Source organism: Cibotium barometz, chromosome 13 (assembly GCF_041138505.1).
Source record: "Cibotium barometz isolate CiBa-2024 chromosome 13, ASM4113850v1, whole genome shotgun sequence".
In the NCBI taxonomy this organism is placed as follows: domain Eukaryota; kingdom Viridiplantae; phylum Streptophyta; class Polypodiopsida; order Cyatheales; family Cibotiaceae; genus Cibotium; species Cibotium barometz.
The window spans coordinates 53196089-53268177 of record NC_141058.1 but is presented as its reverse complement, the minus strand read 5'-3'; the positions used below and the strand labels follow the sequence as shown (position 1 = coordinate 53268177).

Sequence of the window (72089 nt, the reverse complement as noted above, 5' to 3'; positions counted from 1 at the left end):
GGATGGATGGATGTGATGTGAATAGAGATGATGAGATGTGAGGTGAATCATTAGGGGAAGGTTGAGGTCTATAGGGGTCCTTTAAGCTGCCATATTATGATTGTAATGACTTTTTGTTAAAATGTTAAGTTTCATTGACTTTAGATACCTTCTTATTCTTCAAATGGCTAGAAGTTTGAATTTCAAAGTTTCCCGCCAAAATTGAATTTAAAATTGAGTGGGCAAAACCATATCATGTGACATATCTATGGAAAGAGCTCAGTGAGTAGATTCTGGATCTCTAAACTCCGACAAATTTTGAGCTCATATGTAGAAGTTATGGATGTCCAAAATTTCAAAAACTTTCTCCTCCACTTTTTGGGAATGAAAAGTACAAAAAGGCATCTTCTAGAGAATCTTTTAACCACCTTTAATCACCCAACATTTTTGTATACATGGCATCACATGATTGGTCCTTTTTCTTAATAACCTTTTAATCACATGGCATCTTAAAGGGCCCCTATAGACCTCAACCTTCCCCTAATGAGATGTGAGATGTGATGTGAATCAGATAGATGGGAATGAATGGATGGCTGTGATGTGAATAGAGATGATGAGATGTGAGGTGAATAGATGTAATGAGATGTGATGTGAATTAGATAGATGGGAATGAATGAATGGATGGATGTGATGTAAATAGAGATGATGAGAATGTGAGGTGAATAGATTTGATGAGATGTGATGTGAATGAGATAGATGGGAATGGATGGATGAATGTGAATAGAGTGATGAGATAGATGGGAATGAATGGATGGATGTGATGTGAATAGAGGTGATGAGATGTGAGGTGAATAGATGTTAGATGTGACGTGAATCAGATAGATGGGAATGAATGAATGGATGGATGTGATGTGAATAGAGATGATGAGAATGTGAGGTGAATAGATGTGATGAGATGTGATGTGAATCAGATAGATGGGAATGAATGGATGGATGGATGTGATGTGAATAGAGGTGGTGAGATGTGAGGTGAATAAATGTGATGAGATGTGATGTGAATCAGATAAATGTGAATAAATGGATGAGATGTGATGTCATGTGAATCAGAATGTAAATGAATGATATGAGATGTGAGTAAATGTATGTGATGATAATGGATGTGAATGTGTATGTGAGGAATGGATGTGAATATGTATGTGAAGAATGGATGTGAATGAGTATGTGAAAGAATGGATAAGGATGTGTATGTGAAGAATGGATGTGAATGAGTATGTGAAAGAATGGATAAGGATGTGTATGTGATGATAATGGATGTGAATGTGTATGTGAGGAATGGATGTAAATGTGTATGTGAAGAATGGATGTGAATGAGTATGTGAAAGAATGGATAAGGATGTGTATGTGAAGAATGGATGTGAATGTGTATGAGAAGAATGGATGTGAATGAGTATGTGAAAGAATGGATGTGGATGTATGTGAAAGAATGGATATAGATGTGTATGTGAAAGAATGTGATGTGATGTAAAGAGATGAGATGTGACATGAATATATGTGGATGTGAAGTGATAGATATGAATGTATGGATAGATGCGAGTAGTCGTACATGTGAACGATTGGATGGATGTGGATGAATGAGATGAGATGTGTATGAATGAGATATGATGTGGATAGCAGTAATGTGATATAATGGTGATGAGAATGAATGTGATGGATATGAATGAATGTGAATGTGATGGATATGAATGAATGTGATGTGATGGGATGTAAATCAGGATAGATGTGAATGAATGAGATTTGAGGTAAAATGAATGAGATGTGAATGAATGAGATGTGAGGTAAAATGAATGAGATGTGATGTGAGTGAATGTGATGTGGTCTGAATGGATGAGATGTGAATGAATGTCATGTGATGAGATGTGGATATGGGTAGATGCGAATGAATGAGATCTGATGAGGATAAATTGAGGAAAGATGTGATGAGATGAAAATGATGTGATTGGATGAGAATAGAAATACTTATGAAATGGTTGTAGAATTAATTAATGTGGTTTGCTGTGGAGCAATGTGGAAAGATGTGAGTTTGTTATAGAAGCTGTATTTTTGAACTAATTTTAAATGACTATTTTATGTCAAGAATGCTGGAGAAGCATTTTGATCGTCTTGTGAATGAGATTGTGGTGGAGACCTAATCTCATAAAGTTACAACAGCCGACGGAGAGTCAATGGAGGACGTCTCGTGTAGCAAGGTCGGCCAAGGTCTTGACCAGCCTCGGTTCGATTAAAATGGTGAGCTTCCGGTACGGTGGATGAGGGACCAAGGAAGCGGCCTATGAGTGAAGCACTAGGTCACTTGCGAAGGATCCTAGAGGGTGTTGACCATACAGGCTTTGGGTCACCGACGATACCCACACGTGCATCGTGGAAGATATTGGAACAAGGAGTAAGAGTTGTTTTTTGAATTCGGGCATGGATTTGGTTGATTGACCTTGCTGGTCCTTAACGGATGAGTCCATGGCTCTTTTATATGGATCTGTTGGTTGATCTTGCTTGGTTGATCTTGTTGATCTTCAACGGAGATTCCACTTGTGATATGTGAATATATTGCCGGTTACTCTATGAGCTAGGAACTATCGAAAAGGCCCCTAAGTGGACAGGTGGTGAGCGTTCTGGTTGCCAATGATGCCATAGGTACACCGATTATAAATACAATCAATAGCTTGTACAAAGGACGAGCGATTTCTGCATCGAAAAGAATAAACCGACGGTAGTAGTAGCCGATAGCGCACATGAATCTCAGGACTCCCTTGTAGTTTGTTGATGGGGGTAATTCCAAGATGCACTTGATTTTTCTCTCATTAGTGGAAATCCCATTTATGGACACTATATGCCCAAGAATACATCTGTGTTTTATCCAAAACTGGCATTTGCAAGGTTTTAAGGATATGCAATAAAATCTAGACCTTTCAAAAACCCTTCTTAGGCATGCTAGGTGCCCTTTCCAAGACAAATGAATGCAAAAATCATCCAAAAAAGCTTCAAAAAACTTTCTTGAGAAGTCTTTGGGAACATGGTTGGTGCATTGGTTAGACCGAATGGCATAACTCTGTAAGTGTATACACCATGCTCAGTGACAAAGGCTAACTTGGCTTGGTCCTCAGGGGGTGATCCAAATCTAATTATAACTTGAGTATCCATCCAAAAAGCTATAGGCCTCTTTCCCTGCAACTTGTTTGAGCACATGTTCTGAATATGGCAAGGGGTAGTGATCCCTTTGCATGGCAACATTCACTTTCTTGAGATCAACACACACTCTAAGTTTTCCATTCTTCTTGGGCACAACCACAATGGGTAAGACCTATCTTGAGTGTTCAATTTCATAGATGAATCCACACTTAATGAGTTTATTGATCTCTTCCTTGATGATGCTTGCATATTTGGGATTCATTGGATAGGGTTGTTGTTTGTACTGGTTTAACTTCAGGTACCATGGGGATGGTGTGTTGAACCACTTCTACGGGAAGTCCCTTCATATTGTGGTATGTCCACGCAAAGCAATCCCTATACTCCTTGAGGAGAGCTAAAAGTTCAGCCTCCTTAGCCTTATTTAAGTCTTTGGCTATGTAAAAAGGCTTAGGATATTCCCTTGGTTGAGCCAAGCCTACTTCCTTGACCTCTGTAGGCCTGTCATAGACTCCTCCACCTTCACTTGTGGGGTTATGTTTGGCATTATCAAACACTAACTTGCATTTCCCTATGGTGTATAGGCTTGTAATGCTTGGGTGTTGGACACAAATCAGGCTCATTTTCCTTTCCTTCATCAGTTTCTTTAGCCTCTTGTTCCTTCTGTGTGAGCTCATGATTTTGTTTTCTTCTAGCAGAGTGGCTTGTTTTGGTTCATCAGAGACTTCCACCTTAGCTATATCAATTGGGGGTGGTCTACAATACTGGATCTATTGTGACTCTTCCCCCCCATCATATATAAAATTTTTGATATGTAAGTCAACTGCACCCATGTACTAGAGTCATTGGGTGGTAGTGGTTCTTTCTTGTAGCCTTTTATGATGAATCACTGCATGGTGTTTATGTCTCCACAATCTTCACAGATGTGCCTTAGCACCTTGATGAAATTTATCTCTTTCTTTAGATTGGGAATCCATAACAAATTTAGAGCTACTCCATGTAGTTTCTTTGGATGTTGTGGGCTCTGATTTTATATTCACGTGATCACAAAATTTTTTTTGTTAATAACATGTGTGAACATGTTATTAACATGTTCACATGTTAACATGTTCTCAAGAAAGCCGGTGGCAAGCGACCTGGTAACCGGGAAAAATCCCGCCGGGCTTTTGCTATACCCCGGCGGGCCCGTCGGGTAAAGCAAAAGCCCGACGGGTCCCGGAGGGGTCGTCACATAGCCCAGCAGGGTACGTTTTTCTATATATATGGGCCCGGGGGGCCCTTTGGGATTTCATTGCTGACAGCATACACAGGTAATGAAAACTTGTGTGTATGTGGGTGTGTTCGTGCGGGCAGCCGCCCACTGTCGCAATGCGCGGCAGGATGTGGGTGGTCCGCCACACGAGGGATGTGTGTGTGGGTGAGTTCGTGCGGGCAGCCGCCCATTGTCGCAATGCGCGGCAGGATTTGTGTGGCCCGCCACACGACTGGTGTGTGTGTAAGGCCATTCTTCGGAATGGTGCTTACCCTGGGGCACTTAGTCGGTAACGCGGCTAGTCTGTGTCCTATGGTAAGTATGGCACGCCGTAGCGGTACTAGTCGGTAACGCGGCAAGCATAGTATCGTTATGGCGATGTCACCTTCCCTTCCCTTCCCTTTGTCAAATGCGGACATATGGTCGGTAACGCGGCCAGTGTATGTTCATATCCTATTGGTATTCCCATAGAATCGGGCGGCATTTTGTCGTTAACACGGCAAGTTGGTGTCGTCCGCTAGTGCATAAAATGTTTTTTGCATATTGCGGCATTTGATCGTTAACGCGGTCGAAAAAGTGTCGTAAATTTGCTTGCGTATTTCGGCATATGATCGTTAACGCGGTCGAATAAATGTCGTAAATTTGTTTGATTTGACTTGTATTGTTTTTATTGTGTTTGATCCATGCGATACTTGGTTGCTAACGCGGCATTAGTATTTCATGGATCAAAGTTTACATCATATTGTCTAAACGTTTTATTGTGTTTGATCCATGCGATACTTGGTTGCTAACGCGGCATTAGTATTTCATGGATCAAAGTTTACATCATATTGTCTAAACATTTTATTTTATAATATCGTGATTCGTAACTCGAAAAATATGAATCTCTCTCTTCTTACCCCCCTCTCTCTCTCATGATACACTTCACAACTCTTTCTCTATCTCTCTCATGATTCACTTCACAACACGATAGATGTGTAGATAATGATTTTTTTAATTTCTCTTAAAATATACATAATTCTTAATAATTTCTTTTTTCTCCCTCTATTTACTTAAAAATTAAAACAATACATTATTTTTCTCTTTAGGAACTCACAAAAACATTAAAAATGTCATCTAATGTTTCTTCTCTCTATCTGTCACAACTCTCTCTTCCTCTCCTCTCTCTCTCTCTCTCTCATGATACACTTCACAATTCTCTCTCTCTCTCTCGCAATGATACACTTCACAACTCTTTCTCTCTCTCTCTCATGATACACTTCACATCTCTCTCTCTATCACGATAGGTATGTAGATGAGGAGTGCTTTAGGATTACAAAACATTATTTTTCTCTCTTTAGGAACTCACAAAACTATAAAAAATGTCATTTAATTTTTCCTCTCTCTATCTGTCACACCTCTCTCTTCCTCCCCCTCTCTCTCTCTCTCTCATTCGATAATGTATACACTTCGTAAGTAATAATGCGCATGTCACGGTTGTCTCACGTTCGATAATGTATTGCATGATGTTGAGTTCAGTAATATTGTTTGATATATTCTGTTTTTGTTTGATCATTGATAAGTAATGATACACTTGTTGTTGTTTTCTCACGTTTGATGATGTATTAGATGATGTTGAGTTCATTAAAATTATTTGATATTCCGTTTTTGTATGAACATTGACGATATTGATATACTTGTTGCTGTTCTCTCACGTTTGCTTGATGTTTATTTCAGTAATGTTTGATATTCTATTTTTTTGTGTTTAGTGATATTTGCTAGATTCACGAAGACGATCAACATGCTTTCCCCCGAAGAGCGCAAAATTGTTCTGCGAGCAATTCGCATTGAAGCGGTCATCACAGTATCACAATGTACTGATGATGTCGTCAAAAAGATCAATGAGTCTGAGATACTCATGAGAGATCTAATAGACCAAATATGGGAAAATGCACAGCGTCGGCTTCGAAGCGGAGGCAACGCTGAGTTGCTAGATAGACAGAAGATAGCAGATTTCAACCATCAGCACATAACACGAACCATTTTGGGGAGCATGCGTGTAGCATGCAGTGATCTTAGAGATGCTGCCCCGCCTGAAGCCAATATGCAACGTCTACAGTTATGGAACGTTGTATGGAGCGAGCAAAGAGCCAAGAGCAAGCGCATGAAGGCGTTGGATGCAGAGTCCCTCCCCAAAAGAGTGCGCATTACCCAGGACGTCGCTGCAACGTCCAGTCAAGCAGATGCAAGTGGTACAGGTGTCATTAATCGTACCATCTACAATTCTATGTGCACACATCTTATTGGCATCCCGCACGAGGCACTTCACGAAGGACGAACAATAGGCTCCGGTGTGTTTGGAACAGTAAAAGAGTATGCAATTAAAGGTATATCATTTTTACCGGAGCACATCACTTTTTGCGGAAAGCACTACAAAGGAGAAGGCAGCGCGAAGTTCGAGAGCTTCCAGGCAGAGCAGGGTATGCAAGTGCTACATCCATCGATTGTCCGATGCATTGCCTTTACAAAAGAGGCTCCTTGGATCACAATTTTCCCGTACTATAATGGCGGCGCTCTTGGTGATACTCTTCTGAAGGTTCCCTTCAGATTCAGTGAGTTCACCAGAGCAATTTTTCGTTTGGATCGAGGATGGAGACAACCCCCGCCTGATAATATCCCTTTAAGTCATCTAGAACTTTCAAAAATAAAACAAATAGTAATAAGCATGCCACATATTATGCATGCCCTGGTGGAAGGTCTAGCGACAGCACATATGGCAGGTATTGTACATACCGACCTACATCCTTTCAATGTAGTGTTGGATTATACAAAAGAGCTAAAGCCACGCATAGGTATTATCGATTGGGGGTTGCTGCTGAGAGCACCCAAAAAACGGGTGTCTCTCAATTTTGTATTTGAAGCAGACAAGAACCCGGAGAAGGTGGCACAGGCAGTCTTCTACGCAGACAGAGAGCGAAATAAACGGCCGTGGATAGCCCCAGAGCTTTATGATCCATTTTTGGCAGATGCATATACTCCTGCATCTGATGTTTTTGCCTTGGGATATTTATTACAAACTTTATATGACTTTTGGCAGAAAGTGCAAGAGTTGTGGATGGATAATAGTTCCCATGACAAAGTTACCATGGATACTATTATTCATAGAGTCAAAAATTGGATGTTTCTGCCTAATCACGATGAGCGAAAATCAATTTTGCAAGTAGTTGAATTTTTTAGATCACTAAATACTGACCCTACGAGGGCACAACGTCCTCTTGTAGAGCTATCGGTGGCATTCACCCCAACTTTGTAATGATACAGTATCAAGAGATGAAGTTTCAGGAATGGCATTTTGTTTCTCTCTTCAAAATTTGATGTGTCCAATGTTTCAAAATTTTGTTTCTCTCTTCATTGAGTCTTTGCAATATCTCTCTCCTCTTGTGGTGTTTAAGTTTATGTTTTCTCTTCAAAATTTGATGTGCGAGCATTGTTTGAAGTGTTTTTGGAATCAAGTGGATATTTCTCATCGAGTCTTTGCAATACATATCTCCTCTCGTGGTGTTTGACTTCAAGATTTTGAGAGTAATGGTCAATTTATCTTACGTTGATCTTTACAGTTCATTAAAATCCTAAAGTCATTTACGTTCATGCAGATATGGAGCAGGCGCAAGCGAACGAGCATCAGGAGTTAGCCAAGAAGGCATACGAGCGAATGAAGGCCCTTGCACATGGCCTGACAGCCCGCGAAGCTACAAGAACAGCGTGCAGGTTATCGAAATGGACAAATCCAACTTATGCCCAATGGAAAGATATAAACAAACGCGTAACCACAGAGATGATAAAGGAAATATGGCCATGTCCAGATGGCGAGATTAAGAAGGGAAGATGGAAGATTTCTCGTTGCACTCACAATGATATCAAAACTAATGCCGAGCGCATTTTCTTGGAGGTGTACGGTCGTCCTCTCCATAACGCCGATGCTCCACTCTATTTTGCTAAAATGCTATATGCTCACTTTATCCTAGAAACTCCAGTGGACTTCGCCTCCAGAGAGGCCACTGTCAACACCCACGACATACGTGAAGAGACAATGACATTCACAAGAGAAGAACTTGCTCTCATGGTGGAGGGCGCCGGACTGGAGTTAAACCAGGTCAAAGAAAGCTTAGGGGCACAGCTAGCAGAGAAGGAGAAAGAAGCTGACCGATTAACTCAAGCGTCAACTCCTCCCCCGGCCAATAGAGGGATTCAAGAGCAGCTAACAAAGATCAGCCAAGATGTGCAGAGCATCTCTTCACGTATTGCTCCTGTGCGCCAAGGAAACCACATCTCTCATTTTTTGATACATCCTGATCTTGTGGGAGTTTCTGCTGAGGCTACAAGTTCCTCCACCCCCCAATGTCCTGTATGTTACAAAGTATTCGATGGGTGGAGCGGCCAGTATATACTACCATGTGGACACTACTACCACTTAATATGTTTAGTGAGACAAATGCAAAAAACTTCCACATGTGCATTGTGCAATGTCCCAATAAATCAAGGTATTTATACAGTGTTCGGCATGGCTAGCGAATATAAACCACCAAGACCTTTAGATGCAACTCCTAGTGCAATTCGCAATTTATTTCAAGATGAGAGCTAAGAAAAACAAATTCTACTTTTGTATTGATAATTTCTCCAAATATGATCATTTGTACAAGTACTTTTTATGAAATTAATGAAGTGACTTCTTCCTCTATGTCAGTATCTTGCTCCAAAATTCTTTCACCGTTTACTCTCTCGTCTGCTAAATTAAGCTCATCTAAGTCAATGTCTAAATTGTCTTCTATCTCAAGGGTGGTGCACAACGTACGTCCAACATCAAAGTTCTCGTCTATTACATCTTCACAATTGTACATCCATCTGGGCATATCTTCTTCATACTCTTCGCTTTCGATGTCTGGCAAGATCTTTTTATTGCAGTACATGTAAATAAGTTTATCTACTCGATCTGCAAGAAGTCGATTGCGAATAGTACTATGAATATATTTATACATGCTCCAGTTTCTTTCTGAGCCTGAGTTTGAAGAGCACTGACTTAGAACCTTCATCGCAAGGTTGCGCAATAAAGCATAATGCTCACCACCATTCATCATCCACCACTTCCATGCAGGTTGCTCTTTAGCCATTTGTTGAACAAGGGAGTTGGAAAATAAACCCTCTTTCAACCGAAATGAGGTCATCTCCTTTATGCACTGTACACGATCATCATCATTATTATAGAAAGTGTTTACCACTTTATAAAAATTTTGCACCACCTCAACGTTGGACATCAAATCCATATTCCAATATTCAGGATCTAACATGTAAGCAGCACTGTGCAGTGGTGAATGCGCTCCAATCCATCTAGCATGAAAGTACTTCAACAGAACTTTTCTTTGTCTACTGGAGAATGGTACACGCCATTGCTTTTCCACCACTGAATGCTCTAATTTCTCAGGACACTCCAAAACTCCGCTGGACAGTCCACCATTGCATCCATGCTTTTCCGAGATTAGGCGCTCTTTGATCAAGGCTTCGTACAGCATACATAACAGGCATCATTACATGGTATGCATCCATCACACTGTTCCACCAACTTCTTCTCGTAAGCGCTCCCTTCAAGACTTTGATTTTCTCTTTCACTTTTTCAAGTTGAGTGTTCTCCCAGTCATGAAATGCCATGCATGTAAATGTTTCACAAACTGCATCTTTATTTCTAAGAAGAGACTCAAAAGTGTAAAAGTGAGTGCAAAACCTAGTCTCCGCTGGAACCTTTAACATAACTGACATGCGAGGTCGAAACATATCTAAAACTCTCTGTCTCTTGAGCATGAATTTCACAAGCTGGCGAGCAGTGTCGACGATTGAGGCAAACCATTTGGTATCATCAGATTTATACCAATCTTTTAATACAAGATTCAAACTATGAGTATTACAGCCTACCAAAAAAATATGTGGATATTGTCGCTGTAGGATTCTGGATGCATTTTTACAATTTTTTGCATTGTCCATGACGACTTGGACTACATTTTTGGCACCCACTTCCTCTATCACAGAGCTAATGACTTGAGCAATGTAAGCCCCAGTTTTGATTGAACCAGCTGAATCCACGGCACGGATGAAAGTCTCACCTCTAGGTGAAATAACCATTACATTAATTAATGGTTTTCTTTGCACATTAGACCATCCATCACTTACTATACTACATCCAGAAAACTCTATATTGCTAAGAATTATTCTTTGTACACGTTCTTTTACCTGCGCATAACATTTCTCTAATAGATCATTTCGCATAGCATGGTATGTAGGCGGTGAAAACCCTGGTCCAAACTCACCAATTTTCTTCCATGCTCTCTTCCAATGCTCACTGTCCACCATCATCATAGCACTCCCAGAAAAGTAAATCGCTTCAGCAAGGACGAGTTGTGCATCATTGAGTCGACCTTGACGTAGGCTTTCTTGCAATGAAGTTTGACGCATGGGTATATTTCCTACGTCAAAGTTTCGCTTGCAAGAAGATGCACTGGGTAGATTACTTTCTGGTTGCACATTGCCGTTCGGGGTACAAGTAGGCGATGTAGCGGGAGTTTGATGATTAGAACAACAGTGTTCTTGCTGCCTTGATACATTAACGGTAGGAGTGTCATGTTTTCTTGAATCTTTCTTTTGAATTTCTTCTCTTATGCGTTTGGCCACTATAGGTGCAGAGGGGTGGGTACATGACTTTTTCTTCGGTCCGCCTAAAAAGTGTTCTCTTAGTCGAGGCGCCCCACCTGATTTTACTGCATGGCATAGCTTACACTCCCAATCTATGAATCGATCACCAACGTTAATTGCATATTGCCACTCTATCCCAGGTGCCTTTTTTTTCCTGCTATTTGAAATTTGGACTCTATTGGAGGTATCACTGGATCCAACATTGTCCTCCATCTCAACAAATAACCTATTCAACCAAGCATATAACAATGAATACACAAATGAAAAAACAACAAATCACTCACGTATAACAAAACATACATCTGCAGACAAAGTACTTCGAAACTATCTTGACAAATACAAAAGATCATCACATAACACAAAACTATTTCAAACTATCTTGCAAGGTCTTACTACAAAACTACTTCGAAACTATCATGCACATTGCACCCCCAATGAAGGATGCCTTTTGTACCCAATTAAGGATACTTTACACAATCAAAGATCTATGCTTGCCCAATACTCTAGTATAGGACAATAGACCTTCTCTAACATTCACAAAAAAAATCAAAGATCTATGCTTGCCCAATACTCTAGTATAGGACAATAGACCCTTGTCTACTCTAAACTATATCAAGTATCAAGAACCAATACAAGCCCCTAAGCAGGACTCTTGGCTCCATCAAACCATTCATAAAGCAGAATGAGGTAGATTACGTACGTGGCTCAAATGCAAAGCTGAATGACTCCAAATTTGTCCCTAAATCTCCGCAAGTATTAGCTACGAACCACACCCTGCCCCCAGTTCAAAGAACTAAGGACGAGTGGCCCAATAGCCTTAGGAGTGCCTACAAGGAAAGATGACAGCCCCTAAAATAAGGACGTTCTTCCCAAGAGGACACTTCTAGCAACTCGAGAGCTCTACAAGTACTTTGAGGAGAGATATCACGCCCCCAAAACAAGGACTATCTTCCCAAAAGTTGTACGATGGGTGTCGGGCAGTGTTTATATACAGAATAATACCCCGTCGGTGTTTTTTGTTTTTCCCGGCGGGCCCGCCGGGCTTTTATCTTTCCCGGCGGGCCCGCCGGGAAAACTCTGTATCCCGGCGGGCCCGCCGGGAAAGATAGAAGCCCGGAGGTGTTACTGGAATAGTGGGTTCCGGCAGGTCATTTCTCAGGTCATGTGAATATACAATGTGATCACAAGTTTTAATATGTTAACACTAGGTTTTGTTAACGTGATCACGAAATTGTGAAGACGTTAATGAAATCCCTGGTTGTGGGCTTTGTTTTTCTTGTGGTGCTTGAAGAATTGGTGTCGCTTTCAGTCTCTGTTTTTCAAACCCCTCATCACTATTTGTGCTTGAGATTGAGTCATCCCATGTGTACTCAAGTTCACTATAACCTATCCCCTCAGTATTGAAAGGTAGAGCATGAATCATTCATAGGGGAATGACCTTTGGGAGCTCCTCAACATCAGGTGTAACCCATGTAGATCCTCTACCTCCCCAGCTATCATTTGTAGTCATTATATGTATCTAGTTTAGATCATCTTTAGACTTACTAGCTTTTTTTCAGCATCCTTGTGGGCTAGATCATTTCCTGCCTCAGTCTCCTCTACAAGTATAGCAATATTGCATTTGGGTTGAATGAGTGGTGGCGTTTTAACAGTTTTTAGAAAGTCCTCCACTACCCATGGGATGTATGCGACTAGTCACACAAGATTAACCTTGATGATGGAATCATCGAATTGGAGGTAGACTTGGTTTTCTAACTAGTCCAATACCATCTTTTCTTCTCTCATGAATGGGCATCTTAATATCATTTCATATGATTCTTGTTGTTTGGAAAAGTCCATAACAATGAAGGTAAATTTGACCCAATGTTTAAGAACCTTGATCTGCAAATCTCGTAGCACCCCAATAGGTTTGGCAATAATCTTGTCATCAGCCATCTTGACAATGATGTTCGAGACTTCTAGATGTGGCTTGGCCATATTCTCCCAACATTTCTTGGTGATTATGCTCACTCCCGCACCACCATCTAGGGGCCGTAATTGGTAGTAGTTCCTTCGATTCATCACCTTCGAAATATTTTCCTAGCTTATTAAGTGGAATTTAAACCATGGATTTGGTAATTTCTTCTTTCGCTGGGACTATCAATTCAAGTACAACTCGAGGTGTCTCCATTGTATATTGGGGACGTGGGCCTTATGCATGTCAGTAATCCAACATTGAGTTTTCCATTAAGTAGAGCTCTCATTGCTTAAAACAATTTAGGATCTCCACTCAATTGGTGTGTTATCATTGTATTGCTTTGTGAGGCCATAAAGTCTAACAATTTGGGGATATTTAGAGGTGTGTTCATGATCTCCTTTCCATAAGTAGGTGCCAGTGCGACTGGAAAATCCATTTCTGAGATGGACCCAGTATATTCAATACCCATAAATTATTAATTTTGCATGATAGTTCTATTTATCATCCATATGGTATACTAAAGCTCCTAAAAAAATAAATAAACATCTTGAGGAAATACTAGTATTTGTAGTTTATGATTTCACTATTGGTACTAATGAACATATCAAATACCCCATACTAATAACCCCAAAAGATAAAACCGATATCGATATGTTCATTAGTACCATCAAGCCCCGCCCATCACCAACCACATCTAAAAAAGAAGATAAAGATAAAGATAACCCTTATGAATATATTTATCAATCCAAGTCCCCGCCCACCATCCACATCTAAAAAAGATAAAGAGGGGGATAAGCCTTATCGTTATACTTACCCATTCATTGTTTCGCTTATGTCTAGTTGATTCCTCCCTTTAAATGAAATAATAATGATGGCAAACCTACTAACTTAGAATTTTCTTCTCTTTACTTTGACTTTCCCATTGACACTCTTTTCCCTGAGGAGTCACCAGTAGTGAGGCTGACAAGCAAGTTCCTTCATAGAGGTAACACCACCATATCACTAGTTGCTTTACCATCACATTATTCTGACACATATATTTTGGAAGAAATTCCTCTTATAGAGTATGAAGATTTGATAAGCATTGAAAATCTAATGCTAAAGCTGAAGCAATTTTTCAAAGTACTAATGTAGATAACACCTTTCAACCCTACAACACAATAAAGCTTACAGCACAGTCCCCCAAAAAACACCTTTACATGCCATATCCAATTAGGACCCCAATGCCAGAATGGGAAGAGATGATGCCCATGGGTAGGAGAGAAGGTAAATTATGGGAGAATGTAGCAGTCAACATAAAGCTCGCAAATCCATAGCTGTAGGATCTGCTAGAGATTCATATGATAACATATATGATAGCTTATAACTATACAAGATGGAAAAAGAAGCATCTTGTACATACAAGGGTGGAGCTACTTAAAGATAGAGACAAATGATTAAAAACCATAATGGAGGGAGCAATATCTAGTTAATTATTGTTATTTTTTCTTTCTTATTATAATTTTTTGTCATTTTTAAAAGTAAAATTTAATATTTACTAAATAAAAATATTATTTTATTGATTTATGTTGATGATTTGCACGTGGATCATCGATATGGTGGTTGCAATGCGTGTTACTACTATTCAATGGATGAATTGACGTTGCGGGAGAATTCTGTGAGTTTAATGCTATTTTTTTGGTTTAAAGTAAGCATTAATGGAAATTTTTACCAAAATACCGCATGTTTTATTATGGATATTATAGAATGGATTCCTTGAATTTCTACAATTCTTTTGGAAAATTTTTCTAATTGTGAAAGAAAAATTTAGAGCATTTTTATGGTTAAAAATATATTTTTAATGCATTTTTGTGGTTTTCCACGGATATTCTATCCATTTTCTGCCGGTTTTGTGCTGAAATGCAGTAGAGGCAGCATGTTGATGCATGGAATGCTCTCCTATGTGTGTGGGATCCTCTTCGTCTCTTAAATTTGAATTTCTCTTCTATTTTACTCCCGCCCGTGTGAACTTCTCTTAATAGGAAATTTTCTAATTAAATATTAATCATAATTAATATTTAATTATGATTAAGCTTGGTTTAATTAAATTCTTTAATCAAAAGATTAATCAAGTATTAATCCTCTGATTAACAGAGAAGAGATGGGGTGGAGAGAGAGGAGTTTATTGGAGAAGAAGGAGAGAGGAGAGTGGAGAGAAAGATCATCTTCTCTCCCAAGTTGGATCCAGCTTTGTGTACTTTCTCCTTGGTCTTAATCTCCTTCTACAACCCTTAAACAAAGGACGTATCACAACACCTAAGCATCTACTAGATCTTTGAAAGCTAGTCACAAACCATGAGGCACGGTGCCTTCTTAGACTTACCTAACGTGCTTGCCCAAGCAGCCAGTGAGCTGGGTAGCCCAAAATACCTGCAATTATATCGTACAGATTTTCACATCTGTTGATCAGCACAAGGCATTGACATTCCGCCTCCATGGGAAATTTTGCTACATTGAGAAAAAAATACACGTGGAGACGGATTGTAAATAGCATTCGCGGATCAAAAGGGATTATTTTTTCAAGTAGGGGACCAAGAAGCAAGGGCATAGACATGATGACCCCAAACTACTATGCATGGTCGATGGTTGAACCCTAGCTGTAATCAATACCTTAATCGGGCATTATGTTGCATATTTGAAATTTCGGATTGACAACAATCCAAATGTTAGGAGAAGAGAAATGGATTGTATTTACACACAGTGAAGTACCATTTGCAATAATGTGATAATAAGGTAGTAGACATGTACCTCGTGACCTTTTTTAGGTAGCGAATCTCCCTTTTTGTACATAGATCAAACCACAGGGGGAGGACCTGTGGATAAAATTAGCCTCAAATGAGAACTAGAACTCAGAAGGTCAAGGAGGTGGTTGGCTAGTGGAAGGTGGCTGAGCTAAAAAGGGTCACGGAGGTGCTATCACGGAGAATGGAGAGGATATCCGAAGAGACAATGCAACGAGGTGTTTTATATTGCGTGATGGCCGCCCCTTTGGATAAGAAGCGATCTAGAAGCATTGAGAAGGTTCCAGGACGGACCACACAGAGCTCGAGGGCGCCAATTGTACTCATTTTGCGAGAGGTGACGTAGCCAGGCTCAACAAACGCACAGTCCATGAGGGTGGCACATTCTGCAAGCCATTGCTGAAGCTGGGTGTCTTCAAGAGCATTAGCCTCTCCACGTTGTTGCTGTTGTTGTTGTTCATGTGGGTCGTGCGCACATGCCCTGTTACGGCCGCCACGCACCTCCCAGAAGATGACATAGTGTCCGGGGGCTGTCTTTTGGTCCGCGTAGCTTGTGTAGTCTACCAACTCAATGGCCCTCCCACTCACCTCTCTGAGCCGCTTGGCCGCCCGGCTCACCACCACTTTCAAGTCCTTCTCTGTGTTTTTGTCGATGTTTATGTTGAGCACCACATTCTTCCTGCACACATAGGCAAACTGTGGGCATGCATTGTAGAAGCCCGTCACCCTCAACACGTCCCCGAGGCGATACCTATAGAGTCCTGCGCAAGCAAATAGTTAATGGGTGATCAGTCAACTAATTTCAAACGTTGGCGGCCGGTTAATGCTTGATTCCCGCCCACGGCGTACCGATGCCGCAACCCAGGCATGTGATTATTTCGTCATCCACCAACGATTAATGATCAAGAAAGGAGGCGGCTTGCTTACCCCATGCGGTTGTCATGACGATCTCGTACTCTTGGCCAACTTTAACTTCAGTCAGGCCAACAGGGGAGCCCTCCTCGTACGCGGCAGTTGAAGAGGGGCCACTAATAGCTGCAACGGCAGGGACGTCGTCAATGGCGCTCATGGACTTCCTGGTGGTGCTCGATCTAGATCTGTGCAAGGGAATAAACTCGAAGAAGGCCAAGCTGGGAACAATAGTGAAAGAAACGTTGCTGGGGCGGCTTGACCTTGGGTTTACATTCACTCCAATCCAACCCTCTGTGGCAGCATAGTCAGCGCTAACCAAGGGCACCTTGGAGCCCGCATAATGCCGCAGCTTCTCCACATAGGCCTCCATCGCCCCCGTCATTATCGAAAGCACATATTTACACCGGGGCCACAGCACCTCTATCACCCCATTCCAATCTCCCACCATCAACTCTCTGCACTTCAACGAGATCACCTCTGCTAGCTTAGGATCAGGGCTTACTACATCGCCCATTGCAACCATCAGCAGTGAATTATCTGTGATTTTAGGGTTCAATTTCCCAACCCTAATGTCTTCGCAAAGGTCTTGCCACTCATTCTCCAAGGTTCTCAAAGCCTCCACTAATGTATATGCAAAAGGTGAGCTTAACACCTCCACTTCTTGACTGTACAGAAGGCCACACAGTAAATGGCAATACATTGACTGCCAGCAATCTGAGCCAAACACCACCTCGTCTGGACTGCATGGCCTCACGCCATTGCGCTTTTGCCTCAATTTAAAGGCATCACTCCTAATCATGTGCGTTGTTGCAGTCCCAGCCTTTAATCCTCCTTTTGTAGTGGAGAATTTCCCACAAAATAGGAACTCCAGTATTCGAGCTCCTGGTGCGGTTGGATACACGCTGCATATGGATTGTGTAATTAGCCACAATGAATTATTAAAAAATAAATAAAAAATTGGAGGATTGTGGAGCACATCAAAGCAATAGTGTGGAATAGGGATCCCCAGGAAGGAAGAGAAAGAAAAACAGCAGAAACTGATCATACACACGCGCTATATGCAAGAGGTATCATGAGTCGAACAAGCAATTATATATACGATCTACAGGTAAGCTACTTTAATATTGCAAGTCTCAACTCACCGATCTCGGAATGCAGCAGCAATGCTAGCCACCTCCAAGGTACCTGCCTTCAAGCCCTCGTGGTAAGGAAGGTATTTCTCTCGTGCATCAGTAGTTCCGGAGCTGAACAGATCAGTGCCGTAGCTGAATCTCATTAATACATGGTAGATATAAATTCACTTTGGTATGTTTTTTTACTGATCATATGAGTGAATTACAGAGCAATACGATCGATAAGATTAGATTTTGAATGGAATGTCAAGCTATACTCAGATAAACCTTAAGCAGATGGCATCGATGGGAGACGCCGTAAGAATGGAGGAGATTTCACCATCCACGATCCTCTGTATGTAAGGCTTCAAGTCAGCGTGAGTGACCATAGGCACACACCTTCTGAAAGTGAGGGGATCAATGTGTCCGTTGGGCAATCGGAAATTACGGAGATACTCGCAAGAAGCGTTCTCTTCCAGTATAGAATTGAGCACTGATTCTTGAACTTGAGCTGCATTCGCGGTGATTTTCTCGAATCTGACGATAGTGGGCTCAAAGCCAATATGAGGCAAGGGAAGGCCAGGCATTGTAGTGATCGAGTACGTAGTAGTGGGGCTAATTGATTGTGGTTGGAGCGTAACGGGGATTGTGGGGTGGCTAATTTTGTGTGTGTGTGTGTATGTGTGTGTATAATCGCGAGTGTTTCACGTGCGATGGTTGGAATTCCCTTGCTGCTGCTTTTACAAGGCCCTGTGTTATATAATAAGCCAACACGGGAAATGTTGGACTTTATTTATTCTTCTAGTTTTCTTCATTCAGGCCTTCAACAACACCGACCACATACATATTTCTCCGTATGAAGGATCCCAGGATTCCTAAAGGTGTGCGCTGACATTGGCTCCGGTTGAGTTCGAAGTGCCAAATGGCATCTGAGAGAAGGGACCACGTGTATTTTCCTGTGTGTTTCTCTACGTTGAACATGCGGATGGCGGCGGCCCACATATTGCGCTTTTTGTACACACACCATTCGTGGAGGAGGTGAACTACCATTCGTGGAGGAGGCCGTCGTCTCAACAAGTACCGAGTTATATTTTCTCATCAGCAACGTCATCCCTTTTTGCCCTCCACCTGGCACCACCTACCTTGAAGACCCCACCGACCTAACTGCCCTATGCGCTTTTCTCTTCTGTTCGCTACTATTATTATGATATTAGTTTTGGGCTTGGCTGAAAATTTGAAAGTACACTCCTCTCACACACACACTAGATGGTACCATCGCTTGCTTGCAGAGGGAGAAGAATTGAACCCATCACCTAGGGACTCTCAAACTCCTCTCCTTACTGCACTCTCCTTACTGCACTTATAATGCGCGATTGTCATCTCTTCGCTCATTTCGACGAAGGTGATGACTCGATCTTGATCACCTTACCTTGTTGCGTGGTGGCCTCACTCATGTTACTATCCCATGCCATAGTGGGTGTGGTGTCTGTTGTTGTTGGTTATATCGTCATCAAAAACATGGTCTTCCATTCAAGAGTACTAGATACAATTATTATATTCTCGCTTTATGTATTATTACTATATAGCGAGTCGATGTGCACAGCGCATGGATTGTTGTGTGTGGTTCATTACCTAATAACATTGCTATGTCTTTTAGGGAAATCATAAGTACAAGGGACACACACAACCCCTATGTCTTTAATGGGAATTAGAAGTAAAAGGGAACACACCACCATAGATTTATACGAAGACGCCTTCAGCACTACTTCCAAACACACGGACACACACCACCATATATATGTAAGTAGGTATGTACTATGTGTATCTATATATTTATAAGATGCCTCGGCAGAGTGCTTCCCAACAACATTAATCTCTCCTCTCTAATTTACAAGTTTATGATACCAACTTGCTGTGTGGAAAGCTGGCACTAACACAAGTATGCCATTGCATAGTGGGACATGTAATGTCAGTTTTACCATCTAAAATGATATTAGAAATCATCCATCAACATTAGACTGTGCAAAGGTTCGAGGGTTGGATCTAGAGTTACATTTACCTCGAGTAAAAGTCAAATAGAGTTACTATTTCAATGCTCCCTTTTATGTTATTTTGTTGCCTACATAAGGCCCATCAACTAATGAAGAATAATTCTCTTGCTTTAATCTTCAATACAAGGGACAGACACCACCATATATTTATGAGATGCCTTCAACACTACTTCCAAACACACGGACACGCATTGCCATATATATGTATGTGTATCTATATATTTATAAGATGCCTCGGCATAGTGTTGCCACACCCACGGCAAGGTTTTTACATACATTACATGTTTTCTCAAAAGCTTCGAGACTACATGAAGATTATTAACATCTCCTCTCTACACTCTCAGATATGCACATTTGGGTGCTTCTCAAAAGCTTTGACTATCTTAAGATTATTAATCTCTCCTCTCTAATTTCTAAAATGACGACTCAATCTTGATTACACCAACTTGTTGTGTGGCAGGCTCTCACTAACATGAGTATCCCATGTCACACTGGGACAATTATTATAATCTTGCTTTATGTATTATTACTATATAGCGAGTCGATGTGCATAGCGCATGGATTCATGAATGTACACGGTATGTTATGTGTGGTTCATTACCTAATAACATTGCGATGTCTTTCAGGGGAATCGAAAGTACAAGGACACACACAACCCCTATGTCTTTAATGGGAATTAGAAGTAAAAGCGACGCACACCACCATAGATTTATAAGACGCCTTGACAAACACACAGACACGCACCACCATATATATGTAAGTAGGTATGTACTACGTGTATCCATATATTTATAAGATGCCTCGGTAGAGTGCTTCCCCCAGCCATGAGGTTTTTACACACATTGCATCCTTTCTCTAGATCTTCGAGACTACTCGAAGATTATTAACCTCTCCTCTCTACACTCTCAGATATGCTCATTCGAGTGCTTCTCGAATGCTTTGACTATTCGAAGATTATTAATCTCTCCTCTCTAATTTCAAGTTGACGATACCAACTTGTTGTGCGGCAGGCTTGCACTAACACGAGTATGCCATGTCATAGTGGGACATGTGATGTCGGTTTTACCATCTAAAATGATATTAGAAATAACAAATAATCATCCATCAGCATTAGACTGTGTAAAGGTTCGAAGGTTGGATCTAGAGTTACATTTACCTCCGAGTAAAAGTCAAATAGAGTTACTATTTCAATGCTCGCTTTTATGTTATTTTATTGCCTACATAAGGCACATTCGAGTGGTAGTACACCACTTCTTAGTGGTTGAAAAGTGGTGTACTACCACTGACAAGTGTTGATACACCTTAAAAAAAAGTGCTAGTAAGAAGATGCTTCCAAGTTAGAACCATGTAGTGAAATTTGACGATGATTCTTAAGTATACCACTTTTCAGTGGTAGAAAAGTGGTATACTACCTCTAAAACAAGTGCTAGTAAGAAGATGCTTCCAAGTTAAGACCATGCAGTGAATGATGATGCTTCTTAAGTATACCATTTTTGTGGTAGTTTATCACTTTTCAGTGGTAGAAAAGTGGTATACTACCTCTAAAACAAGTGCTAGCAAGAAGATGCTTCTATGCCAAAAACCATAGTGTATGATGATGCATAGAGAGGTTACATGTGGTGTATGATGAAGCATAGACTAAAACTTAGAGGTTACACCAATCACATAAAGATTTCACTGGTAGTTTACCACTTTTCAGTGGTAGAAAAGTGGTACACTACCTCTAAAACAACTGCTACTACTAAGAAGATTCTTCTATGTCAAAAACCATGTAGTGTATGATGATGCGTAGAGAGATTACATGTGGTGTATGATGAAGCATAGACTCAAACGTAGAGGTTACCCCAATCACATATAGATTTCAGTGGTATGCCAAAATATTACATATTGAATACACAGTGTAAAAAAGATCTTCTTTAATATCAAATAAGTATACGTTGTCACTCATCTTTCGCTTCCATCTCCAACTTCTGTGTAGAAATCAAAAACTAGTCTTGAAAGATTGTCCTCAGGATTGTTGATAGGAAATTTTCTAGTATAATTGAGGTAATCATGATTTGCTTCCCATCCACACAACCATGGAAACAATGTTTTCGTAAGATAATATGGGTCCTCTTCCTCATCATGTGGATCAAAGGAAGGTGGACATATACAAATGTCCCACTAATTCCGCAAATTTTTAAAGCAGTAATCATCTACCAACAATGTCCTTGATGAGGCATATTCAGGGAATTGTTGCGTGCCAAACTATGGAAAAGTTCTTAAAAACAATAGGTTTATCAGACATATCCTTTGGATCTTGTGCGATTTCTCCAAAACTTCTCCACCTCTCACATTCCTTGTCATAATAGATGGCCCTGAAGTAATAGTGTCCCATGTTCCACACTTTTGGCCAACATGATTGGAAGATAAGCTCAATGTTGTGATATGCACAACTACTTCAAATCCTAATATCTTCCGGTTGCCTGCAGACATCCCAAAGAAACAGTTCCACATCTTCTTGAAGAAAGCACCACAGTCGATTGTTGAGTCTCTTAATCAAGATTTGTGGTGATGCCAGAGGCTATGGACTATATGGTCTATAAAACCGCTTTACGATCAATCCATTCAGGTCTAGGACAACCAGCTTCTTGATCTTAACATAATTGGGTACAACAGTTATCCATTCTGGGTCATCCGACGATGATAGCTCCTCAAAGACTATAACCTCAGCAGGTCCATGAGGCTCCTCAGTAGGTTTAATAGGTTCATCATGTGTAACCTCCTTAGTTGGTTCTTCAACTACTATGACATTGCACTTTAGATCTAACACCAATAAAGATATCCAAAGATATCGTTTAAATTAAACACACATATTAAAACATAGTATTTAAATTAAACAAGCATATTAAAACATCACTACCATTAAGGATGCCAATTTTCAACTTTGTAATCTCTTCAACTTTTATCTTCTCGTCATACCACTTGGGTGCCAGTATGTTTTCATTCTCTCTCATCGCTAGCACTTTTAGATACAGTAATCTCTTCAATAGCTAGAAAAAAAAAACACTCTTAAAATATATTGGCAATAACTTAAAAAAACTCTTACAGCACATTCCATCAACAAGAAAAATGATGTTTCATTATCATTGAAAAATTACAGCCATTACATAGCTTTTTAGGTTGGACTATAAGCAAGGCTATTTAGCACTTTCCAGGTTACAAGAAAGCTAAACAAGTTTCTTGTGGCACTTTGGTTTGGGGAGTTTACATTTAGGTGGTTGCTTTTGAGTTTTTTTCCCTAGCAGATGTGGGATCTTTGTTCTTTTTACCTGCAGATACAGACTCTTGATCGTTGGCAACCTTCATTTTCTTCTTGGGTGTCACATACTCCTTGAGGCTCACATCTTTGCTTTTCTTCTTCCTAGTGGCAACTTCGGCGTGGACTGAATCTATTACTCCTTCTGCAACAACATCCAGGTCTAGGGTATCTGAAAACTCTTTGCTCTTTTCTATTGCTAAATCAATTGGCACTTCCATAGCTGATGATTCTTTCTTCTTTTATGTGGCAGAATCAGCTGGCACATTCATAGCATCACTGAATTTGTTCTGCTCTCTAGGTGAATGAACTGGAACTTTTAAATTTTTCTCCTTATGCTAGCTCTCTTCATGCTCGATTGTATTATATAGTTGTTTTTGCAAACCATTCTTCTCCAAGCCACTGTGGCACATGCTATCATTCTCGAGCTTGCACGATGACCCAGCTTGGGAGTGTGCTGCAAAAAGAGGCAATGTAATAAAGGTCAAAATAAGTTAAATGATGATTCAAAGAGAATTAATTAGGACATTTCACATAGAATATTAACCTGTACCATCAATAAGGAGATGCTTCCATAGGTCAAAATAAGTCAAAATAAGTTAAATGATGATTCAAAGAGAGTTAATTAGAAGGACATTTCACATAGAATATTAACCTGTACCATCATAAGGAGATGCTTCCATAGGAATTTTTTCTCCTTCTACATGGAAAATTTAAAGGTTATCAAAATGAACATTAAACAAACTTGATATGATGATGGATGCCAACATCCAGTACCTATGCCATTATGGTCATCTACTTGTGTAGCTCCACGTGTTACTAACTTCACAACATCATTGAATGTTTTCTCAAATTCAGGTGACAAAAACTTCTTGGCAGATTTACAAGCCATTGAAAAGCAAAGTGGATGGTATGTTATGTGTGGTTCATTACCTAATATCATTGCTATGTCTTTCAGGGCAATCATAAGTACAAGGGACACACACAACCCCTATGTCTTTAATGGGAATTAGAAGTAAAAGGGAACACACCACCATAGATTAATAAGAAGACGCCTTCAACACTACTTCCAAACACACGGACATGCACCACCATATATATGTAAGTAGGTATGTACTACGTGTATCTATATATTTATAAGATGCCTCGGCAGAGTGCTTCCCCCAGCGACGAGGTTTTTACACACATTGCATCCTTTCTCTAAATCTTCGAGAGTGCTTGAAGATTATTAACCTCTCATCTCTATGCTCTTAGATATGCACATTCGAGTGCTTCTCAAATGCTTTGACTATTCGAAGATTATTAATCTCTCCTCTCTAATTTACAAGTTTATGATACCAACTTGCTGTGTGGCAGGTTGGCACTAACACGAGTATGCCATTGCATAGTGGGACATGTGATGTCGGTTTTACCATCTAAAATGATATTAGAAATAACAAATAATCATCCATCAACATTAGACTGTGCAAAGGTTCGAGGGTTGGATCTAGAGGTACATTTACCTCGAGTAAAAGTCAAATAGAGTTACTATTTAAATGCTCCCTTTTATGTTATTTTGTTGCCTACATAAGGACCATCAACTAATGAAGAATAATTCTCTTGCTTTATGCTTTTGCTACTCATTACCTCTTGTGTTAATATAATCTTCAATACAAGGGACAGACACCACCATATATTTATGAGATGCCTTCAACACTACTTCAAAACACATGGACACGCACTGCCATATATAGGTATGTGTATCTATATATTTATAAGATGCCTCGGCACAGTGTTGCCACCCACGGCAAGGTTTTTACATACATTACATGTTTTCTCAAAAGCTTCGAGACTGCATGAAGATTATTAACATCTCCTCTCTACACTCTCAGATATGCACATTTGGGTGCTTCTCAAAAGCTTTGACTATCTTAAGATTATTAATCTCTCCTCTCTAATTTCTAAGATGACGACTCAATCTTGATTACACCAACTTGTTGTGTGGCAGGCTCTCACTAACATGAGTATCCCATGTCATACTGGGATAATTATTATATTCTCGCTTTATGTATTATTACTATATAGCGAGTCGATGTGCACAACGCATGTATTCATGTACACGGTATGTTATGTGTGGTTCATTACCTAATAACATTGCGATGTCTTTTAGGGGAATCGGAAGTACAAGGGACACACACAACCCCTATGTCTTTAATGGGAATTAGAAGTAAAAGGGACGCACACCACCATAGATTTATAACACGCCTTTAGCACTACTTCCAAACACACGGACACGCACCACCATATATATGTAAGTAGGTATGTACTACGTGTATCTATATATTTATAAGATGCCTCGGTAGAGTGCTTCCCCCAGCGAGACGAGGTTTTTACACACATCCTTTCTCTAAATCTTCGAGACTACTCAAAGATTATTAACCTCTCCTTTCTACACTCTCAGATATGCACATTCGAGTGCTTCTCGAATGCTTTGACTATTCGAAGGTTATTAATCCCCTCTCTAATTTCAAGTTGACGATACCAACTTGTTTTGTGATAGGCTTGCACTAACATGAGTATGCCATGTCATAGTGGGACATGTGATGTCGGTTTTACCATCTAAAATGATATTAGAAATAACAAATAATCATCCATCAGCATTAGACTGTGTAAAGGTTCGAAGGTTGGATCTAGAGTTACATTCACCTCTGAGTAAAAGTCAAATAGAGTTACTATTTCAATTCTCCCTTTTATGTTATTTTGTTGCCTACATAAGGCACATTCGAGTGGTAGTTCACCACTTCTTAGTGGTTGAAAAGTGGTGTATTACCACTAACAAGTGTTGATACACCTAAAAAAAAAGTGCTAGTAAGAAGATGCTTCCAAGTTGAAACCATGTAGTGAAATTTGACGATGATTCTTAAGTATACCACTTTTCAGTGGTAGAAAAGTGGTATACTACCTCTAAAACAAGTGCTAGTAAGAATATGCTTCCAAGTTAAGACCATGCAGTGAATGATGATGCTTCTTATGTATACCATTTTTGTGGTAGTTTATCACTTTTCAGTGGTAGAAAAGTGGTATACTACCTCTAAAACAAGTGCTAGCAAGAAGATGCTTCTATGCCAAAAACCATAGTGTATGATGATGCATAGAGAGGTTACATGTGGTGTATGATGAAGCATAGACTAGAACTTAGAGGTTACACCAATCACATACAGATTTCAGTGGTAGTTTACTAATTTTCAGTGGTAGAAAAGTGGTACACTACCTCTAAAACAACTGCTACTACTAAGAAGATTCTTCTATGTCAAAAACCATGTAGTGTATGATGATGCGTAGAGAGATTACATGTGGTATATGATGAAGCATAGACTCAAACATAGAGGTTACCCCAATCACATATAGATTTCAGTGGTATGCCAAAATATTACGTATTGAATACACAGTGTAAAAAAGATCTTCTTTAATATCAAATAAGTATATGTTGCCACTCATCTTTCGCTTCCATCTCCAACTTCTGTGTAGAAATCAAAAACTAGTCTTGAAAGATTGTCCTCCGAGATTGTTGATAGGAAATTTTCTAGTATAATTGAGGTAATCATGATTTACTTCCCATCCACACAGCCATGGAAAAAATGTTTTCGTAAGATAATATGGGTCCTCTTCCTCATCATGTGGATCAAAGGAAGGTGGACATAGACAATTGTCCCACTAAATCGGTAGATTTTTGTAGCAATAATCATCTACCAACAATGTCCTTGATGAGGCATATTCAGGGAATTGTTGCCAAACTATGGAAAAGTTCTTAAAAACAATAGGCTTATCAGACATATCCTTTGGATCTTGTGCGATTTGTCCAAAACTTCTCCACATTCACATTCCTTGTCACAATAGATGGCCCTGAAGTAATAGTGCCCCATGTTCCACACTTTTGGCCAACATGATTGGAAGATAAGCTTAATGTTGTGATATGCACAACTACTTCAAATCCTAATATCTTCCAATTGCCTGACATCCCAGAGAATATGTTCCACATCTTCTTGAAGAAAGCACCACAGTCGATTATTGAGCCTCTTAATCAACATTTGTGGTGACGCCGGAGGCTATGGACTGTATGGTCTACAAAACCGCTTCACGATCAATCTATTCAGGTCTAGGACAACCTGCTTCTTGATCTTGATATAATTGGGTACAATAGTTATCCATTCAGGGTCATCCGATGATAGCTCCTCAAAGACTATAACCTTAGCAGGTTCATGAGGCTCCTCAGTAGGTTCAATAGGTTCATCATGTGTAACCTCCTTAGGTGGTTCTTCAACTACTACGACATTGCACTTCAGATTTAACACCAACAAAGATATCCAAAGATATTGTTTAAATTAAAGAAACATATTAAAACATAGTGTTTAAATTAAACAAGCATATTAAAACATCACTACCATTAAGGCTGCCAATTTTCAACTTCGTAATCTCTTTAACTTTTATCTTCTCGTCATACCACTTGGGTATCAATATGTTTTCATTATCTCTCTCATCGCTAGCACTTTCAGATACAGTAATCTCTTCAATAGCTCGAGAAAAAAAACACTCTCTTATATAATATATTGGCAATAACTTAAAAAAACTCTTACAGCACATTCCATCAACAAGAAAAATGATGTTTCATTATCATTAAAGAATTACAGCACATTACATAGCTTTTTAGCTTGGACTATAAGCAAGGTTATTTAGCATTTTTCCAGGTTACAAGAAAGCTAAACAAGTTTCTTGTGGCACTTTGGTTTGGGGAGTTTACATTTAGGTGGTTGCTTTTGAGTTTTTTTTCCCAGTAGATGTGGGCTCTTTATTCTTTTACCTACAGATGCAGACTCTTGATTGCTGGCAACCTTCATTTTCTTCTTGGGTGTCACACACTCCTTGAGTCTCACATCTTTGCTTTTCTTCTTCCTAGTGGCAACTCTGGCGTGGACTGAATCTATTACTCCTTCTACAACAACATCCAGGTCTAGGGTATCTGATAACTCTTTGCTCTTTTCTATTGCTATATCAATTGGCACTTCCATAGCTGACGATCCTTTCTTCTTTTATGTGGCAGAATCAACTAAGACTTTCATAGCATCACTGAATTTGTTCTACTCTCTAGTTGAATGAACTGGAACTTTTAAATTTTTCTCCTTATGCTGGCTCTCTTCATGCTCGGTTGTATTATATAGTTGTTTTTGCAAACCATTCTTCTCCAAGCCACCGTGGCACATGTTATCATTCTCGGGCTTGCATGATGACCCAGCTTGGGAGTGTGCTACAAAAAGAGGCAATGTAATAAAGGTCAAAATAAGTCAAATGACGATTCAAAGAGAATTAATTAGAAGGACATTTCACATAGAATATTAACCTGTACCATCATAAGGAAATGCTTCCATAGGAATTTCCTCTCCTTCTACATGGAAAATTTAAAAGTTATCAAAAAATGAACATTAAACAAAATTGATATGATGATGGATGCCAACATCTAGTACCTGTGCCATTATGGTCATCTACTTGTGTAGCTCCAGATTCTACTTCCAGATGTTACTAACTTCACAACATCATTGAATGTTTTCTCAAAATCAAGTGACAAAAACTTCCTAGCAGATTTACAAGCCATTGAAAAGCAAAGTGGGTGGTATGGGTGTCGACATGGCAACATCTTGTATGATAAAAATGCCGCACGCAACACATTCATCTAGGCTAATATTGCTAACAACAGAACCCAACTGCACAGGAGGTTTGATAGGAAGGACCGGGATCCTCGTATCCTTTAGTAGATGAGTGATGGTCTCCACAAACCTAAGTTAGGTTGTTGCCACTTCTACATCCCCTGATAGGGTGTCATACTCAGCTTGTCAATATAAACATTTGTTAGTACTTTCTAATACAGTGGTTGGGTATCACTTTTTAGTGGCTAGGCACTACTTGTTAGTGGTTGTGCACTACTTTTCAGTGCACAATTGTTGTAATATTCCTCCTCAGCCTGAATATCAAATAAGCCTCTACTTCAATCCCTTGTAATCATTCTATGTTTCTGAATACAAGAAAATATCATTTTTCCTTGTTTTTCCTAGTGAGATAAAAATTTCTAAGGAGTGGTAAATTAAAATTGGGATATTTTTGGATAAATAAATTCTACAAATATCAAAAAAATGTTTCCCTGAAATAGAAAATCAAAATAGATTTTTCAATGTGCAATTGGAATTAATTAAAATTGATTCAGAATACCTTAGCCTAAGGGTCCAAATTTTTATATTCTTTTTTATTATGGTCCAATTAAGGTTCCTATGGACCAATAAGATTAATCCAAGTGTTGAGACAAGATAAACCCAAAGAATCAAAGAAAATACCCAAAAATGAGTAAATATCCACATAAGATAAAGAGATGACCAAGTACTAGGTTTATTAATTAAAAATTATGAAGTATTAATAAAAAATGAGATTTTGGAGTAATCATTCATTTTTGACACATGTGTAAGGAAAAGGGAGACCTTCAAGGAGGTGCCTACTTCACATGCTTGGATGAGTTTAAAACTCAAAATTAATAGGATATTTTTATCTCTTCTCTCTCTTAAATCAAACCAAATCAAAAAGGGAGCCAAACTGGTCCAAATCCTGTCCAAATTCAGCCAAACTGAAGCTGGAAAATTCTAGAACTTAGTTGGACTTAGTTAGTGGTCTCCTTCTCCTATAAATAGACCCTCATTTCTTTGTACTATGCTGGTATTACTCTAAACTAAGCTTAATTTCTATTATCCTCTAAAACTCAGGAGCTCACAGAGACACCAGAGAGGTTTCAACAACAAAAAAAGGTGGCAAGGATGAGACTCCAAACAGTAGGGGCTTCTCATCTTGGGAGTGGTGGTTATGAAACCATGTGCCATGAATTCGTAAGTATTTGTAGCAATTTTGTTTATCTAAATGTATGTATGTGGGCTAAATGTTGATTTCTAAAAGTTGTAATTGTTAATCGTTTATGTAGGAGTTGGTCATGAATCGCCTACCAAGTAGGCGAGAAGAGAAGTACGCTCACAAATATGGCCTTGTGGCCTTATTTGAGATGCTTGAAGCAGAAGGAGAGACCATCAATTGGGAGGCATTACCATAATGTAAGTCCTCTAAACTATTAGTATATGATCAAAATATTCATGAGTAATGTTTCTTTATATCTGAAAAATACAAAAACGAGCACGATTGTCTTTTGTGCTCTATTTTGGACAGAATGGTGCTGTCTGTTTACTGCTGTTAAGTCCTGTTGACTGCAGCATGTAGCAGGCAACACCATTCTGTCCAAAAAAAATTACTGCTATGGTCCTCGGTATGTGCGTCGGTATGTAAGCCGGTATGTGCGTCGGTATGTGAGCCGGTATGTGCGTCAGTATGTGAGCCGGTATGTACGTCGGTATGTGCGTCGGTATGTGCGCCAGTATTTGCATCGGTATGTATATCGGGTATTACCGACGCAAATATCGACATTGTGGTTCCGACGTAGATACCGGGGTTTATATCGATGACGCGGCTTTTTTAGACCCCGTTTAATGACGTCCGTATAAGCGCCGATATTAGGCTATCATGTAGTAGTGGTGATACAAAAGCACACATTCTTTATATATCTATGGCCTCAATCCCTATAGGTGGTGTTTCTCATTCTGGTACCACTTTAGAAGCCATACAGACAATCGTTCCTTATCGGTGAAATCATCATCAAATAGGAGATTTGGGTCTTGCCCTATGAAGCTCGGTCCATATTCTAGATTGAAATCTTCCTTTGTCATACAAAACTTTGTTTGCTTGGGAAAAAACACTCTTGGTACAGTCCACCTAACTGTAAAGTTAAATATACATGTTTACAAATCAACCAAATTTAATAAATAAAGCTTCTCCAAACACAAAAACCAATAAGATGTCCGATTTTGCTAGATGAGTCTGGTTTCCTGCTCTTTCGCTTGGTAGGTCTACCCTTTGAATCCTTTCCTTTTGTAAGAGTTTTCATCCTAAAGAAACAGAAACATAGAATTAAAATATGTGTATGCATGATTAAACATGAACTCGTATATGCACATGTATAAAATAACACACCCTCGACAGCTCACCGAATCTTCACACTGCACAGTAATAAAGTTAAAGAGAAGAATGTTGTGCACAAATGGAAACAAAGATAGAACAGTGATGTACCTCTTCTAAATACACAAATGGATACTGATGCAGCTGAAAAGAAAAGTGATGCCGATAGGGCACACCAAAAGGACACAAAACGGTGATATACAAAGAGAGAGAACACGAAATGGGGAGAGAGAGAGAGAGAGAGAGTGAGAGAGAGTGAGTAACGACATGTAAATATCAGGTACATGAAAATATTAGGCAATACAACAAATCGTGTTATTGAATCATTAAATGTTAAGGCTTACAAATTTTACCTCACGTAATTTGACCTCGCTTTTTGACATTCTAATTAGATCAAAAGCACCCACATTTTCAGACCCAAAAACTATGTGCTTTTAAGCAACAAAAGCAGGCCACCTATACTTGCTTTCACCCATGGCTAGTCTTTGTTGAGGATTATTTCTATCAAAAGCACCCACATTTTCAGACCCAAAAACTATGTACTTTTAAGCAACAAAAGCAGGCCACCTATACTTGCTTTCACCCATGGCTAGTCTTTGTTGAGGATTATTTCTATCCTCATATTGATCACGATGATTTCACTCTAAAGAAAGGTTGAGATCTTCACTCCATGGATATTAATGTGGATGTATAATGCACGGGTTTCCTTTTTTATTTTTGACATTTGGACAGTAAACTCACGACCACCAATTGTTGTTTACCCTTTACTTTGGACACTAACACTACAACACATTAGGAACACAAACATTTTTTCGTAGCGTTTTTAGAACAAAAATATCGAGGGTTTTAACGATGCTGAGTAGCGATTTTGTCACTGCTCTGCACGTTTTCTTGTTGCTCAGCAGCGCTTTTTGCAGTGAAATATCACTGCCCAGTAGAGCAAAATATCGTTGTCCAGTAGTAAAAAATCACTGCTCAATAGCGTATATAGCAGTGAAAATTGCCGCTTTATTGTAGAAATGCCCCTCTTTTTGCCGCTTCTTTTGTTGCCACGTAGTTTTTGTCTTTTGAATATAATAAGCTTGTACTCTAATTGTTTTTGCACGTTTATGCAGTATCTATCACTTCTACCTCTCCTACCTTATCCTCCTCAAGGTCAAGCAAGGTATGTCTACTCTTTTACTTTATCTCCTATGCAAACAAGCTTTCCATAAAAGTTTTCTTGTGAGTATTTCATTTCTCTTTCCTCTCTTTTAAGTTTTTCTTTTCTTTTTTTTTCCTTCTTATTGAATCTTAACCATTACGAGTATTTTCTTTCCTTCTTTTTCCCTAATTGAGAGCTCTCCAGTAAATCTTCATATGATAAGAGATCTTGATTGTTCTTAATACTTTTTTTAATGATTAAATTGGTTTAATTTTGTAGGTTTTCAACACATACAAGCCTCACAAGTTAAGAGATCTCTTTGTCTATTTCTTCTCTTATGCGTTTACCTGTTTATAGGGTTTGTAAGTACCTGTTTATAGGGTTTGTAAGTTTAGGGTTGTTATTTTTTCCATGCTATTTGGATAGCCTTTAGAGAGCTACGCTTCTCTCAAGAGATGGCCATATGTCTTGATCACGCTTCTCTCAAGGTGATGACTCAATCTTGATCAAGTTACCTTGTTGTGTCATAGCCTCACTCATGTTACTATCCCATGCCATAGTGGGTGTGGTGTGTGTTGTTGTTGGTTATATCGTCATCAAAAACATGGTCTTATATATAAGAGTACTAGTTACAATTATTATATTCTCGCTTTATATATTATTACTATATAACGAGTCGATGTGTGCATAGCAAATGGATTCATGTACACGGTATGTTATATGTGGTTCATAACCTAATAACATTGGTACGTCTTTCAAGGGAGTCAGAAATACAAGGGACACGCACAACCCCTATGTCTTTAATGGGAATTAGAAGTAAAAGAGACGCACACCACCATAGATTTATAAGACGCCTTCAGCACTACTTTCAAACACACGCACACGCACCACCATATATATATAAGTAGGTATGTACTACGTGTCTCTATATATTTATAAGATGCCTCCACACAGAGTGCTTCCCCCGGCGACGAGGTTTTTACACACATTGCATCCTTTCTCTAAATCTTCGAGACTGCTCTCGAAGATTATTAACCTCTCCTCTCTATGCTCTCAGATATGCACATTCGAGTGCTTTTCGACTGCTTTGACTATTCAAAGATTATTAATCTCTCCTCTCTAATTTCCAAGTTGATGATGATACCAACTTTCTGTGTGGCAGGCTGGCACTAACACGAGTATGCCATTGCATAGTGAGACATGTGATGTCGGTTTTACCATCTAAAGTGATATTAGAAATAAGAAATAATCATCCATCAACATTAGACTGTGCAAAGGTTCGAAGGTTGGATCAAGAGCTACCTCAAGTAAAAGTCAAATAGAGTTACTATTTCAATGCTCCCTTTTATGTTGTTTTGTTGCCTACATAAGGACCATCACCTAATAAAGAATAATTCTCTTGCTTTATGCTTTCGCTACTCATTACCTCTTGTGTTAATATAATCTTCCATACAAGGGACACACACCACCATATATTTATGAGATGCCTTTAGCACTACTTCAAAACACATGGGCACGCACTTACATATATATGTATGTATATCTATATATTTATAAGATGCCTCGACATAGTCTTGCCACCCGTGGCAAGGCTTTTACGTACATTACATGCTTTCTCAAAAGATTCGAGATTGATGAAGATTATTAACCTCTCCTCTCTACACTCTCAAATAGGCGCATTCGGGTGCTTCTCAAAAGCTTTGACTATTTAAAGATTATTAATCTCTCCTCGCTAATTTCTAAGATGATGACTCAATCTTGATTACACCAACTTGTTGTGTGGCAGGCTCTCACTAACAGGAGTATCCCATGTCATAGTGGGACATGTGATGTCGGTTTTACCATCTGAAATGATGTTAAAATTTATGCCACTATTTAAACTTGCCAAAAGCTTCAGCCTTATCACAAAGGAAATAAACCCACATCTTCCTATTGTAATCGTCGACTAACAGCATAAAGTAAGAAGATCCTCCCAATGCAATAGTAGACATCTTACCACAAAGATCAGCATGTACCAACTCTAGAAGAGGCTTTGCTTGATTGCTGCTCTCTTGTGGAAATGTCTTTCGTTGTTGATTGCCCATCATTAAAGCTTCACATGGCTCCTCAAATTTTGCAAAAGCAGGTAAATTTTCAACCATCCCCATTTTTTGTACCTCCTTTAGCATAGCAAATCCGATGTGATAAAATCGCTCATGCCAAAGTTTGCTTCTGCCCTTGTTTGCAACAACTGTAAGAGGACTTAGCTTTTACAAATTGTTATTCCTCACAGCTTTGCCAATTGTCTTCTTGTCAACATCTAGAATCTTTTCTTGTGTTTTCTTGAAGTGTACTTCAAGGTCACGATCTATTATTGGAGCAACTGAGAGCAGGTTTCTCTTTATTTGGGGCACATAGACCACATCGGATAGCTTCTTTTCTTCTCCTGTAGCTTCCACAAAGGAGATGGTTCCAGACCCTTTGGTTGGACATTTAGCATGATCCCCCACAATAACATTGATGGAATTCTAACACAGGACCTCAATGAAAAAAAATCAAAACTCATATGTACAACAAGATCTAAACAATAGAATTGAACCAAATTAACAAGATTGAGCACAAAATTGTAAGGTTCCCCCCTTCCAAAATAGGGGAAACACTTAAGATAGTCCACTAAGTCTTAACTTGGAGATAATTTCCTATTCATCAACACCTTGACCATGCAAGGATTCAAGAATACGATTCATAGGTAAGACCTAGTCCTATCCCGCAGGGGTAGCGTGATCTTCTAAAAATCAAATCACCCATAGGGTAATTGATCATAAATTGGGCAACTACTAGTCTTGATTTCTAGAGACAACGATTTTTTCCTCATCCATGCACAACCGCTGGCCTAGTGTTCTAGAAAAGAATTGTGCGAGAACCTATTTATCTAGCATAGGGCTTTCACTAAATCTGTTGGAAAGCTACCTGACTAATTAAGTCCACCCGTCTGTAGGGTGGTGCCATCAGGGCATTCCATCCTCCCACTTTTCACCCTACTCACGCGTCAATTTTGTTTGGTAATTAATTCTACCACACTGTTTGACATAAATAAACAGGCTCCTTAATTAAGGCTCTTTCACAAGGTTTGTTAAAACAGCCTTTTTCCACAATATAATAATGCCAAAGACAAGATTTATAAAAAAAGTTTATACATGAATCAATTCCATACAAGCCAAACCGACTCTCTTATTCTTTTTCTTTATACTGCCAATGATCTAGAATTCGGCATTCCAGCCTCTACATGCTGGGCAAAACCCTACGGGACCAGACACCTCATCGTCGGCCACTGGCGACGACTCAGTCGATAGCCTGTCGCCCTCTCAGGCTTTGTCGCTCGATCCTCCCGTCCCTCAGAGGGATGTCTACGCACTAGGGTGGACTTATTCACCGCACTAGCCCGGGCCCTCAGAACTAGACACAGCATCATAATCTCTCGCCTCAATCGGCGAATCTTATTCTCCCAATGGTATGAGAGATACCTTGGGCCATTCCCGGGCTTTGCTAACGACATCGCCCAGCTACACAAGCACGGAACAGAGTTAGCGTCGAAGCCAGGAAAAACTTGCACTCTTTCTCTTAAAGATAACAATTTCAATACAATTCATTGAATACAGCATCACTTCAAATCGTAGCTTCGTACAATTTTATTTCATTATTTTAAAAGGAAAAGATACACATTTATTAAGACTTATATTACAAAAAAAACTCTTCTTTAAAAGATAACCAAGCTAACCTGGCAACCATTTCCTTGAGGAGCTTGTAATGGGAGGGTTGGGGCCGCATTAGGAGCATCTTCTCTAATCTCATTGTTGCGCGCTCCTCCCGAAGCATTATTTTGGCATTTCCAGGATGGTGCCATCTTGGACGTCGCCTTGTAGGGCTTGCTGTTGCGGTCGAAATGCTCTAATCAGATCTCAATTCCTAGATCATTTGCTCACCGTATGAGCAAAAGACCACCGCGCATGAACCCTCTCTAAGGCCAAAACCTCTTGTTAAAGTCCACGCAAATGAGGGGGGGGGGATTTGTGAGATGTCCTTAACAAAAACGTTTTGCTGAAGGGGAGAAGGGTGCTTCTGTGAGTCTGTTCACACAGGGGGGGAGAGAGAGAGAGAGAGAGAGAGAGAGAAAGAAAAGTTAAGGACACTGTCTCCTAACAAGGGGGGAGTATATGCTAGACAGAATTGCGTGCTGCCCATGGAGCACCCTAGGGACTTATATAGCTCTGGGGTATGAGTGTGGGCATTGCGCAAGGCATGATAAAAAAGGACGGTGAGCCGACAAAGGCTGTGGGTCAGTGGCCTGCATGGCCCTAGGAAAAAGGTACGGTGGTGGTTCACAGAGAAAGGAGTGGTACGCATGTACCTTATCTGGTCAGAGGCAGCAGGGTGTCCATGTAGCGAAGCATGTGGACCACACAGTAGGCAGCCGACCTTTGGTTCTTGTACAACCATCGTACGGGCACCCTGGTAAGTGTGCACGGTCCCTTTTTTGGGGCTGGGTCTCCCAATTTGGAGAGCCAGCCTCGATTTGCGTGTCGGACCGCCCGGGGAGGGGACAAATTTATTTTTTTGTCTAGGATGTTCCCCTGGTCATTGAGGTGTAGATTGTTCCGTCAATCGGATACCCGGTCGTTTATTTTTTTAAGGTTTAAAGGTCGTCGCTTTTTAACTAAAAATAACTAAAATTTGCGTATAAGCTTGATCCGGGTCCGTTTTGGATGTTGTAATATCCTATACTAGGGTAAAATCACATGCAGATTCTAAATTTGGGCTCAAAATTTGAAGATTCTAAGTAGAAATGCCTCATTTAATAAAATCATTGATTTTTATACCATAAAAACTCATAAATTCATCTATTACATGGACATTTCTTTATTAGTGAAGATGGGTATGTTACAAAAATAAAATAAAAACATGAGGTAGAATAGACATCACCTTCAACACACTATTGGGTGCAATATTTGTTCCCCAAGAAGTGTCAGCATACTCCTACTTTTTGGGTATTTATGTCTTTATTCACAAAAATAGCCCACATGCCAAAAATAGTTACATGCTCTTGCATGGGCTTGCCCTTTACATAAAATAGGAGTTTCTTTTATTAAAAGCATAAATAAATCCTTCCTATCGAAATCACTAAGGAAAAATACATATAAACCCCCAAAGGGCTAATTCACGTGTAACCAAATTGCTAGGTTCACGTCCACGTATAAAAAACATGGGCAACTAACAAAGTACGAAAATATCTTGTAGTAAATACCACGACCAAAATACCAAAATTATTAGTTATCCTGCAAAATCCAAAATACTAAAAGGAAAACCTTCCCAATAATTACTCACACCAAATCACTGTCATCATGTCCTAGCCATACCAACTTACAAGAACAAATCTCGTCAATTTGTCCATTCAAACACATTACACAACAACACATAAGCATCAAATCTAAAACTCAGTTTCAGCCTTCCTTAAATTCATATGTCCCCTACACATGGAATATTTAGAATCACACAAGTGCCATGCTACGAACATAGCGGTAATTAGGCATCTCCCAATTATCCACAGAAGGATGGATATATAAACTGTAACATGTCTCCTGTCTCGAATAGTAACCATCCTCAATTGCATTATATCAACTGGCATATGTTTGAAAGTAAGATTGGATGAGGTCACGATAGGCATGAAAAAACCATTGGAAAAAATTTAATAAACACATAATGCATCTATGCAATGAACCAATGAAATGAACATATATGAAACGAGTCTAAGTGTCCCATACAACATAGGTGCATTGCACAAACACACAAAGAAGGTAAAAGATAGAACACATAAATGTGTCTATTGTAAGTATATGAAATAAAGTTGATGTCCCATACCACTAGATTAACTCCACATATCACTCCTTCAGAATAGAAGTTTGAGACATAGAGGTGAGTGCCCTCTGAAACTTAAATTTCAATACAAATTTTCTTTATCTTAAATTTATTTAAGTAAATTTAAATTTTTAATTGAAATATTAATAATGAATAGCTCAAGTAGGAAAAATATTTAAAGTATGCATGCTAAAATCTATTCTTACTTGAGAAATGAATTAGAGGCTAATGAATTTCTTTACAAAATTTTATGGCAAAAGTATAGATGGGATCTAAATACTTCTTTAGTTTCCCAATTTGATCTAATCTTAATGGTGAATGTATGGTCTAGTAGGGTTTACAATTTAAGGTCTTTAGATAGTCGAAATGATAAAATAAATGAAAAAACAAATGTGAACCATTTGCGAAATGAAATCAACACATACCTCCATCGTGGATATGATCCTATACTGGGTTGTATTTCGGAGTTGCCTTTCCCTAGAATCTATGATCCTAATGGGCTGTAATTCAAGGACTCCTTGAGTAGGGATTACAACTTGTTCATCATCAAGAATATAATCGAGACTGGGTACATAAGGTTTTAACAAACTTACATGAAATACATTGTGGACTTTGATATGGGTAGGGAGCTGGAGTTTATAGGCACTTTTACCTAGACACTTGATAACTGTATAGGGACCACAATACCTAGGGCTGAGCTTCTTATATTTCCCAAGTGATAGAGAACTTTGTTTGGGTCGTACTCGTAGAGAAGAACTTTGTCTCCTTCCTTGAAGATCCTTTCAGACCTCTTGGTGTCAGCATAATGCTTTTGCAAATCTTGAGCAGCTTTAATATCCTTTTGGATTGCCTTGGTTTGTTCCTCCATCTCTTCGATCATTATCCTGGATGCCTCAACTCTTATGGTCAGGTCAGAGAAATTTAGAGGAGATAAGCATTCTTGCCCATAGAGTGCTTTGAATGGTGACATTCCTATGCTCTGATGATAAGATGTATTGTATGCAAATTCTACTAGAGGAAGGTATTGAATCCATCTTCTTGGTTCCCATCCACAATATGCTCCGAGAATGTCGTCAATTACCTAATTGACTCTCTCAGTCAGGCCATCGGTCTCTAGATGATAAGCTGTGCTAAAGTAAAGTTGAGTGTCCACCAAGGCTTGAAATAAGGACTGCCAGAACTTTGAATTGAAGTCAGAATCTCGGTCACTTACTATCCTTTTTGGGAGACCATGAAGTTTGAAGACTTCCTTGAGATAAATATTCCAGCAACATCAGAAGCTTTGAAGGTCTTTTTTGCTGGTATAAGGTGATCTACTTTGGTAAGTAAGTCCACTACTGCCAGAATGGAGTCATATCCTCCTTGTACAATGGAGAGACTTGTGACAAAATCTATACTAATGCACTCCCACTTCATTTGGGGAATATCCAAGGGTTGAAGTTTACCAGGCATCTTGACCCTTTCAGCTTTGATCCTTTGGCATGAGAGACATTGCTTCAAGTATCGAAGGACATCATTTTTCAAGCCTGCCCAATGAAATCTCCTTCTTACGACATTTAATATTTTTGCATAGCTTGAGTGTCCGTAGTAGGACTATCATGAGCTTCATGGAGGATTAGTTTCTTTAAAGCAAGATCCTTAGGGATACATAGCCTGTCATTGAAGTAGAGGCTTCCTTCATGAGTGGAGTATCCCTTGATTAGATTCCTCTCTTTCTCTGAATTTTTCCCTTATTCTACTAACTTCATCATTGTCTGATAATTTGGATCATGAGATGAGACTTCTTCCACCTTAACCAATATGGAATTATTTGCCATTGAAATTGCACTTAAGAAAGACTTGCAGCTAAGTACATCTGCTACCACATTATCTTTTCCATGGTGGAATTTGATGTCGAAGTCATATTCTTGTAGAATTCCAATCCATCTCCTTTGCCGCATATTGAGGTTAGGCTGGGTGAAGATCCACTTCAGACTTTTGTGGTTAGTTACAAGTTGGAATTTGCCCCCCAAGAGATAATGTCTCGATAATTTGAGGCAATGAATAACTCCTAAGAGCTCCAAATCGTGGGTGGCATAGTTTGCTTCATATTTCTTCAACTTGTGGGAAGTATAAGCGACTGGTCTTCCTTCTTGGCCTAAGACACCACCAAGTGCTAGACTACTTGCATCAATAACCACTTCAAATTCCTTGGTGAAATCAAAAAGTTTCACGACTGGGGCAGAAGTAATAATGACCTTGAGGAGCTGATCAAAACTCTTTTGATGGATTGGCAGCCACACTTTTTTGCAATCCTTCTTAAGAAGATCCGTCAAAGGTGCAGCTACCAAGGCATAATCTTTGATTTAAAAATCCTATACCATCCCGTGATTCCCAAAAACCCACGAACTTCACGAACTGATTTAGGGGGTGGCCACTCTAGAATATCTTTAACCTTGGCGGTGTCTACTAACATGCTATCTTTGAAGACGATGAACCTAAGATACTCAATTTGATGATGAGTAAAGAAAGTACATTTTCTCTTCTTGGCATAGAGTTTGTGTTTGCGCAGGCTGCAGCAATTGCAGAACTCTATGCACATTGATTTGGAGTAGATTAAGATGTCATAAAAAAAACAAGCACAAATTCATCCAATTTAGGACGGAATATATCTTGCATTAGGCGGTTGAAGGTTGCAAGAGCATTGGTTAACCCAAATGACATTACAGTAAACTCATAGTGGCCATAACGAGTATTGAAGGCTGTCTTGGGTATATCTGCTCCCTTGACTCTGATCTGATAAAAACCAGACCTCAAATCTATTTTTGAGAAAACTTTGGCCCCATGAAGCCTGTCAAGAAGTTCGTCGATGCGAGGGATAGGATACTTATTCTTGACAGTGACTTGATTTAGCCCTCGATAATCTATGCAGAGGCGGAGAGTTCCGTCCTTCTTTTTTTGGAAAAGAACAGGTGCCCCCCAAGGAGAGCTACTGGGGTGCACGAATCCTTGCTCAATGAGTTGGGAAAGTTTCTCTTTAAGTTCAATGTCTTCAGGACGGGACATTTTATAGGGTGTTTTTGAGACGGGTTGAGCTCCAAGGATCACCTTGATTTCATGATCGACCTCTCGAGGAGGCGATAGCACTATAAGCTCATAAGGGAAGATGTCAGAGAATTCTTGGAGCCAAGAGGGTTCTGTCTCCTTCCTAGGTTCAATGGCTTTGTTGAGCTTGACTAAGAAAACTTGCTGACCCTTACATGCTCCCTTGAGAAGATTTTTATCCTTGACTACCCTAGATTTAGGTTTTCGTGTTATCCCCTGAATGGATATTACTTGGCCATGCTTATTTTCAAAAGTGATACTCCCTTGGTTACAGTGAATGCTAGCTTTGTTTGCAATTAACCAATCCATCCCAAGGATTCCATCATAAATTCCTAATGGCAAGACTCTAAAGTGGCCATGAGTTTGCTCATTACCCAGCTCAAAATCAAGGTTTCCTACAGAGTAGCGAGATACTACTTCTTTCCCACCACCCACTGGCTAACTCTACAGTCATTCTTCTAGCTATTTTTTGACCCGTGTTTAATTTTTGCAAACACCTAGGAGAAAGAAATGAATGGGTACTACCACAATCAATCAAAAGCTGGGTTGACTTACCGTGATGAGTGGCTGGGGTTTGGATTACACCAAATTATTTATTCGGACCTTGGTGTTCTACTGCCGCATGGACGGTAGTGCACTCTTCTTCAGCCATTTCCAAGGCCGGTTCTTCACTTATAATACAGGCGGTCCTATAGCAACTGCTCCTCCGCGGCCTCTGCCCAACCACCGCCTCTCTTACACCTTGGTGGATAGGGGTTCCACGGCCTTGATTTCCTCTGCCACCTTGGGGAAATGATGTTGCCATCTTGGAACAGTTGGCCCTAAAGTGTCCCGGCTCATTGCATTCAAAACAGAGAGGGCCTTCACTGGAAGAAGCAGCATACGAGGGGGGGGACAAAAGAGTTGCTTTGCCACCCTCTGTTGTAGTAGGGGAAATTCTGTTGGGGTTTCTTGTAGGGTTTATCTTTAGGATTTGCCTCAGGATAAGATCTCTTTTGAGGCTTAGGTTTGTCAGTCCTCATTTCTTTCACAAGGGGCTTTGCTCTTCCTGAGGTATGCGAATCCCATCTATAGTCACACAGAGGTGTCGGCCCTGGGAGTACCACGACAAACCAAAATAAACGGATCATCTTCAACTTTTCAATCCAACAAATCCACTTTAGGTCGGTAGTGAGGTTCCCAATTCAATCCGCTCGGATGAAGAAATATCTTGGCCCACAACGCAAGAAATCTCTACCCCATCCTCTTTTGATACGAGAGAAATGGGGGAGGGACATCTTCTCTAGTATCTGCACCATGGTGTCATGGAGCTCGAAATTTGAGGAGTGACTAAACATCAATTCAACTTGTTTTTAGTAAGATGTTTTTATTAATTAGCATTATGTTAGGTATTACATACATTGTAAAATAGTCCTTTAAATGGCGAGTCCTAGGAGCTAAGATCAGCTCTGATACCAATTGTAAGGTTTCCCCCTTCCAAAATAGGGAAAACCTTAAGATAGTCCACTAAGTCCTTAAATGGCAAGTCCTAGGAGCTAAGATTGGCTCTGATACTAATTGTAAGGTTCCTCCCTTCCAAAATAGGGGAAACACTTAAGATAGTCCACTAAGTCTTAACTTGGAAAAAATTTCTTATTCATCGATACCTTGACCATGCAAAGATTCAAGGATACGATTCATACGTAAGACTCATACGTAAGACCTAGTCCTATCTCGCACAGGGGGAGCATGATCTTCTAAAAATCAAATCACCCATATAGGGTAATTGATCATAAATTGGACAACTACTAGTCTTGATTTCTAGGACAACACTTTTTTCCTCATCCATGCAAGGCACAGCCGCTGCTGGCCTAGTCTTCTAGAATAGAATTTCTCAAGAACCTATTTATCTAGCGTAGGACTTTCACTTAATCTGTTGGAAAGCTACCCGACTAATCGAGTCCACCCGTCCGTAGGAGGATGGTGCCATCGGGGCATTAATCCATCCTCCCACTTTCCACCCTACTCACGTGTCAATTTTGTTTTTTAATTAATTCTACCACACTGTTTGACATAAATAAACATGCTCCTTAATTAAGGCCCTTTTCACAAGGTTTGTCAAAACAGCCTTTTTTCACAGTACAATAATGCCAAAGACAAGATTTATAAAAAAAGTTTATACATGAATCAATTCCATACAAGCCAAACCCGCTCTCTTATTCTTTTCCTTTATACTGTCGATGATCTCAAATTCAGCCTTCTAGCCTCTACATGCTGGGATAAACCCTACGGGACCATACACCTCATCGTCGCCCGCGCTGGCGAGGACTCAAGCCTGCCTATGACCCTCTCAGGATCTGTGGTTCGATCCTTTCGCCCCTCAGAGGGATGTCAGCGCACTAGGGTGGGCTTATTCACCGCACAAGCTTGGGCCCTCAGAACTAGACAGCATCATAATCTCTCACCTCAATCGGCGAGCCTTATTCTCCCAATGGTATGAGGGATACCACGACGTCACCCGATTACACAAGCATGGAACGGAGTTAGCATCAAAGCCAAGAAAAACTTGCACTCTTTCTCTTAAAGATAACAATTTCAATACAATTCATTGAATACAGCATCACTTCAAGTCATAGCTTCATACAATTTTATTTCATTATTTTAAAAGGAAAAGAGACAACGACACCATTTCCTTGAGGAGCTTGTAATAATAGGAGAGTTGGGGCCACATTAGGAGCATCTTCTCTAATCTCATTGTTGCGCGCTCCTCCCGAGGCAATATTCTGGCGTTTCGGGGATGGTGCCATCTTGGACGTCACCTTGTAGGGCTCGTTGTCGTCGCGGTCGAAATGCTCCAGTCGGATCTCAATTCCGAGATCCTTTGCTCACCATATGAGCAAAAGACCACAACACATGAACCCTCTCTAAGGCCAAAAGCTCTTGCTAAAGTCCACGCAAATGGGGGGGGAAAATTTCTGTGATGTCCTTAACAAAAACGTTTTGTTGAAGGGAGAAGGGTGCTATTGTAAGTCTCTTCACATGCGGGGGGGGGGGGGGGGGGGGGGGGGGGGGAAGGGGGGGGAAGAAGAGTAATTTGTGAGATGTCCTTAACAAAAACTTTTTGCTAAAGGGAAGAAGGGTGCTACTGTAACTCTCTTCACACGCGGGGGGGGGGGGGGGGGGGGGAGGGAGAAGAGTTAAGGACACTACCTTCTAAACAAGGGTGGAGTAGAGGAAAGTTGCCTTATCTGAAAAGTGGCAAATGAGGGGGTGTTGAGAGCTCGGGGGGGTCACTATATGTAAAATATCCCTATCGCGTGCGTTCAAGGCCTATATTTTAAATTCCTTATTTGTGAATTTTTTAATCTATATAATATCCCCTTTTCTTTATGAATCTGTAAATTTTTTTGAAAAAAAATTAAATCATACCCTTATGTAAATATATTTCTGTAAGTTTCATAAATTAAAATTATGCTTCTGTTGAACGCACGTGATATTCACATTTTTTTGTGAGTGACCCCCCCGAGGTTGAGAGAGGGGCGGCAGCAAGGGGCAGCTGCACTGCAACAAGTACACTGTGCAGGGATAGATGGCGATATAGACAGCGACATGGCAGAGTATATGCTACACAGAATTGCGTGCTGCCCATGGAGCACCCCAGGGGTTTATATAGCTGTGGGGTACGGGTGTGGGCGCTGCGCAAGGCAGAGTCGAAAGGACAGTGTGCCAGCAAAGGCTGTGGGTTAGTGGCCTCCATGGCTCTAGGGCAAAGGTACGGTGCAGGTTAGTAGGGGAAGGCGTGGTACGCATGTACCTTATCTGGTCAGAGAGGCGGCATGGGGGGACATCGACCTTTGGTTCTTGTGCGGCCATCATACGTGCGCCCTGGTAAGTGTGTACGGTCCCTTTTTTGGGACGGGGTCTCAAAATTTGGGACGTCGACCTCGATTTGCGTGCCAGACCACCTGGGGGGTGATTTTTTTTTTGTTCGGGATGTTCCCCTGGTCGTTGGGGTGCAGACCGTTGGTCAATCGGATGCCCGATCATACATTATTAAGGTTTAAAGGTCGTCGCTTTTTAACCAAAAATAACCAAAATTTGCGTATAAGCTTGTTCTTGTAAGCTGGGTATGGCTAGGACATGATGACAGTGATTTGGAGTGAGCAATTATCGGGAAGGTTTTCCTTTCAGTATTTTGGATTTTGCAGGATAACTAATAGTTTTGGTATTTTGGTCGTGGTATTTACTACAAGATATTTTTGTACTTTGTTAGCTGCTCACGTTTACTATTTAAGGTCTTTAGATAGTAGAAATGAAATCAATACATACCTTCATCGTGGATAGTGTATTGGTGATGATACCCTCACCTAAGATTTTTGTCATCAATTCATTGAGAGTATATAAGAACTTTTTCTTCTTTTTCTCATGCTGCCGACAATCTTTAGCAGAATGTCCTATTTTATGAAATCTGTAGCATGTAAAGATAGACTTCTTGGACTTGTTATTTTATAATGGAGCTACAATTGTTGTCATTACCTTTTTTTAGTTCTTTTTTTACTACTTCTGCTCAATCATTTAAAAAGTTTCTTTTGGAATTTCTATCAAAGTTTCTGTTCTGTATATAACAACTCACGCAAATCGAGTCAATTTTTTCTTGAAATGTGGAGTGTTGTGATAAATCTGCCATAACTGAAACTAAAGAAATAACAAATATTTATGATGAGAAGAATGGTAAAGAATACATTTCTCATTGTTATAGTGTGGTTACAATTATCTGGAAAAAGAAATTTAACACTCCAAAGACATGTGAACCTTTATACTTTCTATGCATACAAAAGATAAACTACTTAATTTAAAGTGAAATATTAAATAAAGAGAGAAATAAAAACTAAGGTTAGAATTTAAGAGTTGTTATTGCAATACACTACTACAAGATCTTTTATTCCCGACACCTAGTTTTAACTGTGGCCGCGTCATCAAAATGAGCGTCGAAATAAATGTCACAAAACTGAACATCGAAATAAACATCGTTCAAATAAAGGTCGAAAAACCTCCATGATTATGTCAAAATAGGCATCGAAATACTGATCGAAAATAGCATTGAAAATTTACTTTTTTTTGTTTTTTTTTGTGACCTCTAAAAAAATTTCAAGTGTTTTTGGTTCTCATAGTCCTTATCAACACAGTTTTTAGTTACTTTTCAAATAAATACAAAGATATGTAATAATAGTTATAAAAAATAAAAAACTAATATTTTTTTACCAAATCTTGCACTAATGATCCCAAATACAAGAATATATGTAGTAATATTTAGAAGAAATTATGACAATTGTCTCCTAAATCCTCATTAATAGTCCCAAACAAGAAAGCTATGACAAAAACCAAGTATTGCTTGGCAAATAAAAATGAAATAAGATGTTATAGCTCATCATCGACTCTCTCATCCTCAACTAGATCCATGGCTCCAAATACATCTATTTCTAGAAATACCTCTCCATCTGCATCTTCGTCAATGGGTGTAGCCTCATTTGTTGAAGTAGAAGGTGGTTCATCCATGTCGTCCCCTTCTATTTCAAGCATTAGAGGTGGTTGTGTTGAAATTTATTCTTCTATTTTAAAGTGATGGCCACAAAATTACCCTCAAAGGGCAATTTGTCTTACGAGCACTTTTTTTCAATACTCTCTCTTTCTCTCTCTCTCTCTCTCTCTCTCTCTCTCACACACACACACACACACACACACACACACACACACACATGAGAAATTGAGTACGCTCTTTCTTTTCCTTTTTGGATGGATGAGAAAGAACATTGGGCTGAACCATAAGGGAGAGGAGAGGAGAGGTGCAATTGGGGATTATTGATTGAAAGTAAAGGTTGTAGTTAGGCAGGGGGATGTTAATTAGGATAGTTTACCAGGGGGAGGATGCAGTTCAAATAGGGGCCTACAATGAGTATAAAAAGAAAATCAATGGAAGTGAATTCAAATGATGGCAAAAGTTCTAAGGTGATTTGACTTAGATTTTTTAAAGGTTGTGATGGAAAAAATTAAACGTTGCAAGTATTGGTGGATTCTATGGTGTCTTTCCCATTGTGTTCCCCTGTGTCTCTCTTTATCTGTCTCGTCGTCTGAGGCATGTTTGGAGATGTGGGAGCATGTAATGCGGTGGAAGTGGGTGGCCAATGAGCATGCCAAGATCTTGTGGGAGTGCAAACATCAACAAGGCTACCACTCAGAGGCATCGTGGCCAGGCCGAGTCTCATCTCGGCGACCACCTTACTCTTCCTCCCTCATGCACTTTTTCTCACTACTGTAGGGTCGGACAATGCAGCTTGATTCTCTTTCACCCTGGCTCCCCTGGATTTCTCTTTTTTCTTACCAAAATGAGATCACGAACAACACCCAGAAAAGGAGATCTCTCTTTTGCTAAGCAGCTAGCATTAAAGAAAAGGCACAATCCTTTGATGATGTGCATTGGGCCTTGGATGCAGAGCGTGAAGAAATGCTTTGCGAGAAGAGCACTCAGTCTTTGAATAGAAGTACGAGGCCTTTGAGAAAGAGCAAGAGCAAGGAAAGGCGAGAAAGAAAGGAAACTATCCTCGGATGAGTGTTGGTCCTTTGCAAGCCTTAGCTTATGCTATTGGATCCAGCTTTGTGTACTTTCTCCTTGGTCTTAATCTCCTTCTACAACCCTTAAACAAAGGATGTATCACAACACCTAAGCATCTACTAGATCTTTGAAAACTAGTCACAACCATGAGGCACGGTGCCTTCTTAGACTTACCTAACCTGCTTGGCCAAGCAGCCAGTGAGCTGGGTAGCCCAAAATACCTGCAATTATATCGTACAAATTTTCACATCTGTTGATCAGCACAAGGCATTGACATTCCGCCTCCATGGGAAATTTTGCTACATTGAGAAAAAAATACACGTGGAGACGGATTGTAAATAGCATTCGCGGATCAAAAGGGATTATTTTTTCAAGTAGGGGACCAAGAAGCAAGGGCATAGACATGATGACCCCAAACTACTATGCATGGTCGATGGTTGAACCCTAGCTGTAATCAATACCTTAATCGGGCATTATGTTGCATATTTGAAATTTCGGATTGACAACAATCCAAATGTTAGGAGAAGAGAAATCGATTGTATTTACACACAGTGAAGTACCATTTGCAATAATGTGATAATAAGGTAGTAGACATGTGCCTCGTGACCTTTTTTAGGTAGCGAATCTCCCTTTTTGTACATAGATCAAACCACAGGGGGAGGACCTGTGGATAAAATTAGCCTCAAATGAGAACTAGAACTCAGAAGGTCAAGGAGGTGGTTGGCTAGTGGAAGGTGGCTGAGCTAAAAAGGGTCACGGAGGTGCTATCACGGAGAATGGAGAGGATATCCGAAGAGACAATGCAACGAGGTGTTTTATATTGCGTGATGGCCGCCCCTTTGGATAAGAAGCGATCTAGAAGCATTGAGAAGGTTCCAGGACGGACCACACAGAGCTCGAGGGCGCCAATTGTACTCATTTTGCGAGAGGTGACGTAGCCAGGCTCAACAAACGCACAGTCCATGAGGGTGGCACATTCTGCAAGCCATTGCTGAAGCTGGGTGTCTTCAAGAGCATTATCCTCTCCACGTTGTTGCTGTTGTTGTTGTTCATGTGGGTCGTGCGCACATGCCCTGTTACGGCCGCCACGCACCTCCCAGAAGATGACATAGTGTCCGGGGGCTGTCTTTTGGTCCGCGTAGCTTGTGTAGTCTACCAACTCAATGGCCCTCCCACTCACCTCTCTGAGCCGCTTGGCCGCCCGGCTCACCACCACTTTCAAGTCCTTCTCTGTGTTTTTGTCGATGTTTATGTTGAGCACCACATTCTTCCTGCACACATAGGCAAACTGTGGGCATGCATTGTAGAAGCCCGTCACCCTCAACACGTCCCCGAGGCGATACCTATAGAGTCCTGCGCAAGCAAATAGTTAATGGGTGATCAGTCAACTAATTTCAAACGTTGGCGGCCGGTTAATGCTTGATTCCCGCCCACGGCGTACCGATGCCGCAACCCAGGCATGTGATTATTTCGTCATCCACCAACGATTAATGATCAAGAAAGGAGGCGGCTTGCTTACCCCATGCGGTTGTCATGACGATCTCGTACTCTTGGCCAACTTTAACTTCAGTCAGGCCAACAGGGGAGCCCTCCTCGTACGCGGCAGTTGAAGAGGGGCCACTAATAGCTGCAACGGCAGGGACGTCGTCAATGGCGCTCATGGACTTCCTGGTGGTGCTCGATCTAGATCTGTGCAAGGGAATAAACTCGAAGAAGGCCAAGCTGGGAACAATAGTGAAAGAAACGTTGCTGGGGCGGCTTGACCTTGGGTTTACATTCACTCCAATCCAACCCTCTGTGGCAGCATAGTCAGCGCTAACCAAGGGCACCTTGGAGCCCGCATAATGTCGCAGCTTCTCCCCGTCATTATTAAAAGCACACATTTACACCGGGGCCACAGCACCTCTATCACCCCATTCCAATCTCCCACCATCAACTCTCTGAACTTCAACGAGATCACCTCTGCTAGCTTAGGATCAGGCCTTACTACATCGCCCATTGCAACCATCAGCAGTGAATTATCTGTGATTTTAGGGTTCAATTTCCCAACCCTAATGTCTTCGCAAAGGTCTTGCCACTCATTCTCCAAGGTTCTCAAAGCCTCCACTAATGTATATGCAAAAGGTGAGCTTAACACCTCCACTTCTTGACTGTACAGAAGGCCACACAGTAAATGGCAATACATTGACTGCCAGCAATCTGAGCCAAACACCACCTCGTCTGGACTGCATGGCCTCACGCCATTGCGCTTTTGCCTCAATTTAAAGGCATCACTCCTAATCATGTGCGTTGTTGCAGTCCCAGCCTTTAATCCTCCTTTTGTAGTGGAGAATTTCCCACAAAATAGGACCTCCAGTATTCGAGCTCCTGGTGCGGTTGGATACACGCTGCATATGGATTGTGTAATTAGCCACAATGAATTATTAAAAGATAAATAAAAAATTGGAGGATTGTCGAGCACATCAAAGCAATAGTGTGGAATAGGGATCCACAGGAAGGAAGAGAAAGAAAAACAGCAGAAACTGATCATACACACGCGCTATATGCAAGAGGTATCATGAGTCGAACAAGCAATTATATATACGATCTACAGGTAAGCTACTTTAATATTGCAAGTCTCAACTCACCGATCTCGGAATGCAGCAGCAATGCTAGCCACCTCCAAGGTACCTGCCTTCAAGCCTTCGTGGTAAGGAAGGTATTTCTCTCGTGCATCAGTAGTTCCGGAGCTGAACAGATCAGTGCAGTAGCTGAATCTCATTAATACATGGTAGATATAAATTCACTTTGGTATGTTTTTTTACTGATCATATGAGTGAATTACAGAGCAATACGATCGATAAGATTAGATTTTGAATGGAATGTCAAGCTATACTCAGATAAACCTTAAGCAGATGGCATCGATGGGAGACGCCGTAAGAATGGAGGAGATTTCACCATCCACGATCCTCTGTATGTAAGGCTTCAAGTCAGCGTGAGTGACCATAGGCACACACCTTCTGAAAGTGAGGGGATCAATGTGTCCGTTGGGCAATCGGAAATTACGGAGATACTCGCAAGAAGCGTTCTCTTCCAGTATAGAATTGAGCACTGATTCTTGAACTTGAGCTGCATTCGCGGTGATTTTCTCGAATCTGACGATAGTGGGCTCAAAGCCAATATGAGGCAAGGGAAGGCCAGGCATTGTAGTGATCGAGTACGTAGTAGTGGGGCTAATTGATTGTGGTTGGAGCGTAACGGGGATTGTGGGGTGGCTAATTTTGTGTGTGTGTGTGTATGTGTGTGTATAATCGCGAGTGTTTCACATGCGATGGTTGGAATTCCCTTGCTGCTGCTTTTACAAGGCCCTGTGTTATATAATAAGCCAACACGAGAAATGTTGGACTTTATTTATTCTTCTAGTTTTCTTCATTCAGGCCTTCAACAACACCGACCACATACATATTTCTCCGTATGAAGGATCCCAGGATTCCTAAAGGTGTGCGCTGACATTGGCTCCGGTTGAGTTCGAAGTGCCAAATGGCATCTGAGAGAAGGGACCACGTGTATTTTCCTGTGTGTTTCTCTACGTTGAACATGCGGATGGCGGCGGCCCACATATTGCGCTTTTTGTACACACACCATTCGTGGAGGAGGTGAACTACCATTCGTGGAGGAGGCCGTCGTCTCAACAAGTACCGAGTTATATTTTCTCATCAGCAACGTCATCCCTTTTTGCCCTCCACCTGGCACCACCTACCTTGAAGACCCCACCGACCTAACTGCCCTATGCGCTTTTCTTTTCTGTTCGCTACTATTATTATGATATTAGTTTTGGGCTTGGCTGAAAATTTGAGAGTACACTACTCTCACACACACACTAGATGGTACCATCGCTTGCAGAGGGAGAAGAATTGAACCCATCACCTAGGGACTCTCAAACTCCTCTCCTTACTGCACTTGTAACGCGCGATTGTCATCTCTTCGCTCATTTCGACTAAGGTGATGACTCGATCTTGATCACCTTACCTTGTTGCGTGGTGGCCTCACTCATGTTACTATCCCATGCCTGTGAGATCCCACTGCCCCCTCCACGCACCTGACTCCCGGTAGCTGACAGCGGAAGCAGCCCCCTCATGCGCAGGGCAAGGTTTCTCACTCGGGGCCTTGTCCACCACACGAATGTCCGGGCACGAGACTAGACTGGTGGTCACTCCGAAAACCGAAACCTGGAAAATTTCCCATGCCCAAAAAGCAGGGACGATTCCACCTTTTTGAATTTTTCTTAACGACACTACTAGAGGTTTAGGGCATACCGACGTTAGAATACTGATGCAAATGTCAAACGTCGGTATGCCCGTCGTAAACTTGGAGGCGAAAAGTCAGGCAGGTAATTTTTAAAAGTTCATATACCGACGCGTATACCGACGTATATACCGACGAATATACCAACGCTCGTAAGTTTTTTACAGCCGAGAACCTATTGTTCTCTGTTTTGCGCGGCGTCGAACTGCATCCATAGAAGGTATGCGTCCGTCCATCTCCTTCAAGCTTTGGTCTTTTTACATTCAACCCACTCTTCTTGTTGTTGTGTGTGTGTGTGTGTATGTGTGTGTGGAGAGACTTAGTGAAAGGTGTGTGTAGATCTCCCTTTCTCTCTCTCTCCTTGGACGGTTTGCCTCTCCCCATCTCCTCATATTCTTATGGCGTTTTGCCTCTCTTTCTTTCCTCATCTTCTTATGTGTGTGTGTGTGCGTGGAGAGATTAAGGTAAATGAAGATTAGGTTAAATGTGTGATGTGTGTGTATATCTCATTCCCCTCTCTCCATCCTTCTTCTAATTACCTTCTTAATTTTGTATGGAGAGAAGATTTGTATGTGTGTTGTGAGAGATGTAGAGAGTGAGAGAGCTTGTGTATGTGAATCTATTAATTACTAATGTATGCAATGTGTGTGTAGGTTTGTTTCTTCCATGTGTGTCCTACCTTGCAGATCTGCTTCGAACACGCACTATCCAATCCACATTTGAGAGGTAAGCATATTACCAATTATGTTGTTTTATTAATATTACTTCTCTTTTTGTTCTCAATTTGTAATTTTTAATAGAAATTGAGTATGCAAGCATGTTGTTTTTAATTTGTTCTCAATTTGTAATTTTTAATTGAAATTGAGTATGCAAGCTTGTTGTTTTATGCACATCTATGCTAATATTAGCATAGATGTGAGTGCATACGAAATTAATGTATGTGCTTATTTGTCTTTATACACACATACACACTTTGAAAGAGAGAGAGAGAGAGGGAGAGAGAGAGAGAGAGATTTTCTTCTTGGCGCTTACCCAAGGCGTTTCGGTCTCTTTTTTGACTTGAAATCTAATGTCTAAGACATGCATGTGAACGCTATGTCTATATGTATATACTCTAATGTAATTGCCTAAAGCACATATCCATAAGCTAATGTATAAGTTATTTTTAAAATCTCCCTCAACGGCTGGGGAAAAGAAGCCCGTTTGACGCTTTTTTTTAATATTTTTAAAATCTCCCTTAACGGCTTGGGAAAAGAAGCCCGTTTGACGCTTTAAATGTTATTTTTAAAATCTCCCTCATGGCTGGGGAAAAGAAGCCATGTTTTATGGTTTACATAATGCTTTGTGTAATGCATAATGATTTGCATTTAATGAGCTACATATACATGTTATCCTGCTAGATGGAGCCTCTCAATCTTGAAGAGAGAATAGCGTGTCCATGCATGCGATGTAAGTACCAAATCTTTCGAAAACGAAAGATTTGCAACCAGCATATTCATGACGCTAGCATATTTCCAATGGAGCGCTTGCAAAATTTACGGTTTCAATCGTACAACCAAGCAAGTGTGAAGCCGCATCTTGATAACATTGCTTTAATTTGCGCCTATGAATTCTCGTCCCCAACAAAGGATGAGAATATCGAAGGAGGGAGTGACAGATGGAGCTCAATTAAACGCACCCGAGGAATGGAAGAAGGTCAAGAAATGGAAGAAGGTCCAATGGAGGAAATGTTGGATGCCTTCATCGAGCAACAAGAAGCTCTCTTCGAGGAGCATGAACATGAAGATCATCAACCACGACATTCTCAACGGTCAAATTATGGACCAGAGGAAGAGGCCATGCATAAACTTGCACACCTTCCACTATACAATGGTGCCAAGATATCTGTATTGCGTGCATCTCTTACGATGCTAAATTTACGGTCAATTTTTGGATGGTCTAATACAAGTGTCACTGAACTCTTCAAGTAAGGATTTTTTGGAGATTACACCTAATGTTGAAATGATCAATTTTCAACTTGTATTTGACTAAATCTTAATAGTAACGATCAGATATTGCAGTACTTACAGGCTTTTGAAAGACCAGATATTGCCCCCCGACAACGAGATGCCTCCATCTCGTGCAGATGCCAAGAAGTTATTGAAATCCATAGGCATGGATTACAATAATATTCATGCTTGTCGCAATGATTGTTGCCTCTTCCGCCATGAATATGAGCATTTGCAAGAATGTCCCCATTGTGGCTCTAACAGATACAGAGAAGATGTTCAGTGGGAAGCTGTCCTGATAAAGGTTCTTAGGCACTTTCCAATCATCCCAAGAATAAAAAGCATGTTCAGGTGCAAATCTATAGCAAGCTTGATGACATGGCATGCCACAACTCGATCCACAGATGAAGTGATGCGTGTGCCTGCTGATTCACCCGCATGGAGACACATTGAAGAGAAATGGCCGGCTTTTAGGGAAGATCCTCGTAACCTCCGTCTTGGCCTAGCAATGGATGGTGTAAACCCTTTTGGTTTAAGGAGCTCTTCATGGAGCACATGGCCTGTTTGCCTTGTGAATTATAATCTTCTGCCATGGTTAGCAATAAAGAAAGGTCATTTGTTGCTCTCATTAATAGTTCCAGGAAAGTACAAGGTGAAGAACATGGATGTATATTTGGCACCACTTATTGATGAGTTACGCACCTTGTAGAATGGAATTGAAGTGAAGGACATGTCAAAGCAGAGTGGCCAAAGACTTGCAACTGTGCAAGGTATTCTCATGTGGACAATGCATGATTGGCCTGGCTATGGAGAATGCTCAGGTTTGTCTATATCGGGTTACAATGCATGTCCTGTATGTGGTCCTCGACTTGATTCAAGATACTCAAAAGCATTACGAAAGAATGTCTACTAAGGACATGTTAGGTATCTTCCAAAAAATCATGAATTGCGGGATGGTAATCTCGGAAGACCTCCTCCAAGTGCAGGCAAGCGATTGGAAGATCAAATGGGAGGAATGTGGCAACTTGGCATGTCCTGGGATGAAGAGGCTCTCTATCTTTCACCAACTCCCCTATTGGGGTGATCTCCTTATAAACCATTTGCTTGACCCGATGCATATTTTCAAGAATATAGCTGACATTCTGTGGAAGACCATGACAGGAAAAAAGGAGACTAAAGGCCAAAGGGACGACTTGGAAGAGATAGGCTGCATGCAAGAGTTGTGGGCTTGCACTAGACCCAATGGAAAGGTGCTACTTCCAAGAGCCCCATGGGTTTTTAGTAAGATGGAGGAACAACAAGTGAAGAGGACAATTTCAGAGTTTCGGACTCCTACAGGTTGTATGCATTGGTTAAAAAGTGCATTTACAAAGGATAATGATCTTAGTGGCCTCAAGAGTCATGATTGGCACAAGTTTCTACAATTTGTGCTACCCATAGCAATAAAAGATTGCCTCACTGAAGACATTAGAGCTACTATCTATAAGATTAGTACATTGGTGCGTTGGATTTCTTCAAAAGAGATAAAGAGAGACACTTTGGAGACAACGCGTTTAAACTCCATAGAGGCAGTCTGCATGGTAGAGAAGTTTTTCCCTACAAGTTTATTAACAATCCAGATGCATCTGCTAGTTCATGTCGTAGATGAGGTTGCAGTTGCTGGAACAGTCCATTCAAGATGGATGTTCTTTTTGGAGAGGTTTATGAAGACATTAAAGGGATTTGTTCGCCAAATGGCTCGCTCGGAGGGTAGTATGTCAGAAGGGTGGCTGACACAAGAGTCCCTTGTTTACATCACTGAATATTTAAGTTCTTCAGTTCCAGAGATACCTCGACTATGGTCTCAAGAGTCTAACAAGCGAGTCATTGGTGAGGAGCCTCAAGGCCAAGGCATTAAGAGAAAGATGGATAACAATTAGAGGGAAAAAATCAACAAATTTTGCATCTTGAACTCTCATGTAATGGAGAAGTGGATTGAGACATATGAAGCTCTCAGGTGACAACGAGTACAAGATCGTTTAAGTTTCAGAAGGAATCGCACTACAAGAAATCTCCCATATCCAGAAGGTATGCAAGCTCTTCCAGACTTTCCCACAGGTAGATGGCTGGAAGCTACAATTTTAGAAGCCAAACGTGCTGGTTTAACTATAGCAGAGGAGGAGGAGGAGCTTACAAAAGGATGCAAGTGTTTAAGTTCTACATGTCTCTCTTTTTTTTCTCTACATGTCTCAGTTTTTGTTTGTCCATCAACAATCTTTATGTGCTATTTGTAGTATCACAAATATGGGGCGCTTTGGTCACATGGACGTCATTTTCGAGTAGAACGAATAGACCAAAGAAGAGCAACCTTTGATTGTGGTGTCACAGCACAGTTTGTTCAAGAAAGTCATGCAAGTGCAAGTGATGATAACACAATTACTGGAATGCTTGATTACTTTGGAACCATTCAAGACATATTAAAGGTTGGCTTCAGAAGTTTTGAGTTGTTTATCTTTGATGTGAAGTGGTTCAAGGTAATCACAAATGGGCCACATGCAACTGTACGTAGAGACAAGAGTGGCCTCATCCAAGTGGACTCCACAAAGGTATGGACCGATCAGCAAGATACTTTTGTGCGCCCAGAGCATTGTGAGCAGATTGTCTTTAAAGCGGATCCAAAAGATCCACGCTGCTATTTGTGGTTCAAGTAGCCCCCCGCAAAAAGCAAATTTTTGAAGAATTTGAGCTACAACAGGGTGATGTGGATTCACAGGGTGGTGGGGAGCAGCAAGAACAAGCCGATATCAACAATGAAGAGGAGCAAGCAAATGAAGAGGAGCAACTAGAGCAAGATCCAAATGAAGAGGTGCAAACCAATGAAGCTGGAAAACATGTTGAGGAAGAAGACATAGATGATGAGGACATCCTTCATCAAGGGACTTTTAATGATGAGGATGCTGAAATGTACATAGACATCCTTCATCAAGGGACTTTTAATGATGAGGATGCTGAAATGTACATAGACATAGATCTCTTTGGGGCTACTGATCTTAATGAGGATGATATAATAGATAATGATTTTTAAAATGATGTATCTTAATGATTATGCAAATAGTTATGACATATTTGTAATGATTTTATGACATTGAAGGTGCAAAGTGATATGGTTTACCATTGTTGTTTAGGAAAGTTAATGTTTGTCATATGGTCCTTTCATTGTTTACCATTGCTAATGTTTACTGTCATAATCACTAGTGCAGGTGCAAATTGATATGGTTTTACCATTGTTGTTTATCATTGTTAATGTTTGTCATATGGTTATTTCATTGTTTACCGTGTAATTTTCATTTCGCACAAGTTTGTCATATGGTTTTTTGTCCACAGGCCATGGGTGATGACGCTCGACTACAGTCCTGATTTCTCATTTAACCCTACACCGCAGGGCATGAGTCCCAAGCAGTTATATGGTTTTCTCTCGTCCATGACTCCAGAGCAGAGAGCCATGGCTCAGAGTTATTGGGGTTCTGGAGCAGGGACATCTGCCTCACCAACTGGCTTCACGACGCCAGTTCCCACACCCGTAGGTACGACAACAGCTCCCACACCTCATACCACACAGCCTTCCACTCCTCTTACAGCTCGATCTACCACCTCTTCACATAGATGTCGCTCACGTAGTAGGTCTTCAGGGGGAGGTTGTTATGGTGGTAGTGCCACAGATGCTGTGACACCACCACCACGTGAGCGTCGTCCTTTGCTCTCATCTGTTGATAGCACACCCATAGGTTCACCTTCCACTCCTTGGGGTGCACATGACCATGACAACAGCAAGATATACACGAGTTTTCTAACAAGATCAAAATCTAAAACCTGAATAAACCAGATAGAAGGAAACTATCACTGATATAATTTGATCATCTGAGCAATTCAATGCTTTTTTTCTAATCAAGATTAGGCACAGCCGTTGATCCACTCAATCCAGAAATTTATCACGGAATTAACTATCTACACGAATCCTAGCGTAATCCTAAGATTTTTCAGTTTGATTATTAAAACTCCACTGATTCCAGCCTAACCCCATCCGGCCCATGGGTTAGCCACCACCCTACCACTGGAATCGGTAGATCCGAACAAGTACTCACCCACCCATAATTCAAATGCCTTTCTTAACTTTAGCTTTAGAAAATAGATACGCACACACTCCTCTTTAAAACTTTATTAAAAACAATCCATTGATAAACAATTTACTGGTTACACATGTCATACTTCAAAATTTCCATTGAGTCTTTGTTTCTCTCAAAACAGTATCACTCTGGACTCTCCATTGAGACCAACGAGTCAACAACGAGATCCACTGATAGATTACAATAACATTGGTCCTTCATACAATATCTTCCTCGACATACACATTGGTGTCCTTGGCACCGCAAGCCCATGCATCGCCTGGTCAGAACCCTCCAGGATCCTCCTTAGGTGTCCTGGTACTTCACTCAGGGACCGCTTCGTTGGCCCTCGCCCATCGTACCGGAAGCGCACCATTTTAACCATACCGAGGCTGGTCAAGACCTCGGCAGGCTTTGCCGCGTGAGCTGTCCCTCGAACACTCCCCGCTAGCTGTTGCAACCGAACTTCCCTTAGGTAAACATATATGCCAAATGCTCCCTCCAGCATTCTGGCGTAAGACAGTCTTTTAAGAAAATAGGGTTTCTATGCAAGTTTTCAGTTTTGATTTTGTTTGAAAACCATGAATAATCTTAAATCCATATCTCAATACTTCTAGATCTAGGTCTGAATTCCAAACAGAATTCCTTGAATTCTGTTAACTTGATCCTTAGATCAAAATCAAAAGTCTTAACTTAGTTTCAGATTCGGTGGGTGTTTTGAGTGCATTTTTCATGAATTGATCACATCGTCATTGACGAAGGAATTAGGTCTTGGTCAATAGTCTGAATCAGAGTTTGGGTCTGGAAAGGTTCTTCCTAAACTATCTTTCTCGAAAGGTACTATTTCAATTTCTCTTTTTCTAAATTTTGTTTGACGAATATTTGCTTACAGATTTCTAAAACATGAATTTCTTATGAGGAATAAAATAATCATTTATCTCAATCTCCGACTTCGATAGTTTAATTGAATTTTCTCATTACCATCTTAGTGAATATGAAACATGCTCCTTAATTAAGGCCCTTTTCAAACAGCCTTTTTCCACAACACTACAATAATGCCAAAGACAAGATTTATAAAAAAAGTTTATACATGAATCAATTCCATACAAGCCAAACCTGCTCTCTTATTCTTTTCCTCTACATGCTGGGCAAAACCCTACGGGACCATACACCTCATCGTCGACCGCTGGCAAAGACTCAAGCCGTCCTGTTGCCCTCTCAGGCTCCGTCGCTCGATCCTCTCGCCCCTCAGAGGGATGTCTACACACTAGGATGGGCTTATTCACCGTACAAGCCTAGGCCCTCAGAACTAGACAGCATCATAATCTCTCACCTCAATCAGCGGCCTTATTCTCCCAATGGTATGAGGGATACCTTGGGCCATTCCCGGGCTTTGCTAACGACGTTGCTCGGTTACACAAGCATGGAGCGGAGTTAGCATCGAAGCCAAGAAAAACTTGCACTCTCTCTTAAAGATAAAAATTTCAATACAATTCATTGAATACATCATCACTTCAAGTCGTAGCTTCATACAATTTTATTTCATTATATTAAAAGGAAAAGATACACATTTATTAGCACTAATATTATAACCAAGCTAACCTGGCCACCATTTCCTTGAGGAGCTTGTAACAGGAGGGTTGGGTCCGCATTAGGAGCATCTTCTCTAATCTCATTGTTGCGCGCTCCTCCCGATGTAATTTTATGACATTTTCGGGATGGTGTCATCTTGGACGTTGCCTTGGAGGGCTCGCTGTCGCGGTCAAAATGCTCCAGTCAGATCTCAATTCCAAGAACGTTTGCTCACCGTATGAGCAAAAGACCACAACGCATGAACCCTCTCTAAGGCCAAAACCTCTTGCTAAAGTCCACGCAAATGGGGGGTGGGAATTTGTGAGATGTCCTTAATAAAAATGTTTTGCTGAAGGGGAGAAGGGTTCTATTGTAAGTCTCCTTACACGCGGGGGCGGGGGGGGGGGGGAAGAGTTAAGGACACTGCCTTCTATAACAGCAAGGGGGGAGTAGAGGAAAGTTGCCTTATCTGAAAAGTGGCAAATGAGGGGGTGTTGAAAGAGGGGCGGCTGCACTGCAGCAAGTACACTGTGCACGGATAGATGGCGGTATACACGGTGACACGACTGAGTATATGCTATGCAGAATTGTGTGTTGTCCATGGAGCACCCCAGGGATTTATATAGTTGTGGGGTATAGCTGTGGGGTACAGGTGTGGGCGCTGTGCAAGGCACAGTCGAAAGGACGGTGTGCCGGCGAAGGCTGTGGGTTAGTGGCCTGCATGGCTCTAGGAGAAAGGTACAGTGTGGGTTAATAGGGAAAGGAGTGGTACGCATGTACCTTATCTGGTCAAAGGAGACAGCATGGGTGTCCATGTAGTGGTGCATGTAGTGGTCCATGTAGTGGTGCATGTAGACCACACAGTGGGCCATCGACCTTTGGTTCTTGTGCGACAATCGTACGGCACCCTGGTAAGTGTGTACGGTACCTTTTTTGGGGCGAGGTCTCCAAATTTGGGGCGCTGACCTCGATTTGCGTGCCTGACCCGCCTTTTTTTTTAAATCCGAGATGTTCCCCTGGTCATTGGGGTGTAGACCGTTGGTCAATCGGACGCCTGGTCATGCATTATTAAGGTTTAAAGGTCATCACTTTCCAACAAAAAATAACCAAAGTTTGCGTATAAGCTTGAGCCGGTGTTCATTTTGGATACTATAAAATCCTATTCAGGATAAAATCGTGCGCAGATTCTAAATTTAGGCTTGAAATTTGAAGATTCTAAGTAGAAATGCCTCATTTAATGAAATCATTGATTTTTATACCATAAAAACTCATAAATTCATCTATTACATGGACATTTCTTTATTAGTGAAGATGGGTATGTTAAAAATAAAAAATAAAAACATGAGATAGAATAGACATCACCTTCAACACACTATTGGGTGAAATCTTTGTTCCCCAAGAAGTGTCGACATACTCCCACTTCTTGGTTATTTATGTCTTTATTCACAAAAATAGCCCACATGCCAAAAATAGTTGCATGCTCTTACATGGGCTTTCCCTTTACATAAAATAGGAGTTTCTTTTATTAAAAGCATAAATAAATCCTTCCTATCAAAATCACTAAGGAAAAATACATATAAACCCCCAAAGGGCTAATTCACGTGTAACCAAATTGCTAGGTTCACGCCCACGTATAGTAAATGTGAGCGGCTAACAAAGGACGAAAATATCTTATAGTAAATACCACAACAAAAATACCAAAATTATTAGTTATCCTGCAAAATCCAAAATACTAAAAGGAAAACCTTCCTAATAATTGCTCACGCCAAATCATTGTCATCATGTCCTAGCCATACCAGCTTACAAGAACAAATCTCATTAATCTCACCAACCTACAGGTTGTCCATGCAAACACATTACACAACAACACAAGCATTAAATCTAACACTCAGTTCTAGCCTTCCTTAAATTCGTATGTCCTACACATAGAATATTCAGAATCACACAAGTGCCATGCTATGAACATAGTTGTAATTATCCACAGAAGGATGGATATACAAATTGTAACATGTCTTTGCATCTCTTAACTTGAAGAAAATGGTAGGATCAATAATACGAACTGTATGCTGTACAGCGTGGTTAAGCCAGCTTCTCATCATGCTGCATTGGACCAAACAATAATTAGGGTAGGGTGTAAAGAAGGTACAAGAAGGATTGTTTTGCAAACAAATGTAAAATAAAAGACACTTACTAGAGCATTGCAAGAATGATAGTATCTGAGCAATACTCATTCTTATGAGCCAATGCTGCCAAGCATGGTTTTGTCAAGTCAAAATTATTCACTAAAGTTTCATCCTCAATATGGACAACTATGTTAGGGCCCTGCAACCTTCTCTGTATCTGCAGCTCCATCTGTACAGTCTCCACATCTATAACAGATTTGGATTCTTTTATTTGTTGCTTCAGTGACTCCTCATAAGCAGATTTCCCTCTGGTGCTCTTTGAGTGAGTTACTTCAACAACCTTAACCTCATCTGCCTTCAACTTTCTTGTAGGTGGAATTAATAATATGTCTCTCATTTTGATGTCCTGCCATTCCACAGGATGGACCAGCTTGTCATACCTCCATCTCACTCTGGACAAAGTGTTGAAGTCTTTGACCATCAGAGTTACCCTGTGAGCATGGGCTGCTACCAGCATTGCATCTTCAAAATATTTCTCCAAGTAATCCTCTGCCATTTCCTGTAAGGAAAGAATGGCAGTCCTGTTCCACCTGAAACCAAGGTGCCAACTATCACATATGTCTCTCACTAGTCTCTGAAAAGGTGCCTTGGGGATTGCAAAGCCGATAGCTTTCTGTTGCTTCCTGGTCTCCTTTAGCACACCCGCACCATGTTTCAATCTCTTGGCCTTTTGTTGGAGCAGGCTCATTGGCTTCCCCTTCCTGCCATGTGCAACTCTTCCCTTTGGAGGCACACTAAATTCCTTGATACCTGCCCCAGTTGCTGCTGCTTCTGCAAGCCTTAACCCCTTGCCAGCTCTCCTTGCAGTTGACTTGGTTCTTGCCATCACTCTGACAAGCAATGGGAAGAGATTACAGCCATGGAGAACATGGAATGATACAAGAAGGCAATGATAGGGGTGGATGAAGCAACATTTATAAATTTGCAACAAAACGCGATTTTGACAGTTTGAAATTCCTAGCAGCTCACTCTTGCGTTTTCTTGCAAATACCTGAAGTAACATGCTATTACATTCCTACAGTGATTTCTCTGTCTTTACAACTAAAGACAATATGGATTGAGTTTATGCAAGGAGTGTACAGCCATGGATAGCTTAGAAAGACACAAAATGACAATGATAGGGGTGGATGAAGCAACAGTTTTATATTTGCAACAAAATGCGATTTCGGCTGTTTGAAATTCCTAAAGCCTTCTCCTCGCGTTTTCTTGCAAATTCATGAGGCAGCATATTGGAACATGCCTTCAGTCATTTCAGTGTGTTTGCAACTTGGTGCAGGATGGATTGAGTCTATGGAAGGCAAGAAGTAATCAATCTCTCACTCAACCAGCCCAATTCAAAAGTCTTCCTGCTTGTGGTTGCAGTGGAAAAAGCTAAGGAATGCATATAATATTTATCCTAATATCTAAGGGTTGTTGCAAGATCAGGGTGTCCAGTTTTATCCAGTTTATGCTGGACTGGGACAATGCTTGGAGAGCAAATTTTGGGGGGCAAGGTACTTAAAATGAGATCAAGCAAATAATAGAAAATATGCTTGACCTTAAATTAACCCAATATAACTTAAATTAATAAAAATTAGTCTAATTAATCAAAATTAATCAAAAATATGATGAAATGATAAACAAATGATCTTTCCATACTTAGAGTGATCCAATTTATTTTTCCATAGATGCACCATTACAAGTACACTAGTCCCTATAGGTTTTAGATGATTCACATCAAAAATGTAATTTTACTAATTAGATTATTAATATTTGCAGGCCTTCTGATAGTCTGGAAGAATTTTGAAAACGAGATCATTAAAAATCCAACCATTGGATTTGCAATTTTTACTAACCACCACATTCTACTAATGTCTCAGTATCTACCCACTCTTTTGATCTACAAGATTGAGGATTTTAAGTGGTAGCTATTGTGGGTACAAAAAGTGGCGTATATTATAACACTTTAAAGACCTTGAAATATTTAAAGAAAATAGACAAATATCTTAAAATTTTCTCAAAAAATCAAGGTAAGCTCCATATTATGTGAAGATATAAGGTACAAAGTGGGAATCTCATATGAGCTTATATGTGAAAGATATTAGCATTTTACGAAATCAGTTCAAATTTGGGACAGGGTGTATACATTGACTTTGTACCTAAGAGAATGAGGACTTTTGACTATCTAATGCTTAATCAAATTATGCAACTGTATTTCTAACTTTGAATATAATGTTCCAACAATAGAACTTGAAACGAAATTCCTTCATTTACTAGGAGATATTAGCCACTAAAGGTAAACAAATGCCTGTTTTTTTACTGTTTACAGGGTGCCTGAGTGGACAAAACTGGGCACCCTGATCTTGCAACCACCCCTAAGCTACATCACATCACTCAGTACCTTATCCTAATATACTATTAAACAAGAAGATAAGGATATAGAGAGTCTTATTGACCTGGAAGCTATCTGTAGGTGTGTTGTGCTGGTGATGAGTACCCTGTGCTGGGGATGAACCTGTGCTGCTGGTCAGGATGCTAATGGTGTAGAGTAGGGAGGTAGAGAGACAAGAGAGCTGAGAGGGGAGGGCCAAGATAGGAGAGATTAAACAGGAGGAAAAAGATTAGTGCAAAATACAAACAAAGCAGCTACTAAATACCACACGTGTGGAATGGAGTCGTTTTTTCACACGTGTGGATGGGACCCAGATCTCTTGGAGTTTGAAACTTGGCACGTGTGAATGGCACTTTTTGCCTTGGAACTTATGCTAGTCATGATTTCATAATCAGATCCATAACCACTCTTCCCTCCCTGTCTTTCATCCCTGCCAGCACCCTCCCATCATCCTTTTCCTTCCCCCTCTGATCCCTTCCTGCCCAACACACTCCATCCAGACTGCAACTTGCTTGAAGACTACTACCACTACCAGACCTCCAAGTTACCTAGGCTGCAGCTCAAGTTTGGAAGAGAGCAGAAGATTCACTAGTGCAACTCAAACAGCATGGAAAAGGAAAGGAAAGGTCAGAGATCTATATTCTTTTCAATGTTTTTTGATGTATACTTCTTCCATCCATAGAATTCTTGAATCTTACTGCCCAGGAATCTGGTACATCACCCTAGGATTTGATTGGAGATGGATATCAATAGAACCTAGAAGTTTGCAACAAAATGCGAGGAGAGTGCTTAACATTTTCCAAATGGCCCTATATCGCGTTTTTCTACAAATTCTTATATTCCTTTTGGTTTTCATTTCTTCCTCATTGTTTTGCTTTCTTTGGCCCTGGGGAATTATTCCTAGTATCATCTACTGTCCAAGAATCTGTGAGATGATCCTAGCATTTGATTGGAGATGGATATCAATAGAAATGGAGAATTTGTAACAAAATGCGAGGAGAGTACTTGACATTTTTCAAATGGCCCTACATCGCGTTTTCTTGCAAATTCCTGTGTCCCTTTTGGTTTTCACTTCTTCCTCATTGTTTTGCTTTCTTTTGTCCTAGGGATTTCTTCCTTGATGATGAGAAAAGTTTTTGCTTTGGAACAGTTGATTCTCAGGCCCCTCCTTTCAAGAGGAAGCTGGACTTTTCTGCTGCTATACTTACACCACAGCAATCACTAGGTGAGTCATGTGTGCTCATGAAGGGAGTTGTTGGTGATATCCTATATATTCCCTGATTGCATATGTCAGCATATAGAATTCATGATATATAAATTTTTGTTTAGGAAAAAGGAAGAGACTGGAGCAGAAAGCTGAGTCTTCCCTTTCAAAACAAAAGGAACCAGAAGAGGACAAATCTCCAGATTTTCTCCTATTTGACTTTCTTCACAAGTGCAAGGCTCAGAGGAACTTCCACATATACCACAATATTTTCAACAGGGAGTTCATTATGGGCTCTGTACTGGAGTATCACAAAGATTTTCTTTCAGACCATTGGGATACCTTCAAACAACTGACAGAGGCAGGAAGAATTGTGGAAGGTGAAAAGGTTTTTGTGCATATAAATCATATTGTCTCCATTGACAGACTGAGGTACCATGTGAATAGAAGATTTGACAGCCTGCCTGAGGAATATAAATTCAACTGTAACTTGCACACCAGAAAGTGTAGAGTGCTTGAGGAAACCATGGCATTCCTTATGTACATTGTCTTCCATCAGCACTCTCTAGAAGAGCAAGGGCAGGAGGCTAAAGAAGAAGACACATCTGAAGCAGAGGAAAAAAACACCATATTGGGGAATATGGGAATTTTCCATAAGTTTGGGACATGTGGTCAAATCTTTGGATTAATCATAACTTGAACACCGTTACTCCAAATTGAGCGCTCTATAGCTCACTAGATTCCATTTTCCAAGCGCTTTCCAACAATAGGTCACATGATATGGTTTTGAAAAACTTTTAGGCATGTTATCCAGGTCCCATCTTTTTAGTATTCAAAAAATAGGAGTTGGGAAATTCCCAAACTCACGAATATAGTGTTAAAAGAGGATGTTCCTATGGCAACTGAAATGGCAGAGCAAGAAGAAGATATCAACCTCCAGGATGAGGGGCTGCAAGTGGCTGCTCTTGACCTTGTTCAACTAAGGACTGAAACTCTTAGGGCAGCACAGCCAGTTGAAGATTTTGATGTTCAGAGCAGCAACTATGCAGTGCCCATGCTTCCAGGTGTCTTGATTGGTGGTAAAGATTATGTTTTCCTCCATGATATAGAGTGTATGTTCAATTTGAGGGAGGACTATGCCATTTCCCTTATTGCCCAGGCTTCAAGGCTTGACAAGGAGGTTGGCATAGAGACTGACCATTCACTACTGGCTTTGGAAACAACTTTTGATCCTGCAGAGGCCCTTACTATTTGTTTCAAAGAGGCTGAAAAGTTCCAAGAGCCAGATGAAGCTGCCTTCCAGATGTGAATCTCTCAGCACTATACAAGGGAAAGCTTAAAGAAGAGGCTGGACTGGAGGGGAGAGGAATAAATCTTTGGAAAGATGAACTTCTTGTTGCTGATGAAAATGAGAAGGTATGATCTTGTTACTTCAAATCAAATACTTTATCTTGTGTTTAAATGTTTTGTAGTTGTGTATTGTCTCACTCCAATCTTTTGATATGTGGCAGCTACAAATTGAGGATGACACATTCCTCCAGAGAGAACAAGTGGAAGCAGGCCGGCTGGGTTTGGCAAAATGTCAAGCCTAGCTCATTATATTCATGATCTAGGCAGTGCTAAGATCTTGATTTACCATAGGCAGTTGAGAAACAATGGAGAAGCCATTGTTTACTTCTTTAAATGTTTGTCTAGGGTTTTAGGTGGACATGATCTTTCATGGCAAAAGGAAAAGATCATTTTAATAGAGAGGTTGTCTGCCATAGATATATTTGGGGATTATGTGAATAAGCAGGCCTCTAGGGCCTCTTACTTTTTGTCTTATACTTCTTATGCATTAGCATGTGGTGTTAAGGAGCCCAAATGTCTAGAGGGCTATGGAAAACACAAGCTCATAAGGTTTCGAGATCCACCCATGATTGCATCAGGCGACACAATCCAAGAAGAAGAACATGTGGAGATAGCTGAAGACAAGGATACCCCTCCCAGACAAGCAATAGAGGCAAGCATTGATAAACAGACAGTCGACATCAAGCCAACAAGGAAGAAAAAGAGTCCAATCAAGATCAAAAAAGAGAGTTCCGATTGGCAGGCCCTGGAAGTAATAGGATTTAGTCATCAAATATAGCACAAACATTATGTTGAAGTTGAACTGATTTGTACAAAGTCTTTGATCCTCATCAGTTCCTTGTCCGTACGAACGATCAGTACCCTTTTGCATTTGTCCCATCACCGTACGACACTTCAGTACTCTTCCCACACTCAGTAGATTCTAAAAGCATTTGACACTCAGTACCTTATTGGTAAGGATCAATAGTGTGTCTAGCATAATTAAGTAGTATTGATTGAATTTTTTGTGTGTAGCTCATGGATGTATTGATACTTGTTAATATAGATCACATGTTTCACAAAAGAAATACTTTTGATGGAGTCTCAAAACATATAGGCTTAACACTAAGAGTCACTTGTTCCACAAAATAAAAATCTATTGATTGAGTTTGAAAACATGTGGACATAACACCAGTAAGTTACAAACTGCTATTCATGTTTACTTGTCCATTTATGGTTTCTAAATATCTTCGAATCCCTCCATTGTCTATGTCTCTCTGCTGCCATTGAATTGTCCAAAGTTTGTCTTTGTCTTTGCTTTTGGGCTAGAATAAAAGCAAGCTTGACTTTGGAACTAGAAACTTTTCTTTTAGCATGCAGCCTCTGTAGAATGCCTCGGTAAAACCATTGGAAGACTTCCTTCAGAGTATTTGCCTTTTGACTCCCTCCGTAGTGTTGTGTCTGAAAAATGCATTACGTGCCATGTAGTGAGACTTCTCCATGCCTTGGGTAGACCAAATTGCTGGGCATCCATACTTTTTGACAAAATAGGGAAGGTCGTTGTAGATGATATGCTGTTTTCACAGAGACATAAGAATGCATAGTAAGTTATAAAAAAAAAAGAGGATCACACTTAAGTAAAAGAAGAAGACAGAACTTTACCATGTAGTGAGTTATATTGCAGGCTGTCCATGCGTCTTTCATTGACTTCCCAAAATGTTTAATTGCCCCTTCAAAGTTCTTGTAATCACTCTTTGTCCATGTTACATTGTCACAAAACATGAAGAGTTGATCAAGAGACCTCCACACCTCTGCCTTCACATTTCATGCTTCCCCATCTGCCTCATGATCTTTCACGGCATTATGGACTTGCTTCCACAATCCATAATTAATCCTTGAAACTGTTCTACCTTGCCTTACTTGCTTATTACTGTGTTTGGGTCGAGACAAGAATCTTCTTGCCTTAACACCATCAATAGAGGGCTTGATTGGTGCCTCCTTGCCATTGGTAGACTTTTTAAAATCCTTTGTGATATGAACATCACCTCCATGCAGACCTATATCGGATAACATTTTTTCCAATGCTTGAAGAGCATCCTTTCTATTTTTTTCAGGACGGAGTTTCCAAGCAAATCCAATATACAAAAATACCAATTTCTCAATAATTCGACATAGAGCATGCAATGTGCATATGTGAACATTACATAGTGGAATGTCAAGAATGGCCTTGAAGTCAGGGTCAACTTTATCTCTATTAGGTGCTCTCTTCCACCATTTGGAATCCATTACTTGAGCTGATTCTTTGCAGTAAAGACAAGGAGACTTTGAGTTGCCTCCTTTACTAACGTTATACATGCACTTAAGTGTTTTAAGATCCCCCGCCATGTGCCACTCTACTTGAAAATCACCTTTTCCTGCAACATGTAGATTCTCTCCTTGCACTTGTCTTTTAATTATTCTTGGTATTTTCGTGTGGTGAAACACCCAATCTAGTGTTTCATGGTCTTCTGTCTTCACCTGTGATTATAGAAAACAAAAGTCTTACTATAAAAGATTTGAAAACAATGACTAAAATCAAGTACGAAACAAAAAATGATCATACCTGGAACGAGCCTAACCACCATATGTGTTTCTCCGACTGCACACTAAAATACTTCGAACTCACTTCAGTCAATGATGTATCAAGTGCTCCATTCATCAATGTAATAGTAATCCTTTCCATTTTCTTTTCCTTTACGACCTCACACTCATCTAGTTTGATGACAAATTTTAAAATGCCTTTGCACTCCTCAAATGTTATTCCATAAAACTCGACCATTCTTCTTTGAAGTTGTTGTAAATCTACAGATATATTGTTCCAAGGGTCATACATAGTGGTTCCTTTACCACCATGAAATATTTCTTCAATATGGATATATTGCCCAATAAACTCATCTATACTTTCATTCAAATGACCTCTTATCCTCCACATGGTTGCTGGATTTGGCAGTAAAACTCGTTTAATCCTTTGATCTCTAAAAGTTGAGGATATCGCATGGAAAATCGAACTATATCCCTTCCTGCTAACTCCACTAACATCAAGAGCCTCTTGGATTGTAGCGCCATCAACTTGATTATTGGATATAAAGTCCTCTACAACATTGCGTTTGATTGTTTTGTATTTTTTTTCTTCAATCAAACCTTTTGCTACGCCACAAGAAAGCAATCCTTTCATTTGTTTAACAGGAAGAAGGTTGGGATCCATATTTTCTTTTACAGGATCCAATAGTTTCCTATAGTAACAACACAATATGCCTATATCATTCAACACCTCCATTCTTGTTTTGCGTTAATGGACAAAATCGATATAATCATTTGAGAGTCTTTTTGAGTATAAAAAATAAAAAATTTCAAACTAGACTTGCTTCCTGAATTCTTCGCTTGCATCCACCAGTCCTAGCCTTCAAATTTACAATGTTTTTAATCTTCGTGCTTCGTAGTCTGTCTCCAAGCACGGTTCTCTTCCTTCTTGCTCTTGTGAACTCTTTTTTACTCTTTGAATGCTCCTCAATTTCATTCTGCAACTGCTGCTCCAATTTTGCACGAATGGCTATCTCTTGCATCCTGGCCCCCTTTTCTTGTAGGTACATCATTTTATATTGGATATATGCTTCCATCGCACCATAAGTCAATATGTTGAAGCCCTTCTCTTCTCATATTTTCCCGTTGTTGAGCATTCAGCACCGTATCCTTTCGTCTTTTTTGTGCTGGAGCATATTGTTCTTCTAAGTCGATGTGAAGATGGTGTAATCGCTTCTTCTGAGATTGTGACTCACTAGTATCGGCCATTTTTTGTGCTTCTAAGGTTGCAAAGTTTGCTTGTCAATCTCATAGTCTTTTTGTAATATGAATCGTGGAAGTGTGGCGGTATCCATGCAATCATCAAGTTCAATGATGGATTCTTTATGAGAGGCCTGCACACGTCGTCAAAAGAGATGCGGAATCTTTGGGAAACAAAAAAAAACTAAGGAGATATTTAATACAAAATCGTGTTAGTTAGACAAAAGATTATCTTATTCGTTTTTGAACTGACAGTTCTGTAGTCCTTACTGACAGTCCTGAGCCACGTTTTTGTATTTTACTATTTTTGAGGTCTTTTAGGAGAGAAATAAATCAAAAAATAGTGAATTTCTTACAAGGCCCCAAAATGAGCTCCCTTTTTCCCTAATGCACCACCATATATTTATGAGATGCCTTCAACACTACTTCAAAACACATGGACACGCACTGCCATATATATGTATGTGTATCTATATATTTATAAGATGCCTCGGCACAGTGTTGCCACCCACGGCAAGGTTTTTACATACATTACATGTTTTCTCAAAAGCTTCGAGACTGCATGAAGATTATTAACATCTCCTCTCTACACTCTCAGATATGCACATTCAAGTGCTTCTCAAAAGCTTTGACTATTTAAAGATTATTAATCTCTCCTCTCTAATTTCTAAGATGACGACTCAATCTTGATTACACCAACTTGTGTGGCAGGCTCTCACTAACATGAGTATCCCATGTCATACTGGAACAATTATTATATTCTCGCTTTATGTATTATTACTATATAGCGACTCGATGTGCACAACGCATGTATTCATGTACACGGTATGTTATGTGTGGTTCATTACCTAATAACATTGCGATGTCTTTTAGGGGAATCGAAAGTACAAGGGACACACACAACCCTATGTCTTTAATGGGAATTAGAAGTAAAAGGGACACACACCACCATAGATTTATAAGACGCCTTCAGCACTACTTCCAAAGACACGGACACGCACCACCATATATATATAAGTAGGTATGTACTACGTGTATCTATATATTTATAAGATGCCTCGGCGGAGTGCTTCCCCCAGCGACGAGGTTTTTACACACATCCTTTCTCTAAATCTTCGAGACTACTCGAAGATTATTAACCTCTCCTTTCTACACTCTCAGATATGCACATTCGAGT

At 40.3% G+C, this 72089-nt stretch overlaps 1 protein-coding gene and 1 pseudogene across 2 annotated transcripts; both read right to left on the bottom strand.

Moving 5' to 3' along the window:
• Positions 1-15868: 15868 nt before the first annotated feature.
• On the bottom strand, positions 15869-18610 carry LOC147632835 (jasmonoyl--L-amino acid synthetase JAR6-like). Its single transcript, XM_086806939.1, has 4 exons — positions 18178-18610; positions 17920-18021; positions 16793-17679; positions 15869-16626 (listed from the first exon to the last, which is right to left on the bottom strand). The coding sequence occupies exons 1-4, from the start codon at positions 18474-18476 to the stop codon at positions 15998-16000; spliced, it is 1917 nt and encodes a 638-aa protein (XP_086663065.1). The 5' UTR covers positions 18477-18610; the 3' UTR covers positions 15869-15997.
• Positions 18611-48395: 29785 nt separating this feature from the next.
• Positions 48396-51339, bottom strand: LOC147632834 (jasmonoyl--L-amino acid synthetase JAR6-like; annotated as a pseudogene). Its single transcript, XR_015267173.1, has 4 exons — positions 50906-51339; positions 50648-50749; positions 49540-50407; positions 48396-49373 (listed from the first exon to the last, which is right to left on the bottom strand). The product of XR_015267173.1 is annotated as a jasmonoyl--L-amino acid synthetase JAR6-like (transcript).
• Between the last annotated feature and the right edge of the window lie 20750 nt (positions 51340-72089).

What these genes read in the sequence shown, in the direction of transcription:
- LOC147632835 (XM_086806939.1), bottom strand. Translation starts at nt 18,476, where the DNA reads ATGCCTGGCCTTCCCTTGCCTCATATTGGCTTTGAGCCCACTATCGTC. An exon ending in GCTGCTGCATTCCGAGATCG is followed by an intron (nt 17,680 to 17,919) that starts GTGAGTTGAGAC and finishes ATCCATATGCAG; the next exon opens with CGTGTATCCAACCGCACCAG. An exon ending in CGTCATGACAACCGCATGGG is followed by an intron (nt 16,627 to 16,792) that starts GTAAGCAAGCCG and finishes TTGCTTGCGCAG; the next exon opens with GACTCTATAGGTATCGCCTC.